This window comes from Cervus canadensis, chromosome 27 (assembly GCF_019320065.1).
Source record: "Cervus canadensis isolate Bull #8, Minnesota chromosome 27, ASM1932006v1, whole genome shotgun sequence".
NCBI lineage: Eukaryota > Metazoa > Chordata > Mammalia > Artiodactyla > Cervidae > Cervus > Cervus canadensis.
Genome location: NC_057412.1, coordinates 44,745,873 through 44,817,961, shown reverse-complemented (window position 1 = coordinate 44,817,961; position 72,089 = coordinate 44,745,873).

The window sequence follows — 72,089 nt, the reverse complement described above, 5'->3', positions numbered from 1 at the left end:
AATTTGTTGGCCCCACATTTTTCACTATTTCTGATTGCATAGTTGGTAGATAGGATAAAAGTTGGCAAGCTGGGAAAATGAAGCTTTTACTGTGTGTAGGAAAGAGGATTTAATGCCACTCTAAGTAAAGGACAGTGCTCTTACGCAGTTTAGATACCACAAAGAAAGCAATCATTCTGACACTGAGGGGAAGATAGCTTAAACTGGGAAGTTACTCAGAACATCCATTATTCCATATTTTTAGGGATGCATCCTTTTGTCCAAACCAATCAATGTGCTTGTAATTATTCCAAATGCTGTGCAAACTTCTCCTAGAATCAACTCACTGTGAAACATCACCTTGAATCAGTAAGAAAAGCAGAATTCCCTGGAGTTTGGAGGGTTCTCCAAGGACACCCACTGGCTCCCCACCAAGAGCTTTAAGCTAAGAAGGTCTGAAATAGGACTTTCCCCTTTGTTAAGATTTCTCCTGTAGTACTTTGAGCTCTTTCTTAAGCCCCTCACCCCACTTATCTCCTGTAGCCTGGGCTGAATGACAATATTCCCTTTTTTTAATCTGGCTCTGATTAGGAAAGCATTAGGTTCCAGTATACAGATCTGAAATGGTATGGAGAATAGAGCACTTAAAAAAAAAAAAATCAAGCAAACCTTACTTCTTTGAAGTCAGCTGCCAAGATTATAAACATGATAAACATGTTTATAAACATGATAAACATGATCTATGAATAAAGGTACTACAGAAAATGTCTAAATGTTTTTTTCTAATTTTAAGAAGCGTTACTGAATACCTAACAAATTGTATAGTTATTTGAGCTAATATGTGCTAGTCTCTCAGTTGTGTCTGACTCTTTGCAACCTCATGGACTGTAGCCTGCCAGGTTCCTCTGTCCATGGAATTCTCCAGGCAAGCACACTGCCGTGGGTAATCATTCATTCTCCAGGGGATCTTCCCAAACCCAGGGATTGAACCCAGGTCTCCTGCAATGCAAACATATTCTTTACTATCTGAGTCACCAAATGTCTGAGCTAATAGGCCACAACAATTTGTTGAACTACATACTGCCTCCTTTGGCTATACACTTCACAGTCAAGGGTAATGGTTCATTGAATATTTTTATTGGAAAGAAGAGACCTAATTACTGCTATTGACTGAAAATCTCCTGACACACTGTCTTATGAAAGAATCTACAACAGTTAAAAATTAATCACACAGCCTGCATATCAGCATGTTTACTAGTTTATAATCAATTTGATTTTGCAGCAGTGCCAGGTAATGATGTGAAATGTTTTTCTACAGAGGATTCAGATGTACATAGGGCACCAAAAGTATATTGTCAGTTTGAACCAAATATACCAAGAAAGTCATTTGCAGAGTGAGGGGTAGACTGATACTTGGGGCCTTGACTCCAACTCACTTTTCTCCCTAGTAATGTTTATTTGGAATACTTTATTTCCCCAAGTCACCCCACCTTTCTTTTCGTAAGCCAAAAGAAATATAATAGAGCATCAAGTTATGTTACACAGTACAGTTTGAGTAACAGACCCAACCCCAAAACAAAAGAGAGAGAGGGAGAAAGAAATAAAAGGTGGGGGGGGGGGGGAAGAAAACTAAGCAAATGGAAATAAAGCTTTTGTCAACTGCTAGGATAAATTAAATCATCTTACACTTTGCACCAAAGATAATTATCCTTGAACTACAGCACATCACTAGAGGAAGATAGAGGATATGGAGCTTTAGTAATCAATGAAGAAATTTAAATACATTATCCTCTCTATCATCTGAGATGATGGCATATGGGAAAGAGAAGTGCTTGTACTGAATCTCACAAATGATCCAAATCACCTTTGGCACAACATAATGTGACACAGACTATGGATTTAACTACCTTTTTGCTTCTGTTTATTATTTGTTCGGTTTTATTTTACTATAAGATTTCATCTTGCTTTTGTTTTTGGTTTATATGATGGGTTGAAGATCTTAAAAATCCTATGGATCATTCCCCACATGAAGCAAAAATCTGGAGGTGGTGGTGTTGCTAAGTCGTGTCCAACTCTTTTTGACCCCATGGACTGTAACCCACCAGGCTCCTCCGTCCATGGGATTTTCCAGGCAAGAATACTGGAGTGGGTTGCCATTCCCTTCTCCAAGGAATCTTTCTGGCTCAAGGATCCAACCCGAATCTTCTGCATTGTGGGCAGGCTCTTTACTGTCTGAGCCACTAAGGAAGACTAGAATACTGGAGTGGGTTGCCATACCCTCCTTTAGGGGGTCTTCCCAACCCGGGATCAAAGCCAGGTCTCCGGCATTGCAGGTGGATTCTTTCCCATCTGAACCACCAGGGAAGCCCAAGAATACTGGAGTGGGTAGCCTATCCCTTCTCCAGGGGATCTTCCCAACCCAGGAATTGAACCAGGGTCTCCTGCATTGCAGGTGGATTCTTTACCAGCTGAGCTACCAGGGAATACTGGGGTGGGTTGCAGTTTCCTGCTCCAGGGAATCTTCCCATCCGAGGGATCAAACTCAGGTCTTCTGTGTCTCCTGCATTGGCAGGTGGATTCTCTACCACTGTGTCACCTGGGAAGTCTGAAGGAACCCACGGGAAGACCTTTAATTACTGAGGAAAAATCAATACGGAAAAACCTATGTCGATTAACAAATGAACTGAGTTCTTGGATTCTGGAAGTCCAACAGAAGTTCTTCCGTTCCTATAGCTTTGAACTAATCTAAAAAAAGTGTGAGACATTGGGTTCTGATCTTCAAAACAGCAGCATAATAAGCTTTCTAGAATGAGTGTGGTGTGTGTATGTCGTGACTTCAGTCTTGTCTGCCTCTTTGTGGCCCCATGGACCATAGCCTACCAGGCTCCTCTGTCCGTAGGATTTCCCAGGCAAGAATACTGGAGTGGGTTGCCATACTGGTCTCCAGGGGATCTTCCCAACCCTGGGACTGTCTGTCTCCTGCACCGGCAAACACGTTCTTTACCGCTAGCGCCACCTGGGAAGGCTAGCACGCAGAATTGAGTGTGGTGAGCTCTTTCTAATCATGTACAAAGAGAAGTCTGAATTCTCTATTAATGCATGAAAAACTACCACTAAAAATATTGTATCTATATTTCCCCACATGTAAAAGTTTAGGAAGGAAAATTCATCTGAAACTGACTTACATTTATCTATAAATATTGCATCTCTGAGTAGTCAAGTTCCTACATTCCCACATTTTTCTTTGAGACCTATTAAATTAGATGACTTCTGGGAAATATTCAATATTTACAAATGTAGGAGTCTTTTTTTAATGCTAGTATATCATGTTTTGTGTTCATAGAAAGCCAATATTCTATATAGTAGGGAAAGTCAGTAAATATATTCTTTTTTTCTTTTTAAGTAAATATATTCTAAATGCTCAGAACATGATCCTAAATTTGAGACTGTTCAGGGCAGGCTACTGTAGATTGAGTCTGTTGAATGCCTGAAGCATATCATGTTTATATTGTATCTTAAAATCACCACAGTACCTAGCATGTAACTGGGAATCTACATGAGACTGTTTACTTGCAGTAGTATGGTCAACAATAAAACACTCCCTGTACTGCTGGAATATCAGACCAAGGAGCAGAAAACAGTGCTGAATGATCTGGAGCAGAAAATGGTTAAAAATATAGATGAAAATTGAAATTTGCATCTGTGAAGTCTCAAGGCTTCCAGTGGATCTTAGTTTCTGGGTTAAGATTCAGGTCCTGGAATCCAGCCTAGAGTAGAGATGGGTTTGCTAATAAGAGCAAAGTAATGTATGTCCTAAATGTTTGAGAAAAGAAAGTGAACGTGAAGTCGCTCAGTCGTGTCCAACTCTTTGCAACCCCATGGACTGTAGCCTACCAGGCTCCTCCGTCCATGGGATTTTCCAAGCAAGAGTATTGGAGTGGGTTGCCATTTCTGATCTTCCCGACCCAGGGATCGAGCCCAGGTCTCCCACATTGTAGGCAGACGCTTTACCATCTGAGCCACAAGGGAAGTCCTAAATGTTTGAGACTGGTTAATAAACTGGAGTGGGTGCATGCTAAGTCACTTCAGTCATGTTTGACTCTGCAACACTATGGACTATAGCCCACCAGGCTGCTCTGTCCATGGGATTCTCCAGGCAAGAATGCTGGAGTGGGTTGTCATGCCCTCCTCCAGGGGATATTCCAGACTCACGGATCAAACCTGCGCCTCTTATGTCTCCTGCATTGGCAGCTGGGCTCTTTACCACTAGCGCCACTGGAGAGATGAAGCAAATGCCTTGTTATCACCATCAGAGACCAAATCTCAACCTGAATTCCTGGCAAGACAGTTGAAGGTGAATCTCACAGTGATGCTGGTAGCTCTTTATTGCTCCTGAACATGGCTTATCCTCCACAACAGGCATGTAGGACAGAAATGCAGAACAAACACAAACCAGCTTTCTGAGATAGCATGGAAATTGGGTATCAGTTTTCAAAGACATTTTGATGCATGTCTATATTTGTTCTCACTGGATTAATTAATTTATAGGTTTCTAAAATCTGTAAAATGGAAACATTACTGCACTTCATGGTGTTGCTGTGAGAATTTAATGATGTAAATAAAGCATACCTCCCAACATCTGTTACAAAATAAGCACTCAATAAATACTGTGAATGATTGCAAGGTAGTATATGTTTGGACTTCCCAGGCAGAACAGTGGTAAAGAATCTGCCTGCCAATGCAGGAGACCCAAGAAATGTGGGTTTAATCCCTGAGTCAGGAAGATCCCCTGGTGTAGGAAATGGCAACTCACTCCAGTATTCTTGTCTGAAAAATTCCATGGACAGAACTAGAGGCTACAGAGTCTGGCAGGCTATAGTCCGTGTGGTAACAAAGAATCGGACACGACTGAGACACTGAACATCACCACCACCAGCATGCATTACATATTACCCTGTATTATTATATCTAGTAATTCATAACATACTGGTAATGTTTTAGCAATTAGTCATGATTTATTTGCTGATTATTCTTGTTTTTTTTTATTCTTGTTTTAATAAATGATCTTCCTGTGCAGACCTGAAAGAGAGAAGGCCAGATTACTTGAAAATCAATTCATTACACCACTAGCTTGTTAAACTATAGAGAACTTTTTCTGAAGATATGGACTATGTAATGAGTTGCTTTCTTTCTTTGTAGCTATTTAAGGCAGCTCCTTTGTAAAACAGCTGGACTTAATATCTCAACGATCTTGTACTCCAGAATTCCCATTATAGTTTTCACCAATGGTGGGCTTTCCCTACAATCCAGCTCCTGTCTTTATTTTTGCCAAGCTCTTTCTGCCCATCCCTGTTTCCCTTCCCTTGTCCCTGCCAGGACCCCCTCTGCCCCTTGAATTGCACATCTTTCTTTCTAAACTCCTGTTCCTGCCTTCCTAGACCACCTTTCCCAAGTCCCTCTGCCTCAGTTTCTGGTGAGTAGTCAGCTGCAACAGATTCTCCTAAATAATGTGGAAAGTGTTTGCTAAACAGTTTTCATAAATTGACTGTTCTGCACATCAAGCTTTTGGTGAATTGACTTCTGTAAATTAGCAAATTGAGAGACACCTTGAGAATTTTCATACTAAAGAAGCACAGAATTCCCTTTTTATTGAGAATGTGTAGTTGCCTGATTCAGTTTCTCCACAAGTTTTCTAGTTACCACAGGTCTCCCATTACTATCAATCTTCAATTACTATCAGTCTTTTCTTACCTTACAGAATTTTTCTCAAAGTTATATATACTTTTTTGTCTTTTTAGTTCCTTGGGGAATAACCTTTTTTTTTTTTTTTTTCCTGGGCCAAGTAACAAACATGATTAGAGAGTCTATGTGATTTCTTACAGCTTTATTAATATTTTTTTAAACCAGTTGGGGATGTTGATGCCCTCTTAGCAGTTTGTTTCTCCTCCTAATGATCTAAAGATCACTTTTCCTGAAAGTAAAAATACTGTAAGGGGATCTTACTCTTCATCTTTCTTTTTTCCTTTTCTTCTCCTTCTCTAGCTCTTCTCCTTTCTCTTCCTGCTCTAAACAGAAAAGCATGATCCCCTTTCATTGCTCTTATTTCCTATTACTCTAAACTCATCATGACCTTGATTCTCTGATGCTGCCCTTAATATCACCTAGTGATACTTTTGAGAGACTTTTTTGGTCCCTCAGCTGGTAAAGAATCCTCTTGCAATGCAGGAAAACCCTGGTTAGATTCTTGGGTTGGAAGATCCGCTAGAGAAGGGATAGGCTACCCTCTCTAGTATTCTTGGGCTTGCCTGGAGGCTTAGGAGGTCAAGAGTCTGCCTGCTGCCTGAGACCTGGGTTCGAATCCTGAGCTGGGAAGATCCCCTGGATAAGGTAAAGGCTACCCACTCCATTTCACTTTGAGTAGTTTTTTAAAATCTAAGTTATTGTTAGAGCTCATTTTTCAGCCATCTAAACTTCTCTTTTCTCATATCTTTCAAACAATATGCCCTGTTGTTTAGTCGCTAGTTTGTGTCCGACTCTTCGGGACCCCGGGACTGCAATATGGCCAGACTTGCCTGTCCTTCACTATCTCCCAGGAGTTTGCTCAAACTCAAGTCCATTCAGTCAGTGATGCTATCCAATTATCTCATCCTCTGTAGCCCCCTTCTTTTTGATAAAAATTTACAAAATTCAAAAACATGAAATAATGGCAAAAACTCCTCAATCTCATTGAAGATAGCTACACAAACACATTATTAAATTTCCTTCCATTTGTTTATACGTATATATATATATATATATTCATAATATGCTTTATATACATATAGAACACACATTTTGTTTATTCTAAAAAAATGATTTATAACCTTCTTTCGTTCTTTTATATCACATCATTTTTCACATTAATAAACATAATTGTACTACATATATTTAAATGATCACATGATATTTAGTTTCCTGGAAATAACATGAATTACTTACCCAAGTCTTTACTTTTTTACTTAGGCTATTTATAATTTGTCATAATTTTAAGCAAAGATATCATGAATATCTTTGTGTTTACCTCTTAAAGATATCCTTAATTCATTATTCTTAAAATGGAATTTCCATGCTCATGTATAAACTGAAAGAAAAGTGTACATTCTTAAGGCTTTACACAAGTGTTTCCGAAGTTTTCTTACAGAAAGATTTTATAGGGATAACAATTTTACTGAAAGCTCTTTACTAGTGGCTATGATAAATGCATTAACTACTGCTTTTTTTTTTTACTACTGGTAAGGGGTTGATTTATTCCTATGTCAAATGAAACGTTATATTGATTTTCAAATTAAATTTCTATTTATTTCTATAGACTATTTTTAGGGGGATGCTTATCTTTCAGATTGATTAGTAAGGGCCTTTAAATATATTTAAGTTGCTTTTTGTCACACACTTTGTTTTTCTTTTGTTTTTAAATTTTGTGTGTGATGATTTAAATTTTAGTGGAGTAAATATATTAATTTTTCTTTTTGATTATCTGTTTACTTTTTTCTACTGGTTTCAGCAGTGATTTTTTTTTCCAAATATTTTTGAATATTTTTATACCTACAGAAAAGTGAACTAACAGTACAATGGACACGTAAATACCTTTTGCCAAGACTCATCAATTTTAAACATTTGCTGCATTTATTTTCTCTCTTTCTCTTTCTGTCTTCACCTACCTCTACACACACACACACACACACACACACGAAGCTTTAGTATTTTCAACTCTAAATATTTCAGCATATGTCTAAGAACAAGGGCATTCTTTTACATAACAGAATATCATTATCATATCCAAGATTTAACACTGATATAGAAGTAGATTTAAGGGACTAGATCTGATAAACAGAGTACCTGATGAACTATGGACAGAGATTTGTAACATTGTACAGGAGACAGGAATCAAGACCATCCCCAAGAAAAAGAAATGCAAGAAAGTAAAATGGTTGTCTCAGGAGGCCTTACAAATAGCTGAGAAAAGAGAAGCGAAAAGCAGAGAAAAGGAAAGATATATCCATTTGAATGCAGAGTTCCAAAGAATGGCCAGAGGCTTCTCCGGTATCTCAGGCGGTAAAGCATTCTACCAAAGAATAGCCAGGAGAGATAAGAAAGCCTTCTTCAGTGATCAATGCAAAGAAATAGAGGAAAACAATAGAATGGGAAAGACTAGAAATCTCTTCAAGAAAATTAGAATACCAAGGGAAAATTTCATGCAAAGATGGGCTCAATAAAGGACAGAAATGATATAGACCTAACAGAAGCAGAAGATAGTAAGAAGAGGTGACAAGAATACAGAGAACTGTACAAAAAAGATCTTCATGACCCAGATAATCAAGATGGTGTGATCACTCACCTAGAGCCAGACATCCTGGAATGTTAAGTCAAGTGGGCCTTAGGAAACATCACTACAAACAAAGCTGGCGGAAGTGATGGAATTCCAATTGAACTATTTCAAGTCCTGAAAAATGATGCTTTGAAAGTGCTGCACTCAATATTCCAGCAAATTTGGAAAACTCAGCAGTGGTCACAGGACTGGAAAATGTCAGTTTTCATTCTAATCCCTAAGAAAGGCAATGCCAAAGAATGCTCAAACTACCACGAAATTGCACTCATCTCACACGCTAGTAAAGCAATGCTCAAAATTATGCAAGCCAGGCTTCAGCAATACATGAACCCTGAAATTCCAGATATTCAAGCTGGTTTTAGAAAAGGCAGAGGAACCAGAGATCAAATTGCCAACATCTGCTGGATCATCGAAAAAGCAAGAGAGTTCCAGAAAAACATCTATTTCTGCTTTATTGACTATGCCGAAGCCTTTGACTGTGTGGATCACGACAAACTGTGGAAACTTCTGAAAGCGATGGGAATACCAGACCACCTGACCTGCCTCTAGAGAAACCTGTATGCAGATCAGGAAACAACAGTTAGAATTGGACATGGAACAACAGACTGGTTCCAAATAGGAAAAGGAGTACATCAAGGCTGTATATTGTCACTCTGCTTATTAATTTATATGCAGACTACATCATGAGAAACACTAGGCTGGAAGAAGTACAAGCTGGAATCAAAATTGCTGGGAGAAATATCAACAACTTCAGATATGCAGATGACACCACCCTTATGGCCGAAAGTGAAGAAGAACAAATGAGCCTCTTGATGAAAGTGGGAGAGGAGAGTAAAAAAGTTGGCTTAAAGCTCAACATTCAGAAAACTAAGATCATGGCATCTGGTCCCATCACTTCATGGGAAATAGATGGGGAAACAGTGGAAACAGTGACTGACTTTATTTTTGCGGGCTCCAAAATCACTGCAGATGGTGATGGCAGCCATGAAATTAAAAGATGCTTGCTCCTTGGAAGGAAACTGTGACCTACCTAGGCAGCATATTAAAAAAGCAGAGACATTACTTTGTCAACAAAGGTCTGTCTAGTCAAGGTTTTTCCAGTGGTCATGTATGGATGTTAGAGTTGGACTGTGAAGAAAGCTGAGCGCCGAAGAATTGGTGCTTTTGAACGGTGGTGTTGGAGAAGACTCTTGAGAGTCCCTTGGACTGCAAGGAGATCCAACCAGTCCATCCTAAAGGAGATCAGTCCTGGGTGTTCATTGGGAGGAGTGATGTTGAAGCTGAAACTCCAGTACTTTGGCCACCCGATGTGAAGAGTTGACTCATTTTAAAAGACCCTGATGCTGGGAAAGATTGAGGGCAGGAGGAGAAGGGAACGACAGAGGATGAGATGTTTGGATGGCATCACCGACTCAGTGGACATGGGTTTGGGTAAACTCTGGGAGTTGGTGATGGACAGGGAGGCCTGGCGTGCTGCGATTCATGGGGTCGCAAAGAGTCAGACACGACTGAGTGATTTAACTGAACTGAACTGAACTGAATAGAATATAAAGGACATTTATTTTACATTCTAACTACATTCTACTTACTGCACAAATTTCCTTTATACTTTTTAGGGCTTTTTCCTCTCCAGGAGGTAATCTACAGTCATATACAACATTAGGTGTGATATTTTTGCACTATTTTTTGTTCTTAGACTATAGCTACTAAATGTGCAGTTTGCATTCTGTTCTCACTAGTTTCTGTTTAATTTTACTCTTCAAGTTTGCCTTTTCTTTTACTTTTAATTTAATTTTTAAAGTATACAAAACATTTACATGTTTCACAAGTCAAAACCTGAAGTGTTTTCTCAAGGCCCTTATTCCTAGCCTTATTCCTTCTCCCCCTTTTTCCCTTTTGGATACCATTTTTAGCAGCTTCTGGTTTATCCTTCCTGAACTTCTTTTTGCCAACCAAAGGGTGCTTGTGACTCCATGTGTGTGCGCACACACGCACACACACACACACACACACATGTTCACCTTAGCCTCACTCTAGATTGATTAAATCAGAATCTCTGGAAAAGAGGCCCTTGAATACATTTTTTAAAAAACAACCTTCTCATATTATTCTTATTTGCTACCAAAGCTGAAGAAAAAATATTTTAAAGATTTTCAGTCTGCCTTCTGTAAAGCCTGATACACTCCTCCCCTTCTTCACAAGAGCTTCATAGCTTCCACTTCAGCAAATATTCTTCCTCCTTGGCAGAATTCCAGTCAGGACAACAGTTTCCTCATTGCTTCAGAGCCTCACAATGATGAAACTGTCAAAAAAAAAAGTCAAGAATATATTCAAGTCAGTACTTTTAGTTGAATAAGACAACCATCTGCACTGGTTGTGGTTTTCATCAATGTGCATTTATTAAAGAAAAGAATGTTTGAATAAATGTATGAATGAGTGCAAACATGAATTAATCAGAGAATAGGCTTGTGGCAGCTTTTTTTTTTTATGCTTTGTGAATCAATCGTGTATTTTCTCCAACTCTCCAAGTAACTTTCTGTAAACCGCTGCAATGATGTCACTTATGAGCATAAGTTCATTCTAATACCCTCTCTCATAAGAGTTCAAAGAACATTTTGCTATTAACTGTGTGCCATTGGACAATATCAGTGAACTTCTTCAATCTTCATCTTCTATAAAGTGGGGCAAAATAATAATACTTCACAGGACTCTTGCATATGTATATAAAATCTATATAATGTCCTTTACAAAGCTTAAGGTGATATATCCATAAGTTAACTACTGTGATATATGATATAAAGAGCAAGAATATCTGAAAGGCTGCATTTATGTCTTTGTATTAAAACATAGCTGCTCTGCTGTGTTACTAATGTTCTGTGAATTGGTATGCAGAGATCTTAGGCCATTAGTTTTTTTTTTGGTTATCATTACAATTTTTCCTGGTTTTCCTACTTTAATTCATGATGTTCTGCTGTGCAGTATTACAATTGATTTTTCCTGGAAATGATTACAATGTTCAAGCTGAGCATTATAAATTGAAATGATAAATAGTTAATGATGTCATCTTTTAAAAATCTGTTTTTGTGTAAAAGCTCCTCCCCGAATAGAAAGAAAGGAGGAGAAAAAAATAAAAAATTAAGGATATGCCACAAAAACATATTTTGATCTTTCTGTCACAAGAATCAAAAGAAATAAGGCAATACATTAGTAAATGTTGTTAGGTAATAAAAGCATAGATTAATTGACAAAAATATTAATGTGATATAAACAGGTGTTCAATAAGTGAATTTGTAGCTCCTCAGACATCATTTCTTATTTCTTTCCTTTTTTTTTGCTGCTAAATTCTCCTTCCCTCAACCAGGCAACCAGGAGTTCCCTTTCAGAATTGAAATCAAAGTCTCTTAAGTATGAAGCCTGTGCTCTTTTTTGTATTTTCTTTTTCTAAAATATTCAGGGAAGCTCCTGAAAAGTCAGAGAAATTCACAGCTTATTAAAAAATTAGATATTTACTTTGCAATTTCAAGCTTGTGAAAATATCTATAAATAAAAGCCTATGTCCACATACCAGAAAAATATAACTTTTATTGTTAAGACCCTAATGCAAGTACTACAGATAACGTTTATTAGTTTGAAAGTGAACGTGTCAGTCATTCAGTCGTGCCTGACTCTGCAGCTCTGTGGACTGTGGTCCGCCAGGCTCTCTTTCCATGGAATTTTCCAGGCAAGAATACTGGAGTGGGTTGCCATTTCCTTCTCCAGGGGATCTTCCCCACCCAGGAATCGAACCTGGGTCTCCCACATTCCAGGCAGATTATTTACCATCTGAGCCACCAAGGAAGCATACGGTTAGTTTGATTCTGAATAAAAATGCCAAATACCTCAAATCAAGGTTGGCCTCCCAGTCCTGTGGTCTGGCCTGCATTGAGAAGTAACTCTACTTGGTTTAATATCCTGCTGCCACTGTATTAAAATTCTTAATAATTTTAAAGAAAGAACCCACATTCTTATTTTTCAGTTGGCCCCACAAATTATGTAGCTGATCTTGTCCAAAATCAATTATTCAGACATCTCTTAAGCAAGAGCAAATGGAAGATTAAGGAAGTAATGCTAGGCAGGTGCCCGCATAATCAGCGAGAGATAAAGTCTACTCAGCACCAATGGTTGTAAAACAGAGACTAAAACTGCAGTAGAATCAGGTGGGACCATTCCCAGCCACAAATGACAACTCATTCCATGGATTCACAAAGTAGTGGAAAGGAATAAGCCAAAGGGGCTCAAAATTTTAGAATTTCACATTAATGTAGTTGAGATTTAAATGAGAAAGAGAGAGAGAGAAAGAGAGAGAGAGCGAGCCAGAATGCACTTACTTCCCCATAAATATTCAACAATGACCACAGAAAAATTACACATTTATGTCACACAAAAAAAGATTCACTCTAAGGAAAAGCAACTCTTAGAATAACAATTTGCTTTGTTGCATGAGAATAACAATATTAGCTAATATAGCAATGTCTTCTTCCTTGTGCCAAGCATTGTTTTAAGGCTGTACATGTATTCACTCATTTAATCCTCACAAAATCTTATCATGTAGGTACCAGTTATTATATCCTCATTTAGAGGAAAAAGAAGTAAGGCACAGAAAGGTGAAAAAACTTGGCAAAACCATGGTCAACCTTGGAAGCGCTGTTCGACCCTGAGAACTGATGGCAATATCCTCTTCTTTGCCTCTCTAGCAAAAGCTAGCTTTGGCCAGAAAATTATGAAACTTTTGAGACCCAGGAGTCTAAATCAACATGTTTCCATAACAGATATCAAATCTTTGATTTCTGACTATTGTGTCTTTAAAAAGACCTTTCTAAGAGAAAATGTCTTGGAATAAACACAGATTTTGATTCATTTTATTTTATCATGCCTAGACCAAAAAACACATTTAAAGATGGGAATAGTCATTGTCTAATGGTTTTCACAGACTTCTTTTTCTCAGCTCACTAGTCTCCAGATTGAGGAAAAACATGCATGGCAAAGGTGATAATATTAGCTTAGACTTTTGGGCTGCCTTGGCCGCCCGCTCTCCTCTGCCAATAAACAGACTTTAGTCTCTGGGGCTGTCAGATGAGCAGCTTCACAGATGCTAAACTTCTTGCAAATTAAGTACATGTAGGGGAAAAAGAAAATGACAATAGCAGCAAGTGCAACCCTACCAAGGGTTTCAGTAGGGACATTGATAAATTAAATGGGTGCTGGAAACACCTCTAAATTTCTCTTTTATCAAAATTGTGTAATTTGTATAGTTTTTTTTTTAATGTACCACAATGGACTTTTTATTTTTCATCAGTTGACAATATTGTCCTTTGTTTTCTTCTCTAGAAAACTAGACTGTGTGGCTGGCTGGTTGGCCATTCAGAGGTGACCTTTGCTCCAGCCAATTCCTGCAATTAGTTGATGGGTAATTCAGCATATTTTTATACCTGTCAAACTAGCTTTATACCAACATCTGCCTTGACAAATCAGAGAGAGAGAGATCAGTGCCTGTTTACTCGAGTTCAAGTGAAGATGGAAAATTAAAGCAGAATAAGTTAATTGTCCAAATAACAGCCAGGTGTAACCGGCTTCTCCGTGTACCCATCACCTGCCACTTTCTCCGGCTGGTGGTTTGTTTTATCCTTTTTTTGTTCCTTGCCGGTTGATGTACAGCACCATCACTAATTGTAGAAATTGGTTTATCTGTAGCGTGTGAATGAGAACACCATGCAACAATGGGCAAAATAATTGAAATGAGGTATCTGAGGTGAAAATGTGGCTTCGTTGGCTGTGTTTGCTAAAGAGCATCAGGGCATCAGAAATGTTCATCAGAAATTTCTTGTTGTTTCTATGAAGACTTACACCTCCTAGAAAATTGTATTAATCTCATGTGTTTCCAATACTGGAAATAATTCTAGAGACTCCCTTGTAAGAAAAATACAGGGATATTGAAAATCAATAAATTTCTCTTTGTCCAAAATTCTTCTAGGAATTTGCTTGAAGCTAGTAGTTTCACCCATATGTATGGTATATGAAATTTCAGCTTTTTAGTGGAAAGGGAATGAGATACTAACACAGTATGATGTGAAGTATCTGGAAGGCCAATGTGACCAAATATTCGTTCTCCTCTATCTCACTAATGCAGTACATGTGTGCTTACCATTTTCACCCTGCTTTTTGGCAGAGGTTCAATTATTGTTTTTCAGTAGCTCAGTCGTGTCTGTCTCTTCACCTCCCTATGGACTGTAGCATGCCAGATTTTCCTGTTCTTCACCATCTCCTGGAGCTTGCTCAAACTCATGTCCATTGAGTCAGTGATGCCATCCAATCATATCTTCCTCTGTCATCCCCTTCTCCTTCTGCCCTCAATCTTTCCCAGCATCAGGGTCTTTTCCAATGAGTCAGCTCTTCACAACAGGTGGCCTAAATATTCAGTTTCAGCATCAGCCCTTTCAATGAATATTCAGGACTGATTTCCTTTAGGAATGACTGCTTTGATCTCCTTGCTGTCCAAGGGACTCTTAAGAATCTTCTCCAACACCACAGTTCAAAAGTATCAATTGTTTAACACTCAGCCTTCTTTATGGTCCAACTCTCACATCCATACATGACTACTGGTAAAACCATAGCTGTCAATATACAGACCTTTGTTGCAAAGTAACGTCTCTGCTTCTTAATATGATGTCTTGGTTGGTCATAGCTTTTCTCCCAAGGAGCAAGTGTCTTTTAATTTCATGGCTGCAGTCACCATCTGCAGTGATTTTGGAGTCCAGGAAAATAAAGTCTGTCACTGTTTCTATTGTTTCCCCATCTATTTACCATGAAGTGATGGGGCCAGATGCCATGATCTTCACTTTTTGAATGTTGAGTTTTAAGCCAGTTTTTCACTCTCCTCTTTTACCTTTAAGAGGCTCTTTAGTTCCTATTTATTTTCTGCCATAAAGGTGGTGTTATCTGCATATCTGAGGTTATTGATGTTTCTCCTAGCAATCTTGATTCCAGCTTGTGCTTCATCCAGCCTGGCATTTTGCAAGATGTACTCTGCATATAAGTTAAATAAGCAGGTTGACAATATACAGCCTTGACATATTTCTTTCTCAATTTTGAACCCATCTGTTTTTCCATATCTGGTTCTAACTGCTGCTTCTTGACCTGCTTCTTGACAAGTTTCACAGGAAGCAGGTAAGGTGATCTGGTATCCCCATCTCTCTAAGAATTTTCCACAGTTTGTTGTGATCCACACAAAGGCTTTAGCATAGTCAGTGAAGCAGAATGAGATGTTTTTTCTGGAATTATCTTGCTTTTTCTATGATCCAATGGATATTGGCAATTTGATCTCTGGCTCCTCTGCCTTATCTAAATCCAACTTGAATATCTCGAAGTTCTCGGTTCATGCTTTGTTGAAGACTAGCTTGGAGAATTTTGAGCATTACTTTGCTAGCATGTGAAATGAGTGCAATATGTAGTAGATTGAACATTCTTTGGCGCTGATTTTCTTTGGGATTGGAGTGAAAACTGACCTTTCCAGTCCTGTTGCCACTGCTGTTTTCCAAATTTGCTGGCTTATTGAGTTCAGAACTTTAACTACATCATCTTTTAGGATTTAAAGTACCTCAACTGGAGTTCCATCACCTCTACTAGTTTTGTTTAGAGGTTCAATTACAGAACACTTATGGTTTTTTCTTGTTGTGGAATTCTATGGCTAAGTAGTCAATCAATGAAGCAATGGGTAGATATGAATCAAATAAAGATGCTTGTTAAAATGTAGATCCTGTGCTACTCCTTCAGATATTGTTTTAAAAGGTCAAAGGAAAGATGTCTGCGTTTTCATATATTTCCAGGAGTTATTAATTGAGGTCTTCTGAAGATTTCACTGCCACAAAGTCACTTGAGATGCCTATGGTTTTCCTTAGTCTTCTTTTGCTCCTTATCATGTTCATAAGCAACTAGTCTTATGAAACTTCAAGAAATTTGAGAGCACTGAAGTTGACATTGGGTATAGAAACATGCCTCTACATGCATGCATGCTCGTTCAGTCATGTCCTACTCTGGGACCTTATGGCCTGTAGCCCTTCAGGTTCCTCTGTCCATGGGCTCTCCAGGACAGAATACTGGAGTGATTTGCCATGCCCTCCTCCAGGGGACCTTCCCAACCCAGGGATCAAACCCATGTCTCCTGTGTCTTCTGCTTTGCAGGTGGATTCTTTACTGCTGAGCCCCTGGGGAAGTCCCAGAAACACGCTTAATACCTGGGAAATCCATTGAGAGGTTTCAATTAGGTATGAATGGATGGATGTTCACAGACAAAATTGTGTAAGATAAAGCAGTAAACATAAAGTGGAAAATGGATAGTATATACAAAAGTGTCACAAGAGTTTAGGGAGAGATTGGTCTCTTAGGATTTCATATGCTGGGGAAGGCTTCTCAGAAGTAGTGATATTTCATTTCATCTTTGAAATAACAATGGGATAGAAAGAAATGAAACCCTGGACCAAGAAAAGGCACTAAAGAAGGAGTAGATATGGAGATGCATATTAATATTTGGGTGAGGGGAAGACAGACCAATGTTGTTAGTGGCCTATGGTTACAAGGAGCAAAGATCAATTAAAAATAGAAAAGGAAAACAAAATTTTCAGATCTTCAGTACCCAAGGTGCTTGCTTTCTGTATCTCAGGGGCTGTGTAGACAGAAGTGATTGCCTCATTTGTCAGTGGGTTTTCATAAAACTGCTATTTCTTTTCTGCTCCTCTCTGTCACTACCATGAGGGCCAACTTAGTCCCTACCTCAGAGCACATCATGCATATTTGTGGGGTGAAATGGAGCACCCATCCACACCACAGATTCCTGATGAACAAGGAAATCACAGATTCTTCATGGACAAGAAAACTCAGAATTTCTATGTGTGTGTATGTGTCTGTGTATGTGTGTGGTGTGTAATTTAACTAAGAACTAGGGCACATATTTTGTTAGTATGACGAGGACTTTCAGGTTTCGGTCCTGCATGTAAGGAGCATGGAAGTCACCACTGGATCCCAACAACAAGTAAAATGTTGAACAGACTGAACAAATTGGACATTTCTACTTAGGTCCATGAGAGGGAGAGAGAGAGAGGAGTACATAGGGCAAACCTCTGCATCTGAGATTGGAGAGACAGACACACAAATACTAAGAGAAGATGCTTATTGGACCAGAAGAAGCTGGCAGAGAGGAAGCCATGGTGGGAACCAGTGCCTGGGTAAAAACCTGAACTATAGTTGATAAACAGAGGCTTGGTGAAGACAATTCTGAGAGTTAATAACCTCAGGGAGACCCAGTCATAGGAGAACACCCACAATACTGTAACTTTACCCCCAGGAACTTGACTAGATTCCCACAGTAAATGTTTGAAAAAAAATGTCCACATGATTCTAGCAGGGGTATGGGAAAAAGTATCTTTTTGAAGTTAGCCAGAGCATTCTGTTCTTAATAAGGTTTGACAATAAGAGAATTAATAAGAAAAAAAGAAAATTGGTCAAAGCCTTAAAGATATCTCACCAAAGAAGATTTTACAAAAAAATTAGTAAACAGACACCTCAATTAAAAAGAGTCAGATGACCATAGGGGAAGGTCTCATGCCCTGCAATGATAGCAGAGCCCAAGTGCAAGAAGGAAGACTTCTCTTCTTTTCTGACAGGGATTCAGCCGATGAAAAGCTGTGTATTCTGTTTGCTGAAGCCCTCTCAACTTTCTCCTACTCCCCATACAAGTTTTTTCTTTCCCTTATGGTTAAAGGACTTGCGTGTGGCTTGCCATAGTTGCAGACCCTCAAATTGCAATTCTCTGCTGATTTTAAATAAACCCATCTGTACTGGAAGAATATCTAGCAGTCTGTGTGTTTCCAGTTGACAATAAACAGGTAGCAAATAAGCATATAAAAATCATCCACATCATATGTCATCAAAGAAATGCAAATTGAAAGGACAATGAGATGCCTATACTACATACCTAATAAAATGGCCAAAATCTGGAACCCTGGCAACACTAAATACTGGCAGGTATGTGGCATAACAGTCTCATACATTGCTGAAGGGAATGCAAAATGGTACAGCCAGTTCAGAAGACAATTTGACAGTTTCTTATAAAACCAAATGTACTCTTACCATATGATTCAGAACCTGTGTTCCTTGGTATTTACCCAAAGGAACTGAAAACTTATGGTTCACACAAAAACCTGCATGTGGGTGTTTAAAGACGCTTTATTCATAATTGCCAAATTTTGGAAGCAACCAAGATGTCCTTAAGTAGGTGGATAGATAAATAAATTTTGATACATCCAGACAGTGGAATATTACTCAATGCTAAAAATAAATGAGTTAGCAAGCTATGAAAATGCATGGAGGAAACATCTAAGTGAAAATGTCAATCTGAGAAGAAAGCATACTGTATGAGTCCAACTATATGCTTTTCTGGGAAAGACATAACTGTGGATACAATAGAAAGATCCTTTGGGTGGGGCCGGGGGGTAGGGACAGAAGACAAAGGGATTTAAGGGCAATGAAAATACTCATATGACATTATTATGATGGATATACATTATACATTTGCCCAAACTCATAGAAGGTACAACACCAAGAGAGAATTTTAATGTAAACCAGGTATTTTATAGATCAATACTTTTCAAAAATGTATCATTCTTGTGATTGATGTTGACATTGGGGGAAACTATGCATGTGTGGGGATATGGTAAAACTGTACTTTCAATTTTGTCATAAACCTAAAACTACTCTAAAAACAGTAGTTAAAACACAGAAAACTGTAACTGACCCTGCCATGTTCCTTTGTCCAAAAAATTCTCCAAGCAAAAACACAGGAGTCGATAGCCAGTCCCATCTCCAGGGGATCTTCCCTACCCAGGGATCAAACTTGGGTCTCCCACATTTCAGGCAGAGTCTTTGCCATCTGAACCATCAGGGAAGCCCCAGTAAAAGGATATACAATTTCTAGGTCTTTATTGCTGCATGCAGGCTTTCTCCAGTTGCTGTGAGCACATGGGCTTAGCTATTCCACAGCATGTAGAATCTTCCTGGACCAGGGATCGAACCCGGGTCCCCTTTAATGGCAGGCATATTCTTATCTACTGTACCACCCGGGAAGTCCAGAAGGATATATAGTTTCTTATATTCAGAGTAACACAAATGGTTTTTCAGAAAAAAAAAAAAATAACCTATCTCAATAATAGATGTATTTGATATGATTTTCAAGATCCTAGGAAAAGTCAGTCACAGCTTGAAGTATCTCCTGTTTCCTCCTCTTTCTTCCTGAAGTCAACTAAGTCACTGATCTCCCCTATTCCCATCCCTTTCGGTCCTGTTTTATAGAGGATCAGTGGTTAGGCTTCTGAGAAAAAAGTATCCAGAGGCCCCTTGGGATAGTTTCCACAGATGGTTCCACAGCTGGAGTGGGGGCGGGGGAAACAGTAAAGAATATGCCTGTTTCACTGTGAAGGCTTTGAGCAAGAGAGCACCCTGAAATGTGTGCAGCTAAAGAATATTTATGCAGCAAGAAATAAGAAAGCTCAGTTAAATTTAATTAGTAAACATTTTATCAAATGCATACTACTCGCAAGGCACTGAGGCAATTACTTTGAAACTTGCCAGTGGTTTTATTTTTTCTTATACTCACTCTTCTGAAGTTAGTTTAAATTTTCTTCTTTTCAGCATATAAAAGGAAGGTAATAGCTCAGTGGAGAAAGGCTTTAGATGTCATTAAATACTTTGTGATTATCCTGAAGGCAAAGGTCAGCTATTGAGGGATTCTGAGCGCAGAAGATACTGAGGCACAACATTGCCGTGTATGTGATCGTATTGATGTATGGTGACGGTCTAGAGGCTGCCCCACCAACTGAATTGGAATTGTCAGGAATGAGGGCTGACTGAGATTTTAAAATGGAAAACAAGTGTAGACCTGATTGGAACTAGGTGCTAAAGTGATTTCTTCTTGGCGTCTGGCTGCATGTCAGGGGAAAAGATATCAGATAGAATCATGACTTGAGTGTCTAAGCAATAGGCCTTTCTTTTAGAAGTATTTCCACATTATTTTGAGTTCTCTGTTTTTTCTTCATCAGCTGTTATCACAACATCTATACCCTTTCCTTTATATCTCAAGTCCACAGTCAATATTTTCCTTTGTTTGAACATCTTTCTTAAAGTCTTTTCTACTAAACTGAAAATACATTTCTCTTTGAGGGATTTCTTGTCCTCACAGAAGCACTCTGGAAAAGAGCATGTAAAATTAATATTTTAAAATTTAAATCTTCCTTTTCCAAGAGTCTCTCTGTCACTCATTATTGGTCAAATTTTTTCCATCTTGCAGTTCAGGTGTTTTTAATAAAACAAGATATTTGAACCAGTTAAATCATTCTCCAACAATGTTAATGTGAAACTATCTTCAACTCACTTTATCATTCATCCGACGATTTTAAGATTTTTTCCACCCAAACTTTGCCCTTTTTTGAAACTGTGAGGATAAATGAGAAATAAACATCTCCTTTAAACCAAAAATAGGACGAGAAAATGGTCACTGTGTTGGTTCAGGGTTGCCTACCTTCTAGTCTTCTGAGCCTTGAAATAACAACCGTTCATCCACGGGCCATAAAGCATTGACTGATTTCTTTCCATTAGACTGTTTGACCCTGGAAGTGTTTATTTAAATAAGGAAGGAACTTAAAAAAAAAAAAAAAAGTTTAATGACTTGTTTGAAGAAGCAAAAAAAAAGCACTGTTTATGGGTCAAAGAGAAAGAGTGCAAGATTTTTGTATACTGTAGGGTCAGTGAAGGAGGAGGAGGCAACTAATACTTAAGTGTCTGCCACATGCCGGGACTCACTTGGTGATTTCCTTAGGTTGCCCATCTAATTCTCAGAAATACCTTCAAAAAACTTGTTTCTACAACTGCATAAAAGATGAAATTATTTTTCACTGGGTTAGTGTTAGGATAAAGAAAAGTAGTATTACCCATAAATATTCTATTCCAGTACTTAGTTATTTACTTTATTTCTCTATGCCCATAAATCATACATATAAAAATATATTATTCTATATAGCTTTCTTATAGTCTCCCTAAAAATTTAACTACTGAAGATTCTACTTTTAAAAAAATATTTTGGTTAAAAGAGAAAGCAAGGCAAATGACAATTGACTGGTGCATCTCAAAGAGTGTCTTCCAGATGCCATGTAAAAAATGAAGCTCTGCAATAAATATTTTTTAAAGTCTGTATTAAACAATGCTAAAAAGGTGAGACTTGGTGCTATAAATGTGCTAATGTGCACTGTGAATCTTCAAGAAGGGAGACAGGGTGAAGAATTTTTCAGTTAGGTAAGAGAATTCCCACACCATCCAGGAAGCATTTATTAGTATGCAATGCAAAGAATACTCACATCATCAGCTTTGGTCAATGAATGACTTCTCATGTATAAATGTACAATAATTTAGCTAATCTCTTATTGCAGAACATCTATTTCATTTCCAAGGTTTGATATTTGACATATCTATATGCATACAGACATTTTCATGTTGATGTACATGAGATTGTTCTTGTGTTTGAATGTATCTTTCTTTACTTTTCTGTAATTTCCTTAGCATACATTCCTAAAAGGGGGATTTCTGGGACAAAAGGCAAGAATTATTTTAATATATATTGCAAAACTGCCTTCAAGAAAGATTATTGCCATTTACACTTCTACTAGGGGAACGTGAGCAGGCATTCACACATCCATTACCACTTCCTATTCTATTTCTGTGGAGTTTTTACTTTATGTAATTTGTTAATTTAATCAACAAAGATTTTTATTAATAATAACAAAAGTGTATATTGTTTTATATATTTGATTTGATTATATATATATTATATTATTTAATATATACCTTCTAAGAACATGGATTGGTTATTATCCCTAAAATAAATCTGAATAGCAAATAAATATGGAAAATATTTCCATTTCACCAATCTTCACAGATAAGAAAATTAATATGTATTTAATAATGCTATATCAGTTATATGCAGTGATGTGTAACATTTATTATTGATCTATACTATAATATTATGTGCATAAATTATCTATAAAATAAAATATATACTTTGTACTGTAATCAACATAAAATATAAATACATATAATTACATTTTATAAGAAAATAAATGTGCTACAATTACTTCATATAAATTATTTTAATTATCTTATCTATAAAATGATTGAGAGGGAAATCTTTTCTATACTTATTTGCCACTCAGATTATTCTTGGGATAATAAAGTATATATGTTCTTATTATATTTTTCTGTTAGAAACCCCACCTTTGAAAAATGATTTGTAAGTATTCTTTATAAATTAAAGCTATATTAATTATAGATCCATCATAATTGTTGATATATTTTTCAGAGTTTACTGTTTTCCTTCTCAGTTCCATTAAACAAAATGTACCAACTCAGGTCAAGACATCAGTTGTGTAATCCCTCAGTAGCAAAAGCTGTATTTTTCAGTGTGAATATGAAATTTGGTTTAGGTCTGCCGAAGACATATATCACAATGAATGGTATCTCAGTCTACAGGCTCAGAAGTTCTCTCTTTCTACACTGCAATCTCGGCATTGCTGGAGTGAAGTTAAACTTCTTTGATTAACACTTCAAAAATATCAAACGTATATATAGGAACTAAGTTTTCAAATATTTAGACAAACATTCTTTCATGCCTTGCAGCAATGATGCATGCCTGAAGTAAATGGCCTTTGATAATCTGGCTCTCATCTTCTTCCATCTTTTCCTACATTATGCTCATAATTTTCTATTTCTTGGAAAAAACATAATCCTTCCCATGATAAAATCAATGTTCCCTCTGTTGGGGATGCATGTTATCTCAAAACAGATAAATATGTGTGTGTGTGTGTGTGTGTGTGTGTGTGTGTGCGTGCTCAGTCATATCGGACTCTTTGTGGCCCCATGGACCTTTGTGAGCCCACCGGGCTCCTTTGTCCATGGGATTTCCCAGGCAAGAATACTGGAGTGGGTTGCCTTTTCCTTCTCCATGGGATCTTCCCCAACTTGGGATCGAACCCATATCTCCTGCATTGGCAGGCGGATTCCTTACCCCTGAGCCACCAGGGAAACCATTTACTCCCTTTCTTGTAAATTTCTTGACTGCTGAAAATTTGACCATTTTTGCCTGCCATTGTATCACTGGGGCGAAACACTGAACCTTGCACAGGGTAAACATTCAAAAACTATGAAAGACTGGATATATGTCATTATTATACTAATTTTACAGATAAGCATTGAGACTCAGGAAAGCAAATGTCTTTGTAGTTAGTTATTATACAATTAGTAACCAGGATGACTGAAGCTTGAATACCTACACAATTCTATGTCTGTCCCATTTTATAGGCTTCGTAGGTATTTCCATCACCTACTGTTTTCTTTTTTTCCTCATCGTTTCTTTCTCTTTGTTGGATTTTAACGTGTTCAGTTTTGGAATGAAGTGTACTCAGGGTCCAAAGACAAACGTGAGGAAAAAATGTTGGAATAAGTCAGAGCTCCTTCCAGAAAACAAAGAACTATTTTTTAGACTGTTTTCTAGCAAACCCCCACACTTTATTAAGCTTTCAATTAGGTGTCTCAGGAGCCAATTCTTTATGGTATGACTCTCTCTTTCCTGTCTTTATTTCTTTTCTTCTTCAGAGTTAATGATTATTTTATGCATTACCTAAAGTTACTTTCTGTATCTCAGTTTTTCCATCTGTAAATGTAAGGGCTAGCATGTCACATTTTGTATATTATTCATGCTGGAAATCTCATAATTGCAATGAATTTCACTGAATGTCCTACTAAGAATGGATTTAGAAGGGCTGGTGGAGATGATCAGATATGGATAGAAAAACATAGTTTACCAAAATGAAAAGAAACTGAAGTAAACTTATATAGGTAGAGTGTCTGATCCCAGTATGGAAAGTTTACTTGACCATCCCTGCCTATTAGCTAGACTGATACTAGAGTCATTGGCCTAGGACTCTTTTAATCAACAGCAGCATTGTGTTGAACAGTTCATGATAAAAGAAGCCATTTATGTCATGCCTGTCTTGTTATGTAAAGCAATGGGGTGGGGGCAAGCATTCAGGTAGAGTATATATTTATTTGTATTTTATATATATTTATATACAAATATATATAAATGTTATATATGGAATATATAAATTATATATATTATATATTTATATATATAAAATACATATAAATATGTATATTAAAACTATATATATTATATATAATATATATTTATTTGTATTTATTTGTATATATATACACAAATATATATATAATTTATATATATATAATACATATAAAATATGTATATTAAAACTATATATATTATATATAATATATATTTATTTGTATTTATTTGTATATATATTTATATATAAAATTATATATATTTATATATAAATATATATAAGACTTTATATATATAAAATTTATATATTTCAAATATATATAAAATTTATATATGCAGTAAGACCTTAGATGACTTTCCAGACAGTTAGTACTACAAATCAGTAATAAGTAAATGAACTTAGAACAACAACAAAAAGGTCAGTGCCTCACTTATGCCTAAAAGAACAATATTGGCTTGTTTATGGTTTCAGTAATCTTTGATCACCTTACCAGAGGGATAAAATTGGTACTTAACATCAAGAATTCTGGGACTTCTCTGGCGGTTCAGTGAGTAAAACTCCATGCTTCGATCCTTGGTCAGGGAACTGAGATCCCACATGTCATGGGCTGTGGCCAATAAACAAGTAAAACAAAATAAAATTACTTTATAGAAAAAAATCAAAAAAAGAATATAGCAGACAGGTCTCAACCTCTGAATCCAGAATGAATAATTTCACTTATTTCTTCCAGCTTCAACCTGTGGCTTCAGTCAAGGACCAAAGGCAAAGAAAAGCCCCTAAGGCATTTTAAACATCCCATTGAATGCTTCCTTCTTAAAAGCAGGCATTTCCTCTCATCAGAAAGCCCTGAAGTATAATGTCCTCAGAAGTTAAGAGGAGAAAGAAGAAAGGCAAGGGTTTCAAAAGACTAATAAACGGAATCCAGATAGAACTAATGCAGGGAAATATTTAAATATTTATTTAGCTGTTGGTTTTCATTGTTTACAATTGCAACCAGGATGGAAATAGGAAATTGTATTGCAGATGCTCCAATACCTGAACTTCATTGGCTTCCACACAGAAAGAACTTTGTTCCTGATGGATGAAAATTGTAACTTTGAAGAAGTATGTTTTTCATTTTAGAAATTCATGATTAAACTACATTATCAAGAATAGCAAAAGGTGCCATTCCAGAATATTTCTATCTTCTTTACTCTCTGCTGTAACATTTGCCTCAACTCTAAGTAAATTTTTGTGTTTGTGTGAATGATATATTCAGTTCAGTTGCTTAGTCGTGTCCGACTCTTTGTGACCCCATGGACTGCAGCACGCCAGGCCTTCCTGTCCATCACCAACATCTGGAGTTTACTCACACTCATGTCCACTGAATAGGTGATGCCATCCAACCATCTCATCCTCTATCGTCCCCTTCTCCTGACTTCAAACTTTCCCAGCATCAGGGTCTATTCTAATGAGATCAGATCTTCACATCAGGTGGCCAAAGTATTGAAGTTTCAGCTTTACCATCAGTCCTTCCAATGAACACTCAGGACTCCTTGAGGTCTCCTTTAGGTCCAAGGGACCCTTGAGAGTCTTTTCCAACACCACAGTTCAGAGCATCCATTCTTCGGTGCTCAGCTTTCTTTATAGTCCAACTCTCACATCCGTACATGACTACTGGAAAAACAATAGCCTTGAGTAGATGGACCTTTGTTGGCAAAGTAATGTCTCTGCTTTTTAATATGCTGTGTAGGTTGGTCATAAATTTTCTTCCAAGGAATAAGCATCTACTAATTTCATGGCTGCTGTCACCATCTGCAGTAATTTTGGAGCCCCCCCAAAATAAAGTCTGCCACTGTTTCCACTGTTTCCCCATCTATGTGCCATTAAGTGATGGGACAGGATTCCATGATCTTAGTTTTCTGAATGTTGAGCCTTAAGCCAGCTTTTTCACTCTCCTCTTTCACTTTCATCAACAGGTTCTTTAGTTCTTCTTCTCTTTCTGCCATAAGGATGATGTCATCTGCATATCTGAGGTTATTGATATTTCTCCCAGCAATCTTGATTCCAGCTTGTGCTTCCTCCAGTCTAGTGTTTCTCATGATGTACTCTGCATATATGTTAAATAAGCAGGGTGACAATATACAGCCTTGAGGTACTCCTTTTCCTATTTGGAACCAGTCTGTGTTCCATGTCCAGTTCTAACTGTTGCTTCCTGACCTGCAGACAGATTTCTCAAGAGGCAGGTCATGCGGTCTGGTAGTCCTATCTCTTTCAGAATTTTCCACAGTTTATTGTGCTCCACACAGTCAAAGGCTTTGGCATAGTCAATAAAGCAGAAATAGATGTTTTTCTGGAACTCTCTTGCTTTTTTGATGATCCAACGGAGGTTGGCAATTTGTTCGCTGGTTCCTCTGCCTTTTCTAAAACCAGCTTGGACATCTGGAAGTTCATGGTTCACGTATTGCTGAAGCCTGGCTTGGAGAATTTTGAGCATTAATTTGCTGGCATGAGAAATGAGTGCAATTATGCTGTTGTTTGACCATTCTTTGGCATTGCCTTTTTTAGGGATTGGAATGAAAACTGACCTTTTCCAGTCCTGTGGCCATTGCTGAGTTTTCCAGATTTGTTGGCATATTGAGTGCAGCACTTTCAAAGCATCATCTTTCAGCATTTGAAATAGCTCAACTGGAATTCCATCACCTCCACTAGCTTTGTTCATAGTGATGCTTCCTAAGGCCCACTTGACTTCACATTCCAGGATGTCTGGCTCTAGGTGAGTGATCACACCATTATGATTATTTGGGTCATGAAGATGTTTTCTGTACAGTTCTTCTGTGTATTCTTGCCACCTCTTCTTAATATCTTCTGCTTCTGTTAGGTCCCTACCATTTCTGTCCTTTATTGAGCCCATCTGAATGATATATAACCATCTTTAATTTTTCAATTCAATATTGCTATACATAAGATACATGACACTATCTTGAAACTGCTTCTTTTCTTCTTTTTTTGTTACGAACTCTTCAAAATCCAGTTTATGTTTCATTAAAGCACATCTAATTACTTTGTTCTTTGGTGGGTGCTGACAGGCCATGTGGCTTGTTGGATCTCAATTCCCTGACCAGGGATTGAACCTGGGTCACTGCAGTGGAAGCACAGAATCCTGATCACTATACCACTAGCATGTAGCACAAGTTGGAATCAAGATCGCCAGGAGAAGTATAAATAACCTCAGAAATGCAGATGACACCACCCTTATGGCAGGAAGTAAGGAAGAACTAAAGAGCCTTTTGATGAAAGTGAAAGAAGAAAATGAAAAAGTTGGCTTAAAACTCAACATTCAGAAAGCTAAGATCACAGCATGTGATCCCATCACTTCATGGCAAATAAATGGAGAAACAATGGAAACAGTGACAGGCTCTATTTTCTTGGGCTCCAAAATCACTGCAGATGGTGACTGCAGCCAAGAAATAAAAGACACTTGCTCCTTGGAATAAAAGGTATGACGAACCTAGACAGCATACTAAAAAGTAGAGACATTACTTTGCCAACAGAGGTCCATCTAGTCAAAGCTATGGTTTTTCCAGTAGTCTTGTATGGATGTGAAAATTGGACTATACTGAAAGCTGAGTGCTGACGAATTGTTGCTTTTGAACTGTGGTGTTGGAGAAAACTCTTGAGAGTTCCTTGGACAGCAAGGAGATCCAACCAGTCCATCCTAACAGAAATCAGTCCTAAGTATTCATTGGAAGGACTGATACTGAAGCTGAAACTCCAATTCTTTGACCACCTGATTTGAAGAGCTGACTCATTTGAAAAGACCCTAATGCTGGGAAGGATTGAAGTCGGGAGTAGACGTGGACGATAAAGGATGAGATGGTTGGACGATATTACTGCCTCAATGGACATGAGTCTGAGCAAGCTCTGAGAGTTGGTGATGGACAGGGAAGCCTAGAGTGCTGTAGTCTGTGGATTCGTAAAGAGCTGGACATGACTGAGCAACTGAACTGAACTGATACCATTAGGGAACTCCCCTTGGAACTGCTTCTTAACAAATGTTTCACTGGCATAGAGAAGTCAGCTAAATCATAACATCCAAGATTTTTCTACCCGTTTACTCTATAATCAGTGACAGTCATATAGAAAAAGAAGAATGTTAAAAGTTTATAACTTCCAAAATAGAAACACATTCAAGATTTAGGAAAATGAGATGGGGCCCGTAACTACTGAGAATATGGCATATCTGGCCATCAGAATGATGAGGTTAACCTCTATGTTTCAACTTCCTTCTCAAAGGTAAGAGCCCTTAAGAAAGATTTTGGTGAAATATTACAGCTTACTACCAACAGGGCTTTGGGAAATTCTTGGAGGAATTGTGACCCACTCCTCAGCAAGAGAGATTAAGGGAGCACGGTGCCATGATAGCTGTGGTGGATCTAGGCTTGAATATATTCAAAAAATTAATAAAGTCTCTTAGGAATTTTCCCAGCTGCTCTCCTGTCACTTACCTCTCACTTTCTTTTTCCTTATGTCTCTGCTCTGGGATTCTGATAATGCCAGCTTCCCTGCCACCAAGATGAGAAGAGAAGAGAGAAATATGTAACACGGAAGTGTCAGTGATCTGAAGTGTTTGCCAGTGAGGGATATTTTCATTTGAAGGAGTGTAATAAGGGAAAGCTCTGCTCTAGCCAACAAACTTTTCCTTGAGAGATAGAACTGCAGTCACATCGGCACCAAGTGAAAAAGGAATTTCTCAGCAAAGAGTTTTCTCTACTCAGCTCAAATAGCACTATGCAGTATTGGTTACTCTGGCTGACTATGAGGCAGACAGATATGAATGCAGCTACCTTATTAAAAGTAAGTGCATATGTGTTTTGGTAATCGATGTGGTATTTTGTAGATAGCAAAAAAACTGATCCAACACTTGTGTAAAAAATGATCAATTATTGAAAACACTATCTGACGAAGACTTTAAAAATAATTTTTCTTCCGAGGTTTTAACTTTCTGACTTCAGGAGTTATGTGAATTGTTGAACTTTGAAATCAGAAGCCAAGCTATAACTTTTAGAGTGCCCTTAGGCTAACATGATAGTAAGCAATTTTATTTTGGCCTTGCTGCAATTTTTCAAGTCAGTAACAGTCTTGCAGCAAGTGGGATTTACCCCTGGGTGATTATTTCCACCAAGACTGTAAGTCTTTATTATTGGCCAAAATAATTGCTAAAGGAAGGTAAGCAATCTAGGACCTGTGTGTCATTGAACTCTTGAATGTTCTAAATATTCCAGTCTATCCCTCCCTACTTCTATTTACTGCCCGGGAGAGGCACATTAGCATTACATGTTGCCCAAAACAGAATAGTTAATAGTATGCCTGCTGAGCATAAGAAAAAAAATATTTGAAATAAACAACTCTATTAGGTGAAAGGCTAGTGTGGTGATATATTGAGGACTTATGCCCATGGCAGCAATAGCTAAAAACACTTTTTGGCATTCTTAGGGGAGTACAGTCTAATAAATCAGCTCAGCTGGTCAAAACTTCATGCCTTACCAAACTGGTGATATTTGAGTCAAGTCTTAGACTCTGACTACTTTTCAGTTCTTAGTACTGAACAAATAGCATGGAGTAAGCAATCCATAGCTATACATGTCCCAGATGAAGCCTACAGAGAAGGAACAGCATCAGATAAATGGTTGTGTGTATGATATTTCAGGGCAGACAATGCGTCGTGAATACCTGGCCTAAACAGAGCCATTATCACTGTTTGCAGCTACCTAGTCAATTGATAAAGAGGATACAATTGATCCTTGTCTTACAAACCCATTCATCCCTGTTCCCGTCAATCTAGTAGAGTAGTATTCTATATTTCATGGACCTAAGGATATGTACAGATGTGAGAGTTGGACCATGAAGAAGGTTGAGCACCGAAGAATTGATGCTTCTGAACTGTGGTGTTGGAGAAGACTCTTGAACGTCCCTTGGACAGCGAGGAGATCAAACCAGTCAATTATAAATGAAATCAACCCTGAATATTCATTGGAATGTTGGACTGATGACGAAGCTGAAGCTCCAGTACTTTGGCCACCTGAAGCAAAGGACCAGTTCACTGGAAAAAGCCCCTGACGTTGGGGAAGATTGAGGGCAGGAAGAGAAGGGGAGGACAGGGCATGGGATGATTGGATGGCATCACCGACTCAATGGAGTCTGAGCAAACTCCAGGATGGTGATGGGCAGGGAAACCTGGCATGCTGCAGTCCATGGGGTCGCAGAGTCGGATACAACTGGGTGACTGAGGAACAACAACAAGGATATGAACTATATACCTCAAAAAACTTGGAAATAACAGGGACTTACAGGGAACAACCAGACTGAGGGCATCCAGTTCTTCAGCTTAGGTAATCCTATTCCCATGATGACATAATTGATATTTTCCAGGTACTAAAGACTGAATATCCAATTCAAGGGAAAACCAGTTATCTCAAGTATTCAGCTATCTCTGTATTCTTCTGGATCCAAATGTCATCTATCTCTTTATTGCTTGAAAAATTCACCTCCTTGCTTGGACCTGGGAAGTAGGCTTCCCTTATGATCATTATTACACTGTGGACAGCCCCACCTCTTGTCAACCCTTTTCATATAATATGGAGTTTGTGGAGAGGAGAGAATATGCTCACTCGAAACCTGTGCACCCTCCTTCAAATCACACTCCAGGTTTCTTCTGGAATGTTCTTGTACAAACAGCTCTGTGTAAATTTCTATGCTTTAAGCATGCCTTTCACTAGCTCTGTTTTCCAAAGAATATTGTTAGTGATGGAGAAAACAAAGGTGAAATATTCAAGCTAATGGGGATTATAGTAAAAGAAGGCAAAAAATATTTACAGAAAGGAGAGGCAGTTTTCACAGATGCGGGGAATTTGTTTTACAAATGAAGAGTAAGAAAGGAAAGAATACATATAAAGTATACACAATCATGTTTTAAAGACCAAACATTTCTGCACAAACTCAATAAGAAAAAGAACATCATCACAACAATTTACCTGCAAATAACCAAATATCTGATTAGACTCAGTCATCTCCTCTATAAGAATAGGTTTGATATGAGAGACAATGCTGTGGAATTATGAAGAGAAACTATTTTGAATAAATAATACTATTTTGGGGAAAATTAGCAGCCCGAAGAGGTCTATATTCTAAATTCCAGATTCTATGAATATATTAATTTTATGAAGGGACTTTACAGATGTGATTAAGATAATGGATTTTTAGATAGGGAGATTTTCCTGGCCCAATATAATTAGAGTTCTTAGAACATGTCAACTTTTCTAGGCTGTGGTCAGAGACATGATAGTGGAAGAAAGGTCACGGTCAACATTAACGATAGAGGAGAAGGTTGCAAGTCAAAGAATGTAGCCAGCTCTTAGAAATGAGAAATGCAGGAAAATATTCTCCCTTTTGGTCCTATAGAAATGACCATGCTAGCCTTCTGGATCTTACAGAAATGTAAGATAATAAATTTTTGCTTTCATACAAATTTGACAAAATTTAGAAAATTTTATTTCATAGTTCACATTTTCCTTAATGCCTGTGACCATGTATCACACAAGTTCACTTAAACTTCCTATAAGTAAATAATAAACAAACAAGCAGAACCAAAACCAAGCTGCACAGAACTCAGGCTTTGCATTGTTGCAAGCGAGTTCACAACAAAGACCTGAATGCTATAAATCATTTCTGGCTGAACAGTATGGCACTGAGATACGTGAACATGTATTTGTGACTTTACTAAAATTCTCTTAGCCTTACCAGATCAAAAATTCAAGTATCCAAATAAAGGATAGAGTGGATGCTAGAATAACTGAAATTATTAATTTGTGTTAAAGACCAATGAAGTTATTACAACAATCATCATGTAGTAGGCATAAAGAAAATGCAATTAAATTCTGGGCAAAAGGTAAAAGAAAACATATAGCTAGAGGTTGAAAAATATAAAAAATAGAAAATAAAATTATCTTCATATATATTTCAGAAATGGTGACATGAAAATAAAATACTGACTTTTAATGTCACTTTTTATTCACATAAATTCTTCTACAGGCTAGAATGTTTCTTGACGTTACGTTCGCTTTTTTATTAGAATTTTTAATAGAATTTTAACGGAATTAAATAGGTTTTTAGTGGAACCTGTCATACATTTTTAATTTTTGCTTTCTTTTTTATTTTATTTTATATTTGAGTATAGTTGATTAACAGTGCTGTGTTTCAGATGTACAGCAAAGTGATTTGTTATATATATATTTGTATCTACACTTTTTCAAATTTTTTTCCCATTCAGGGTATTACAGAATATTGAGCGCAGTTCCATGTTCTGCATGGTAATTCTTTGTTGGTTATCTATTTTAAACATAGCAGTGAGTACATGTTTGGGATTTACATTACCTTCTTTAGATATATTTTTTATTCTTGTTACGATAGCATAGTTTAGTTGTTCAGTCGCTGTCATGTCTGATTCTTTGCAACCCCATGGACTGCAGCATGCCATGCTTCCCTGTCCTTCACGATTTCCCGGAGTTTGCTAAAATTCTTGTCCATTGAGTGGGTGACGCTATCTAACCATCTCATCCTCTGCCACCCCCTTTCCTTTTGCCTTCAGTCTTTCCCAGAATGAGGGTCTTTTCCAACGAGTTGTCTCTTCCCATTAAGTGGCCAAAGTATTGGAACTTCGGCTTCAGCATTAGTCCTTCCAATGGATATTCAGAGTTGATGCTGGGAAGGATTGAGGCCAGGAGGAGAAGGGGCTGACAGAGAATAAGATGGTTGGATGTCAAAGCTGACTAAAAGGACATGAGTTTGTGTAAGCTCCAGTAGACAGTGAAGGACAGAGAAGCCTGGCAAGCTGCAGTCGATGGGGTTGCAAACAGCTGTACATGGCTTAGTGACTAAACAATAACAGCAACTCTTTTTCAAACTTTTTTCCCATACAGGTCATAACAGTGTATTGAGAAGAGTTCCCTGTGCTATACAGTAGGTCTTTATTAGTTATCTATTTTGTATTTAGTAGTGTGTATATCGGAAAAGCAAGAGAGTTCCAGAAAAAGATCTATTTCTGCTCTATTAACTATGCCAAAGCCTTTGACTGTGTGGATCACAAGAAACTGTGGAAAATTCTGAAAGAGATGGGAATACCAGACCATCTAACCTGCCTCTTGAGAAACCTGTATGCAGGTCAGGAAGCAACAGTTAGAACTGGACATGGAACAACAGACTGGCTCCAAATAGGAAAAGGAGTACATCAAGGCTGTATATTGTCACCCTGCTTATTTAACTAATATGCGGAGTACATCATGAGAAACGCTGGGCTGGAAGAAGCACAAGCTGGAATCAAGATTGCTGGGAGAAATATCAATAACCTCAGATATGCAGATGACACCACCCTTATGGCAGAAAGTGAAGAAGAACTAAAGAGCCTGTTGATGAAAGTGAAAGAGGAGAGTGAAAAAGCTGGCTTAAGGCTCAACATTCAGAAAACTAGGATCATGGAATCCTCTCTCATCACTTCATGGGAAATAGATGGGGAAACAGTGGAAACAGTGTCAGACTTTATTTTTTGGGGCTCCAAAATCACTGCAGATGGTGATTGCAGCCATGAAATGAAAAGACGCTTACTCCTTGGAAGGAAAGTTATGACCATCCTAGATAGCATATTAAAAAGCAGAGACATTACTTTGCCAACAAAGGTCCATCTAGTCAAGGCTATGGTTTTCTCAGTGGTCATGTATGGATGTGAGAGTTGGACTGTGAAGAAAGCTGAGTGCGGAAAAATTGATGCTTTTGAACTGTGGTGTTGGAGAAGTCTCTTGAGAATTCGTTGGACTGCAAGGAGATCCAACCAGTCCATCCTAAAGGAAACCAGTCCTGGGTGTTCATTGGAAGGACTGATGTTGAAGCTGAAACTCCAATACTTTGGCCACCTCATGCGAAGAGTTGACTCATTGGAAAAGACCCTGATGCTGGGAGGGATTGGGGAGAAAGGGACGACAGAGGATGAGATGGCTGGATGGCATCACTGACTCGATGGATATAAGTTTGAGTAAACTCTGAGAGTTGGTAATGGACAGGGAGGCCTGGCATGCTGCGATTCATGGGGTCGCAAAGAGTCGGACACAACTGAGCGATGGGAACTGAACTGAACTGAGTATATATTTGTCAATCCAAATCCTTCAATTTATCTCTCTCCCCATTTTCCCCTGGTAACAATAAGCTTATTATGAATTTAAATGTGTATTACAATGTTTTGAAGGTACTTAAATTTAAATTGTTGTTTTATAGATAATTTCCCCATTATTTGTTTATACCTTTATATTTCATGAAACTTTTTATAGTAAATATGGGTTCCATTTTCTGCACAAAGAAAATACTTTTTACAAAATTTAATTGAATCCATGTAGTAAGTGCTTTACTTGACATCAATTAGTACAAATGTTTCTTTGTTGCAAATTTGTAACCATGTACAAATTACTTTGACATATATAATTTATTCAAAAAAATTGCTCACAAAATCATTCCTAAAAATATAATTTAAGCCATTTGACCAACATTACAAAAGTTACTTTTAAGCTTTGTTTTTAATTTTTGCATTTCAATAAAATTAATAACTTTTACCTGAGTCACATTATTTTCTTAATACTTACTATGCACAAAACACTGGCCTTGCTGCTTGAGAGAGTTTAAAATGGTGTAACTCATAGTCTTCATTCTTCAGGATCATACAATGATGTATGAAATTCAAATCAACAAAAATACAAATTAAATCTCTTTTTAAATAATTGGCTACAAATGACAAAGATAGAATATAACTGTTGCTTGTTATCTATTTAATTTCAAACTTTAGGAGTGAGGTGCAAAACATAATAAAGAAGTTATAATGCTTAGGGGAAAATCCATATCATATTTAGAAAAAAGTATTGGTTAAAGAGGGCTTCCCTGGTAGCTCAGATGGCAAAAAATTTGCCTGCAATGCTGGAGACCCAAATGCCATTCCTGGGTGGGGAACAGCCCCTGGAGAAGGGGATGGCACCCCACTCCAGTATTCTTGCCTGGAGAATTCCATGGACAGAGGAGCCTGGCGGGCTACAGTCCATGGGGTCACAAACAGTCAGAAACAGCCGAACCACTAGCACTTTTACTTTCTTCATTGGCTGTGCTGTGCTGAGTTGCTCAGTCATGTCCAACTCTTTGTGACCAGGCTCCTCTGTCCACGGGAATTCTCCAGGCAAGAATACAAGAGTGGGTTGCTGTTCCTTCCTCCAAGGGATTTTCCCAGCCCAGGGATCTAGCCCGGGTCTTGCACGTTGCAGGTGGATTCTTTACCATCTGAGCCAGCAGGGAAGAGAAAGATAATCACCAACTCAGCCCAGCGGGTGACACCTTAATGGTCAAGAGCATTGGTTGGAATCTGACTGCAGAAATCAGATCCTGACCATGCTGCTTACTAGCTCTGGCACCCTGAGTAACTGATTTAACCTGTCCACGCTCCACTATTATCATCTGTATAATTGGAATTGGAGGTTAAAACTATTTATCATAAGATTGTTTTTACTGAGTTAATATTTTTTAAATGATTATAATAGTGATTGGCAAAACTTATATTTGCATTACTATTATTTTTGTTATAATTGTGATGATAGAAGTATTAAGAACTTTGAGTTCTTGAGCAAGATTTTAGAAACATCCTGAACTCACACTCTGTACAACGTCAGCTCGAGCCATTAGGTTGAATGGGAACCTGGATAAGGTCAATTGTTTATTGGCTATCACCCCATTAAGACAAACTACACGTGTCTTGTATTTTTTGGAAGTAGGTTTTTAGAAACAAACAAAAAACTGGATTGTACATGCTTTTGTAAAAGATAGAACAGTTTAATCTCAAACCAAATGAATGTCAGATGTGATTCCAGATTCAGCTAGAGCAGATGTTGAAACACTGAGAAAAGTCCCCTTGAGAGTCAGTTTGCACTTAAAAACTAAGAAAATTAGCCAGCAAATTCAGCCTTGGAGGGAAAATATAGGCTGGTTTTATTGTAATGATTTGATAAATACTAGTTCTAATTATAAATGGATATTTTAGAGAAGATCATTTTAGAAAATGTACACTGCAGTGAACAATAATGATCTGTGATGATTAGACAGTCTTTGAAAATTAACAATTCCTAAAGACACTGTATCAGTAAATTAGAATGGATAGAAAAATATTTTTAAATAAAGATCCCAGAGATTTGTAACTAACCCTCACCATCAGCATAGAGATTTTGATGGACTAAACCTGGGGTGGAGCCAGGGTTTTTTCCATGTACACAAGCCCCTGAGTATGCTGAGCCAGGAGGAGACAGACTGACCCCACAATGAGAAACACTTCCAGGTACCTGTGTGTGATTCTGTGTTCTGGAAGTGAGAAGCTTTTGCTGGAATCAGCTGGGCTGATAATGAAGTAGAAAGAAGCAGAAAAAGAACCAAAAAGATAAATAAAAATATGAAATAGAGGAAATATTAATTTCAAGCAGATACTTTGCAACGCCACCTAAAGGAAATTCTTTAAATCTTCTATGACATAATAATTGTGATGAACCAGAAAAACATACAAAAAATGCACCTAAACTGGAAATTGCTTAAATTTCTAATGAAAAAGACACGGTTTAGTGAATTAATGAAAACCAGGTCATTTTCGGAAATTACAAAGAAACATGAGTAGTGTTTATTGTTAGGTTATTTGAATAACATTTGAAAAGAATTGAATTTATATGTATGTATGAGAGGTAATTTTTTTAGGAAATTATATTTAATTATATATAATTATTTCAACACCATATCATCATTTTGAGTAATGATCTATTTTAAGTGGGCACGTGTCCTTTATCATATCTAATGACATGTGTTTACAAACACAATTTTTTTTACAATACACATAGTCTGAAAAAGTTATCTTTTGGAAACTACAATAGGCAGCCTAAATATTTCTGAGTCAGATAATTATGCAAGTGTAAAATTATGAATCAATTAATGTGATGCTATCTACAATGTATATACATATAATACACATACACACACACACATGCAATTTTGCAATTACATGTGTTAGATATGTTGTTTGTTAAACGACCTAAAATGCGGAATACTAGAAGTTTTGTGGTGCTCCTTTGCACATATGTTAGATTAATGACTTATAAAATAGAAGAGAATATAAATTTTGTGTTTTATGATGCTGTCTTCTCCAAGGCATTTTTCTAAGTAGTAGATAAAACACTTGAAGAATGTTTGAAAACATGTTTTTGAAGACTCCATCCAGCAGCCTTTTTCTTTTAAAAACATGAGTTTACATTGTTGTATCACTGTCTCTTTTAAAAGCTATTCATAGCTGTGTGAAGACCACATTTGGGAATGCACAGGCAACGGGACTGGGCTGAGCGTTAATGAGCTCAGTTTCAAAAGGTTATAAGTTTCAGTGAAGAACTGTAATTTCAGGGTTAAAAATAAAGCTCTTCATGATCACAAAACATCCGTATATTGATCTCTTAAGCCCATTAAATATGAAAGTTTAAAGTCATGTATCCAAGCAATATATTAGAAATCTTGATAATTTAGAAGGATTATGAATCTGAGTGTGGAAGACATGAAGGACGAAGTCATTGATCTTAGCAATGTTCCCAGGGAGGAGGCCAAATGATGCATCAGTACCTGATGATCATGATTGCATCTTTATTCTTCATTTCTGGAGAAAGCAACAGTTAGATGGATAGCTTCTGTATGCTACTACTGTGATTGAAGTTCTTTTTTGAGGGACTAGGGAAGAATAAGTCAGTATTGCTTGGCCATTGCATTTTGTACTTCTTGGAACGCAATTCTATAGCTGCAGTAAGCAGGTGTTTTTAAATGTCCAGCTCTAATCCCTAGAACCTGAGATATGATATCATGCTTATGACTGTCGTGTTATATGGCATGATTTGCCTTAAAGTAAGGAGATTGTCTGGGATTATCCATGCAGGCCCTATGTAATCACATAAGCTTTTTAAACAGAGCTTTCTTTGGCTGGTAGCAGAAGCAAATGTCAGAGAGATATGTAGTCTGAGAAGGACTCAACACACTCTCGCTTGTTAGAGGTGGAAGGAGTCATGTGAGAAGACATGTAAGTAGCCTTCAGGAGCAGAGAGAGGCCCCTGACGTCCAACCAGGAACAGAGATCTCAGTTCAGCCACTGTAAAGAACTGGATTCTGTCAAAAACTTGACTTGGAGGCAGATTCCTTTCAGAACTTCTAGATAAGAGCCGTTTCTGGTCCAGCTGAACTTACTTAAAATGACCTACAGAGTTGTGAGGTAATAGATAGCTGTTGTTTTAAGCTAAGTCTGTGGTAATTTGCCACACAGCAATAGAAAATCAAAGCATACTTTGAAAGATTTATGTTATAGTGATTAATTTTAATGTCATATATATGTTATATATTAGAGACATGAAAAGTTGTAAAATCATGTAATTAGTGCTGTTCAAGTGAATTGAGTTTCCATATTTATGACTGACCAAACCCTACCTCCTCCTTCTAATTCCTTTCTTGTGTCCAAAATTTGTATACATTCTTTCCTATTTGCCCTGTAGATGTGAATACAGTGTATTCTGTTACCATTAATATGATATTTGCTTCTCCACAGGGTATTAAAAAATGCTTTAAGTAGATCTCAGTTATTGTATGTTTGTGTGTTAGACACTTAGTCATGTCTGACTCTACGACCCCATGGGCAGTAGCCCATCCGGCTCCTCTGTCCATGGAATTCTCCAGGCAAGAATACTGGAGTGGGTTGCCATTTAATTATCCTTATGTTTGGGCTTCCCATGTGGCACTAGTGGTAAGAACCTGCCTGTCAGTGCAGAAGATATAAGAGATGCAGGTTCAATCCCTGGGTCAGGAAGATCCCCTGGAGGAGGGCATGGCAACCCACTCCAGTGTTCTTGCCTGGAGAATCCCATGGACAGAGGAGCCTGGCAGGCTACAGTCCAGGGGGGCTGTACAGAGTTGGACACGACTGAAACGACTTAACACGCATGCACACATCTTTATGTTTACAGGTTAATTGTGCTTTTCTTTACAAAAGGAACTAGTGATGTACTCTTGAAATGTTTATGTGTGATATTTTAGTCACAGAAATAGCTCTGTGTGGCATCCCTGAGCAGTACTTTTCTCTTTCTCTATGTCTTCACTTAATCACATAGTCTATCACTAACACCACCAGCAGACAAACAAAAATCAAAAAGACAGAAAGAGGACTTGGCACAAAATAGATGTTATCTTTGAATTTCTCATAGCATCTAGAATTATGTCTTGTATATAACTGCTGCAATACATATTTTAAGAACATAGTTATGAATCACTTACTTGGTCTACATATTCAAATTGTCCTCATTTAGGTTTTCATTGATTTGGTTTCAACATAATTTCAAAAAATGGGATAGCTTGCTTGCAGATAAAGGAAAAATAACAATTCAGACTTAGGACCAATTCAGAGCATGTAAAATCTGAGTGTTCTTCAACCTCATGATCTTGTATGTTCTAGGAAAGGCTATGTTCACGTCTCTAGCCAAGAGCCCTACGAACAAAGTACCCTAGGCCTTACTGTGTCTCTTTTCTCAGCAACTGTCTGCAGCCCCTCTTCTCTGCTGTTTCTTTGAGACCCTCGGAGTCTGTAGCCCCAGCTTGTAATTGCTGCTCTTCATTACTACAACTATTGTTGATGTTTTAGGCGCCATTAAGGCACCACAGATGGTGGCGATGACTTATCTGTGACCTCAAATGCCTTCAGACACTTGATCCTGATTGCAATGCTTTATTATCCTCTCCTGTTGAACACTGAATCTCCCATGTTTCTCGAAGCGTGTAGGGTCTCTGTGTAGGGGGTTGGGGAAGGGGTTAGTGGAAACACTGAATCTGAGCGGAATCTAATGCATCTGTGCCCTGAACGCAGGACATCCACCTCCTTTGACCCAAGACATTCCGTTTGCAATTTGAGCTTACTCTGTTGGATATACTTTTCACTTCATAAAGCATTTCTTTTATGTATGCTTACTTTATACTTAAAAAAACAATCTGCATTCCACTGAAATATGTAGATATGTTGGTGAATTGGTGAAATCCAATTATGGCCATGAGAGTTCATGGTTAAAGGCATATGCATTTAGGTATTTCATACATTTTAAAGTAGTTGAGGACATTTTGATGGGGGTATACTCCCCTTTAAATACAATTTATGAATTTGCTAGTATTTTAACAAGTAAGAATTTGCTTTTACAACAAATTGTCTGATATATTAAAATGTAGACCCTCCTCAGTACAAGTTTTGAGTTTCTCAAATGACATCTTTATCATTATGTGAAAAGTTTTGTTATTTTTGCTATCTATTCTGTTTTTCAACAGAGATGGGGAAATATATTTCATTTCTATTTTGCCATCCCCCTGTGCACTCACATGCAACTTTTTACTGAAGAATGTTTAATTTGCCAAACACTATTTTAATGCAGCATGCAATAAATTACTAGAACATTGTACCTTAGAACATGTGCCACATTCCAATTAAAGCAATCATTTTTGTTCATCTGGCCACCCAAGAAGGTGTCATGCATTTTTATTTTTTTAATTCATTCTATGTGTCATGAAGAACTTTCATCCAGAAAGCCTTTATTATGAAGAAACTTTTTTTTTCTTGACCAAATGTGAGGAAAGGCCCTTAAATTCTAGATGTCATAATTCATCTGAATGAAAAGATCTGGACACTTAAATAGCTAAAAAAAAAAAAAAAAAAAAAATGTAGACTATCTCTTTATTCAGCATATTAAAACAAACCCCAGCTTTTCAATGAAAATGAGCAAGAATTTCTTCTTTCTTTTTTATCCTGGCCAGCTTCCAAAGTTGGCTGTCAGTTTTTAATCATATATCTTGATATCTATAGCCTGTTAAATATGAGTAACAATTACAAGTCTATGATGTGACTGTTGTCCTTTTACGTGGCATGTATGCTAAATGCTAATGTACATAAATTAGTGCCTAATATACATACACTATTAAATGGGGTTGAATTCATCCACAGGGATTCAATAAAAAATTATTGTCCAATTTTGGTCAACCAATTCCTGTGTCGTGAGGACAATTCCTCCCTCCAAAACCTTGTATAAAATGACCTTTAATCATATAACTTTTAACATTTGCTCTCAATTTCCTCTTCCTTTAACTGAGGCAGACACAAAAGCTGCTCTGATATGTGGCTAGTGTGAGAGAGAGTAGTTGTCATTGTCCCTGCATGAGCTGGATATCTGAAAAGGGTAAAGCCGGTGCTTGAAACTTTAATGTTTCTTTTTGAATTTTGGGCCCTGGATACTACTCATTTCACCTTAAAATGATCTGTCAATGCATTTTAAGTATATTGTATGTATTTCTAGCTTATTTTAGAATTGGTAAAATGGAAAGATATTATTTTGGTGAATTTCTTGTTTATTTCTTTTAATGTTAGCTGTCCCCCCATCATCCTATTTTAAAAGTGAGAAAATAATGTTTAGAACAGATATTTGGTGTATTTATAGCACAGCTCATCACCCCTGCCTTTTTAATTTGTTGTTTTGTCCTGGACTCTAAAAGCTACTGTGGTACATGCTAAGTGACTGAATCAGATTGGAAGTCAGAGTCCCTAAGGATAATGAAGGATGGAAGAGCAGAACTTCTATCATATATTGGTCTCTACTGGAAGGGCTAATTGGTGAATAGAAAGTAAAAATTTGATTTGGCTACTGAAACTTGTGAAGTCCTGGAATTATTTGTGTTTGGTTCCTGGATGTTGTCAAAAATAATACACAGATAAATAAAATACTTGAATGGCTGAATTTGGGAACTCCTGGTCTCCCATTACCAGTACCCTGACTCTCAGAGAAAAGCTCGTCTTTAGATATAGCATCATTTGTGCATGTGTATGTGTGCACTCAGTCATGTCCTGCTCTTTGAGACCCCACTGACTACAGTTTGGCAGGCCCTTCTGTCTTTGGAATTTTCCAACCAAGAATACTGGAGTGGGTTGCCATTTCCTACCCTAGTGGATCTTCCCAACCCAGGGATCAAACCCGTATCTCCAGTATCTCCTGTTTTGGCAGGCAGATTCTTTACCATTGCGTCTCCTGGCAAGCCCAATGTCATTTGTACAGACCATTTATTTTACCTCTTAATATATGCTGGCTAAATTATATCATCTCTTAGGCTCCCTGCCCCCTCTTTCAGTTTTCCCCACTGTTTGAATGTCTTTCCTAAACAGAACACTCTTACGCACAGAAACACACACACACACGAAACACACATCTCCTTATTCACTTAGATTTCATTTTTTTACTCCCTCACATTATAGCATAGTGATTGATTATGCCTGTTTCCCTTATATATTCTTCCCTGGTCTCCAATCCTACAATATTAGTAGTTTTATTAGTCATCATTTTAAGAGTTCAGTTGTAGACTTGTGTGCCAATTCTATTAGTTTCTTGAGGTTGACGTAACACATCGCCACAAACTGGATAACTTGAAACAGAAATGTACACTCTGCCAGTTTTAGAGGCCAGAAACCTGAACTCGAGATGCCAGCAGGACCCTGCTCCCTCCAGAAGCTCCAGGCTAGATTCCATTCTTCCAGCTTCTGTTGTCTGTTGACTGCATGATTGCAATCTCTGTTTCCATAGCCACCCTGCCTCCTCCTCTTCTGTCTGTCAAATCTCCCTTGTGTGTTTCTTATAAGGACACTTGTCCTTGGATTTAAAGCCCATCCTGGTAATCCAGGGTGATCTCATCTCAAAATCTTTAACTTAATTACATCTGAAAAGACCCTTTTCCCTAATAAGGTAACTCTCACTCATTCCAGGGACTTTGTAAACCCTTTGGAGGACCATTTTTCTGCCTCCTACATCACTATCACCCTACAAGATTCTTGAGCTCATGTGTTTCTTTTTTCCCATTCCTACTGAGAAAAAAGTAACTGGAAACTGTTTTGTCTTAAAAAGGAACACATTAAACTTTCAATCATTACACAGGGAGGGATTGCCTGTCTAATGAAAATAGGAAATATTCTTCCTAAGTTTCAGAATTAGAGATTGAAAATCTAGGTCAATGCCTATGGAATTAGTCTTTAGTGAAGTCCTCCACATTTTGTTGTTCATTGTTCATCTGCCCAGTCATGTCTGACTCTGCGACCCCAAGGACCGCAGCACCCCAGGCCTGCCTGTCCCTTACCATCTCTTGAAGTTTGCCCAAGTTCATGTTCATTTGTATCGGTGATGCCATCCAGTTATCTATCCTCTGATACCCTCTTCTCCTTCTTCCCTCAATCTTTCCAAGCATCAGGGACTTTTCCAATGAGTTGACTGTTTGCATCAGGTGACCAAACTACTGGAGCTTCAGCTTCAACATCAGTCCTTCCAATGAGTATTCAGGGTTGATTTCCCTGAAGATTGATTGGTCTGATCTCCTCGCTGTCCAAAAGACTTTAAAGAATCTTCTCCAGCACCACAGTTTGAAGGCATCAATTCTTTGGAGCTCTGCCTTATTTATGGTTCAGCTCTCACAGCTATATGTGACCCCTGGGAAGACCATAGCCTTGACTATATGGATCTTACCAGAGTAATGCCTCTATTTTTCAAAGTGCTGTCTAGGTTTGTCATAGCTTTCCTGCCAAGAAGCCATTGTCTTCTGTTTTCATGACTGCAGTCAACATCCGCAGTGATTTTAGAATCCAAGAAGAGGAAATCTGTCACTACCTCCACATTTTCCACTTCTATTTGCTATGCAGTAATGGGGCCAGATGCCATGATCTTAGTTTTTTTTATTGTTTAGTTTTAAGCTGGCTTTTTCACTCTCCTGCTTCACCTTCCTCAAGAGGCTCTTTAGTCCTCTTCACTTTCTGCCATTAGAGAGGTATCATGCACATACCAGAGGCTGTTGATGCTTCTCCCTCTACATGTATAGATTACATCATTTGAGACAAATCAGGAATTATACAACAAGATTTAACCATTGCTCTGAATGCAATAACTTACAATTTGACTTATTTGAATCCTTAGTGATATGTAATGCCAGATTAGAGAGTGAGAAAGATAACATGTAAATGGAACCCAGAACAGTCTGCAACAAGAAGAGGATGCCAGTTTCACTTGAGAGTCTCAAGTACTGCCCCAAATAAAGGTATACTTGCGTGATGTAGATATTCTCTGTTCATATGTTGCTAACAACACACTTCCTGATACTGCCTCAAATTTTACATCTGAATTAAAAATATAGATGACTATTTTACACTTCAGTTTACAGCTCTCAGGACTACGGTGTTCATTAATAGCTGTGACTTTGAGATGCAGTTACTGTTTAGGTTCATGTAATATTTCATCCCACCTTAAGCTTCCAAGCTCTCAATTAATTAAGCAACTGTAGTGAAGATGAAATGAGCCTTAATCCTGGAAACAACGTGCATTGGTAATTTTTTGGAAAGTAAGAACATAAGTGATCACTTGTAAGTTAATGTGTATTTTCTCCAAAGGGAAAAATTATTAAAAATATTTTTGCCTTATCATTTTTTTCTCCAGAGACTGTCATTCTAGTCTGCTAACGTGACTTTTTGTTTTCCCACTTGGACTATTCTTGTGTGTGTGTGTGAGAGAGAGAGAGAGAGAGAGAGTGCTCTGCATATATATCAGGTTTGGTTGTTGTTCTTTAATTGCTGTCAAGTCTGACTTTTTTGAGATACCACACACTTTTTTTGAGCCCACCAGTCTCCTCTATCCATAGACTTCTCCAGGCAAGAATACTGGAGTGGGTTGCCATGCCCTTCTCCATGCGATCTTTCTCACCCAGGGATCAAACCCACATCTCCTGAATTGCAAGAAGATTCTATTTATCTCTGAGCCACTCAGGAAGCCCGTATGTATTAGGTAGACTTCCTTACATATATTTATTGACTGCATTCATCTATTGTATAACATAATACACAGCTGTTTTTTTTTTTTTTTTAAGATAACAGTTTTAACAACCTTCCCATACACACAAATTAATAATGGTAACTGATTATTCTTATTGAAGTGCTAAAACCCTATGTTTCTAGAATGCTATCAAACTGTTCCTTGCTGTAAGACATGTGTCTCAGTTTACTGGTGGAATAAGAGCAATCTGAATTAAAAGAGTAGTAATAATTTGGTTGAATGGGGGTAAACAGGAAAGTGGCTACTATATATTTCTGTGAGCCATCCTCACACATTTCAGAAGCACAAGGAGAGATACAGATGACTATTCTGTGAATAAATAATAATTCTATCATCTCTTGCTTTTACAAAGACCTTCTGAGAAAACTGAGACTACACATGAACTTTTTAGGAAAGTGTTATTTTGGCTTTTTATTCAACATTCTCAATTAAATAATAGATGATAGAACAGCACTTCAGTCTTCAAATTATTCATCAGATCACTCCTTTAATATGTAAAGTTTTAGCTGCAAGAAATTGTTTTGTATCTTTGGAGTGATGGACATGTTAATTTTAATGACTGATTTAGGAAACAATCTTCTTGAGTCACTGTGGAGATAATCTCATCAAGGATCATATTAACTCTTATTTGTTAAAGACTATTCTTGTCCCTCTGAAAATGACCAATTAAATCAATGAAATGGTGTCCAGTCTCATGTTTATTTTAAGGACTAATAGTGAGGTGAAAAGTGGACTTGAGAATTTAGTTTACATTTTAAATATTTATTATTCCATTGATTTCCTCAAATCAGAGGCTGCCCCTGCTTAAGGACAGCTTGCTTCAGATGTTACTGATCTATGCAGATCATTTCTCTCGAGAGGTAGATGATTCTGGTTTTATCACCCTAACTCATGAGCAAATAGTGTTAACAGCGTCTTCATCATGATCGGCTTAGCACTTGCTCTCTGTACAGTTCAATGGGTTAGTAATATGGTTATATCATATGCATGCTACATTTATAATCTTCCTCTTGAGAAAAACTATAAAGTATGTTTAAGAAGAAAATGTAATATTGAAAATAACTAGGTAAATCATCACAGCTGCATGAAGTAATATTTGCATATGTGTAAGTATGTCTCTGTGAACTGTCAATTTTTGTAGACAAGTTATTAGAAGTTCTATAGCTCTGCTGGGTCTCTGATTGAGTTTGGCTTCTTCTGCAGTTCTTATTGATTTCTTGGAGGCATTTTGCATATATCTACGTTTTCTCAGTATTTGATGAGAATCATACAAGTTTTGCTACCATTACTACAAAAAATCATTCTCTACTATTACTTTTAGGACTGCCTCTATTTCTGCTATTACAATGTTCATATTTTTGAAGTTATATGAAATTATATGAGCTTCTTCTTCTTTCTTGTACTCTAAAAGTGAGCGGGCATGTGTGGTAAGTCACTTCAGTTGTGTCTTTGTGACCCTATAGACTGTAGCTCACCAGGCTCCTCTGTCCATGAGATTCTCCAGGCAAGAATAATAGAGTGGGTTGCCATGCCCTCCTCCATGGGATCTTCCCAACCTAGAAATCAAACCTGCATCTGTCACATCTCCTGCATTGGCAGACTGGTTCTTTACCACTAATACCCCTAGGGATGCTTCCTATAACTGATAAGTTTAGTGAAAAGAAAATTGGATTCAGAACCTACTGATTGAAGGAAAGTTATGTGGCTCAAAATAGTCTGCAGTTAAAACTTCCCTGCGGGTCCTCCCCACCATTCTATGCAAAACAAAGAACTCTCTCACCTGAAGGAAAAAAAAAAAAAAAAGGACATTATGGTTGATTACACACAGTTCCCAGCCAGTCCAGCCTCTGGCCGATCTCCAGAACTCCTTGCCCCAGACGTTTAATAGATAACTACTCTGAACAACCCTGGAGAAGAACAGGCCCCCTTAAAACAGTAGCTTTCCACATACACGCCTGTATATACTTACTCTTTTCTTGGGTTAATGCAGCAGCTCGCTAAGCTGACTGCTGCCCCTTCTTGCCTCATTAAAGGTGATCTGTTCCTGTAAAGTGCCGGTCTCTGATCTAGTTCTTTTTCCGAACCTCGCCTTCTCTAACTCCCTTACCCTACACTGATTATCTCAAGCTTGTTGCATTTCTTACTGAGACTTGGATCTGTTAACTCCACCGAGCCTTGGTTTCCTAATCTCTAGGCTACACCTAATAATATTCACTGTGGAGCTTTATCATTTTTCAGAATTAGACAAAATGTATCCAAGAACCTACCAGTTATTGAAACATATTATTAGTGTGACAGGTTATAAATGGACAACCTGTTTTGACAGGAAAAGATCTATTCAGTTCCATTTTGTATTCTGTTCTGATGTGCTTAAAAAACAAAACATAAATACTTCGTTTTATCTCCTGGGAATATTTGAAGACAAATCTCATCCCTGCTCCTGTTTGAATAGACGGTAATGTCTAAAGTGAAAAAGAGAAATACTATTTGAAGAAAATAAGATTTGAAGTATTTGTTGGACATTGAGGAAGGGTAGGCTGTGGAAGAATAATACAGTTTTGTGAGAGCAACTGCAGGGAGAAAAGCGCAAACAAAGGCACTTTGGAGATCTGGGAACTAATTTTTTAATTCCCAGAAAGAGTTGGGTGTTTTGGCCTAGAACTGGATGACTGTAAAAGAATTTATTTGAATGTCCTGGGGGCACACGGGAGTGTAGTATCCCAGGCCACCCAGCTCCACTCAGGCATGGAACTCCCGGCCCTGGGCCACGTGTTAGCTCCATGATTCCTCAAGTGAATATATGAGAGTGCTCTGCTACCTATGCTCCACGTTAGCTGGATTTGAACGGCAAGAATGACAGACACCATCGCAACAAGGGTGTTTCTGCGTGTCTGTCCTGTGTGGACTACTGAGGAAGAGTGGGATGTGTTAACAGTTTTCTCTTAGATGTCTCTAAGGGACATCTGACAGAGTAGCAATAGGTGAAGGCCTCTGTACCTGAACTTGGAGAAACAGCCTAAACAGGGTTAAAATCCCTAAATGAGAGTGAAATGATTGCTTGGTGACGTTCTAGGGACATTTGTAATATTAGCAACCCACCTTTCCCACTGATGACAACATCTCTTAATTTCCCAATGACAGAAGTGCTTCTTTACCAGTTCTCTCTCTTGGTACATGGGCACAGGCTTCATGACCGACTGCTGGCATTCCTGTTTTATCTTTAGATTACTCTCCTGTGGTTACAGAGCAAAGAGCTGCTGGCCTCATTGTTTCAACATTTTGACTTTGTTGACATTTGAGATTTGTTGGAAATTAATCACCAGGCAGTCATAACTTATGTAGAGCGTTAAGCATAGATCAGGACACATAATGGGTAATCAATAAAAATGTGCCTGCACCCTAGTGACCAATTCTGATCTCATCTTGATTTTGTAATTTTGGGTTCTTAATGATGCAATAATTTCCAATTAGCATACCAGGCTGAGTTCAACCTCAGGGTAAGGACATAAAACTCATACTTAATTTTTTTTTTAAGCCTGCAATCATTAAATAAAATCATTTAAATTTATTTTCAGCTCACTTCTAGTGAGTGACAGGAATGTCCTATTAAATCATGCTTTGGTCTTCCCGCAGTGAGTTTACTGCAACAATAAGATACTTGCAGACTCCCCTTACGTGGGTTGATAGAATCAAGGATGCTGTAACCGAAAAGAACCTGGGAAAATGACTTACGCTTCTTGTGCAAGATGTGGCAGCGTCTATTAAATTTTATAATTGTTCCTTTATGTAGCACTCACGCTGTCAGATTTAGCCCACATGCCGTTATGTGTTTCTACATTTGGATTTTTTTCTTATAAACAAGCTGCTAACACAGTTGTCCTTCTTAGGAAAAATAAAGCCTTAGCTAAGAGAAAGTATTTGTGTCTTTGGAGCTTCAACATCTGTATTCAAACACAGACCATGCTTCCTATTTTAAAACTGAAATTGATGTTGACAGCTCATTTTTTTTTTCCATTGGAAGTGGGTAAAGTGCCTGTCTTGCGGCACTAATTTTAGAGAAATAACTTTGTTTGAAATTAGTTAAACTAAAGACTATGAACTTCAATGAGAGAAAACATATTGTTTGGTTCTTGGAGTTAGATACATTTGGCATTAGTGACAGAGGTCTCACTCAAGGTGAGTTAATACCTTAAGAAACAGAACATTCGAAAGTAAATTATAAGTGGTAACACTTCTTGTGTTTGTAGTTGTTTGTTATTAGGGGAATTTTGCCGAAGACCAAAATAGTTTCTTCTTGAAATGCTACTTCATTTTCTTTCATCCCACACTGACTTTTCTCCTTTGCAAAATACTTAAAATTTTAACCTCTTTGAAAAGAGTTGACAAATAAGATAGGGATCAGGAGAAGTGATCATGAGAGTTATCAGTGCCATCATACAAAACCTGTATCCAAACCTGACAGGAAGAGGGAGATTTTCAGCTTTCTGACAGTCGTTCTTCTTTCCCCTGTACACTCTGCTCCTAGTTTATGTGAGTTCAAATTTAATTTCTAATATTTTTAAAGTTTGTGCCAAAGAAATGCTCTGGGTGCTGGATGGAACACAAATACACCATTTAATTTAATATAATTTCAACCTGCATTCATTGAGTGTCTGCTGCTTCTGCTGCTAAGTCACTTCAGTTGTATCTGACTCTGTGCGACCCCATAGACGGCAGCCCACCAAGCTCCCCCGTCCCTGGGATTCTCCAGGCAAGAACACTGGAGTGGGTTTTCATTTCCTTCTCCAATGCATGCATGCATGCTAAGTCATTTCAGTTGTGTCCGACTCTGTGCGACCCCATAGACAGCAGCCCACCAGGCTCTTCTGTCCCTGGGATTCTCCAGGCAAGAACACTGGGGTGGGTTGCCATTGCCTTCTCCCACTGAGTGTCTACTGGGAGGCAATAATGGTCTCTTCTCTTATGGAGTTTAAACTCTTACTGAGTAAATACTTCATGATAAAATTATTTTCAAATATTATATAGTTAAATGCCAAAATACATGAATAAAACCTATAGGAAATTATACTAAGCATACCAGCTTTTAGACTTGGGGAAATCTTTTTGTAGGAGTTGGGAATGTAGTTGTGTTTTGAAAACAAATATAAGTTAACAGAGTAGAGGAAAAAAGACGGCATTCCAAGAAAAGTTATTGGTGTGAATAAAGGGGCAATGAAGCAAAATATATTAACAGGACAATAAAAGATATTATCCAGATGTGCACAGTTGACAGAAGATTGAACAATAAATTAGGATTATGAACACAAAAATGACTGTTCTTACTCCACATTATCTTATAAATATTGCTTTGGATTTTATTCTGCCTTTTCAAAATTAATTTTATTTACACAGGATGAGTGTAGTAATTTAATAAAGTTACATATATACTTATCCATGAATTCATGTGCACATATATGCACACATACATATACATATACATTAGATAATATAAATTATTGTGTAGAGAGAAGCAACACCTTCCTGACTCTTCCTCCACACCATACAAACCTGCTCCCTAGAAGTATATGTTTTAAATTATTTTAACTGTTTTTTTGATATTCTTTTGATACTAATCTTTCTGATTAGTATATATGTATGATTTTTATTAATCTAGTTTAAAATCAGTTTTCGAACAACTGATGCTTTTGAACTGTGGTGCTGGAGAAGAATCTCGTGAGTCCCTTGGACAGCAAGGAGATCAAAAACAGTCAATCCTAAAGGAAATCAACTGTGAATATTCATTGGAAGGACTGATGCTAAAGCTGAAGTTCCAATACTTTGGCTACCTGAAGCAAACTTTCTAACAGTTTGGAATCATTTGAACTTACCTGGGCAGAATTTTCGCATTTCAGCATTTCAGTCCTGAATATTTATTGGAAGGACTGAGGCTGAAGCTGAAACTCCAATACTTTGGCCACCTGATGTGAAGAACTGACTCATTGGAAAAGACCCTGATGCTGGGAAAGATTGAAGGCAGGAGGAGAAGGGGGCAACAGAGGATGAGATGGTTGGATGACATCACCAGCTCAATGGACATGAGTTTGAGCAAGTTCTGAGAGATAGTGAGGGACAGGGAAGCTTGGCATGCTGCAGTCCATGGCTTCACAAAGAGTTGGACAAGACTTAGCACCTGAACAACAATGGACTTTCTATTCTCAGTCACAGGTTTATGACTACATTCATGTTAGTCACTGCTGATCTAAGTGGTAGACTGTGTTTGTTTTTCCTGGAGTTAATATTTCCTCACTAAAAGAAAAGAATTCTGAATTTTCTTCCCACTTTCTCCAACAGGCTCTCAAAACAAATTTCCAGACAAACCTATCAGTTTATCATCTTCCCTCCAGTGACCTTCCCTCCTGGATTGTTCAGCCGGATTGTTGCTTTTTTAGTCTATTTAACTACTTTCATTCTTTGACTTCCCTTCACCTCTCCCCTGTGTATGATCTTGTTATCTGAAACCTGTGTGTATCAGTCAGGACATGCTAATTGCTAAAATAAAACACTCAATGTTTTTAGTGGCTTCACTTAATAAACCGCTGTTTCACACTCACCTCATGTCTGATTTGGCCAGTGTAAGGACTCAGCTCCAAAATCCTGCTGAAAACATTCACTTCACTGTGTGACTCTGCCAACAGTTAGATCCTCCACAGCATCTGCTTCTGCCTGATAGTCAAAGAAAGGATAAGTCTGGAGAAATCACAAGAGCAGTGAGGTCCAGACCTGGAAGTGGCACGTCCTACTTCTGCCTACGTCCATTGGCTGAACTTGGTCACCTGGCTACAGCAAACTATACAGAAGGCTGAGAAATATCTTTCTGTGTTTTCAGATGAAAAAATAATCTGTTTTGATGCACACATACTATTTATTCTGCCATATCATCTCTTTATATTTTCATTTCAATGGAACACTTTCCTTGCTGCTGCTGCTGCTGCTAAGTCGCTTCTGTTGTGTCCGACTCTGTGCGACCCCATAGACGGCAACCCACCAGGCTCGCCCGTCCCTGGGATTCTCCAGGCAAGAACACTGGAGTGGGTTGCCATTTCCTTCTCCAATGCATGAAAATGAAAAGTGAAAGTGAAGTTGCTCAGTGGTGTCCAACTCTTAGCGACTCCATGGACTGCAGCCTACCAGGCTCCTCCATCCATGGGATTTTCCAGACAAGAGTACTGGAGTGGGGTGCCATCACCTTCTCCGACACTTTGCTTAGCTGATACTTAAGCATATATTCGGTGACATGCTTATTGAGGCTTGTTTAAACTATCACATTCTCATTTGATTGACAGTTTGGCTGGGTACTAATGTTTCTATGGTATTTAGATGTGTAATGACATTTAGCAGCTAATATTGTTCTCAACAGTCCCATCCTTTGTGGATAGTTAATCCTTTCTCTAAGTGAAGTGAAGTCGCTCAGTCGTGTCCGACTCTTTGCGACCCCATAGACTGTAGCCTACCAGGATCCTCAGTCCATGGGATTTTCCAGGCAAGAATACTGGAGTGTGTTGCCATTTCCTTCTCCAGGGAATCTTCCTGACCCAGGGATCGAACCCGGGTCTCCCGCATTGTAGGCAGATGCTTTACCCTTTGAGCTACCAGGGAAGCCCAATCCTTTCTATAGGGTTGTGTTTTTGTTTTGCTTTTTAAATAAATTTCTCAAAGCACTTGGTGCTTCTTTTTCTCATTGGTATTACAGATTTGTCAATGATGGGCTTTTGGTGTGAGCATTTATCATTCATTATAACAGATAATCAGAAAGCCCTTTCTCTTTAGAGGTTTAATTCTTTAATTCAAGGAAATATTTAAGAATATATCTTAATATATACTTAAGAAATATTTAAGAATATATCTTTAAATCTCCTCCTACTTCATTTTATTTTCTGCAACTCCTTTAAAAATAAACATTGGTCATACAATATTCTTCTTCATTCTATACTTTCATTCATATTTTGAGTTCAACTACTTGATCTTCTTGACTTTATCTTGTAATTACTTTAATAGTATTTTATTTTGGCTGTCTTATTCTACATTTGGCTTTGATTTCTTATTTTGAAATCTAGGTAAGTTTGATCAAGTATTGCATTTACCTTATTCAAAAGTCAGAACTCCTCAGGAACTGAAATGATATACACAGATATGTCTAACTTTCCTCCTGCCTTCTCTAGCCTGTTTTCTTTCCCCATCCCATAGGTAGTCATCTTTATCATTTTATTGTTACTTCTTGGAAATAAAAACATATGTTTCCATCTCTGTGTGTGTAGATTAAAAAAAAAAAAAAAGATTCTTATTATCCCACATTCTAACATTAGATTTTATATGTAATGTTCTATGCGTTAATTTTTCTCCTTTCCCTAATCTGTAGATCTTGTTATATTAACACAAGGAAATTTTCTTTTTTCATTCTTCATTATGGATGTATAGGACTCCATGTACATTAGGGTTTCTACCTTCACCTTGATATTTTGTACCACATCCTTATTTATCATGAGGGGATTCTTCTGCAATGGAATAGTTTAGCAGCCTGGCCTGTACTGACTAAAGGCCATCAGCAACACTTCTCTCTGTCTTGAAAAACAAAAAGTTTCATTAACATAGCCAAATATCCCTTAAGGGGTAAAACCACTCATGCAGATTTATCACGGTTTTGCTGTTACTGTTTTCAACACCTCCCTTATTCAACACCTCCCTTATTATTGGACAATTGATATTATCTTAAGGCTTGCTGTTACAAGCAATACCATCAATTTTGAAAAGTAGGTGATTTTATACTTAGGCAAAATGGCTTCTTGAAAGTGAATTGTAAGCTAGCTATTAAGATGTTTTTAGTTGTAAGATCTGTCCATATCTGTGCTAGGAACAAGTTGGTACAGCCTTAAGTTCCTACTGAGTCCAATTCAAATTTAGAATTGCTGAATTTTTAAGTTGTATTTACTTTAAAAACTTGCTTTCTTCTTTGTAGCTCTTTTCTCGTAAAATGAATATCTTATTTCCTATCCATATTAACACATATAATCATTCAATCATATACATATATATGTAAATTCAACTGTATATTTAAAATATAAATTATAAATAATATATATCATATATAAATTAATTCATATATGTAGATACTCATATATAAGGATTCATATATGGAAATCATATAGAAATTCATATATACAAACATAAATCTCTGTGTTGTTTGTTATGGCATGAATTTGTTATTCAGGGTTTATGTTTCACTTTGCTTTGATTTTAAGATTTTTAAAAACTTGTCTTTTACATTTATATAAAATATTTATGCAGTTCCAAAGGCAAAGCTGCAAATTAGGTATATATCAATAATTTATAGTAGCTTCTTTGTTCATTCTGTTTTCTCTATCCTCTCTGCTAATCATTTTCTGTTAGTTTTGTTTCACTTTTCTATTTTTCAAATAAACATGTATCATGTCTTAAGTATCATATTATTCATGTTTCTTTTTCCTTTGTTTTATGTAACTTGTTATATCCCAGAAATCATTGCATAGCATTTCATAAAACATAGCCTTTTTCCTTGTGACAGATGTTTAGCACTCCGTTATGTGGTCACACCACAATTCATTCCAACAGTTTGAAGGGAGTAAGAGGAAAACAGGTGCTCAGTCTGCCATCTTTATCTGAATCTGTCACATTGGCATCAGCTTAGGTTGCAGTTCTTGGAGAAGGAAATGGCAACCCACTCCAGTACTCTTGCCTGGAAAATTCCATGGACTGAAGTGCCTGGTAGGCTACAGTTCATGGGGTCACAAAGAGTCGGACACGATGGAGTGACTTCACAGGTAGTATATTGGATATCCTTGAAATCAAGTTTGAACATGTAGTTAAAACTAATATTTAAAGTGAAAGTGAAAGTTCTTCAGTCATGTCTGACTCTTTGCAACCCTATGGACTATACAGTTCATGGAATTCTCCAGGCCAGAATACTGGAGTGGGTAGCCCTTCCCTTCTCCAGGGGATCTTCCCCAACCAGGGATTGAACCCAGGTCTCCTGCACTGCAGGCAGACTCTTTACCAGATGAGCCTTGAGGGAAGCCCCAAACTAATATTAATAAAGATCAATTTAAACAATATTAACATAATTAAAAATGGCAACAAACTTAATCTGAATTAAAGAGTGAAATAAAAACTGAATGTCTTAATTCAGAGACTTTTCTGACCTAGGAGTATAAGTTTAGGAACAATTGTATAAATATGACCTAAATCAAATCCCTTATGATTATACAGTAGAAGTGAGAAATAGATTTAAGGGACTAGATCTGATAGACAGAGTGCCTGATGATCTATGGACGGAAATTCATGACACTGTACAGGAGACAGGGATCAAGACCATCCCCAAGAAAAAGAAATGCAAGAAAGCAAACTGGCTGTCTGAGGAGGCCTTACAAATAGCTGAGAAAAGAAGAGAAGTGAAAAGCAAAGTAGAAAAGGAAAGATAAATCCATTTGAATGCAGAGTTCCAAAGAATAGCCAGGAGAGATAAGAAAGCCTTCCTCAGTGATCAGTGCAAGGAAATAGAGGAAAACAATAGAATGGGAAATACTGGAGATCTCTTCAAGAAAATTAGACAGACCAAGGGAACATTGCATGCAAAGATGGGCTCAATAAAGGACAGAAATTGTATGGGCCTAACAGAAGTAGAAGATACTAAGAAGAGGTGACAAGAATACAGAGAAGAACTGTACAAAAAATATCTTTACAATCCAGATGATCACAATGCTGTGATCACTCACCTAGAGCCAGACATCCTGGAATGTGAAGTCAAGTGGACCTTAGGAAGCATCACTATGAACAAAGCTAGTGGAGGTGATGGAATTCCATTGAGCTATTTCAAATCCCAAAAGATGATGCTGTGAAAGTGCTGCACTCAATATTCCAGCAAATTTGGAAAACTCAGCAGTGGCCACAGGACTGGAAAAGGTCAGATTTCATTCCAATCCCAAAGAAAGGCAATGCCAAAGAATGCTCAAACTACTGCACAATTGAACTCATCTCACACTAGTAAAGTAATGCTCAAAATTCTCCAAGCCAGGCTACAGCAATACGTGAACCATGAACTTCCGGGTGTTCAGGCTGGTTTTAGAAAAAGCAGAGGAACAAGAGATCAAATTGCCAACATTTGCTAGATTATCGAGAAAGCAAGAGAGTTCCAGAAAAACATCTACTTCTGCTTTGTTGACTATGCCAAAGCCTTTGACTGTGTTGATCACAATAAACGGTGGGAAATTCTGAAAGAGATGGGAATACCAGACCACCTTACCTGCCTCTTGAGAAACCTGTATGCAGATCAGGAAGCAATAGTTAGAAGTGGACATGGAACAACAGACTGATTCCAAATAGGAAAAGGAGTACATCAAGGCTATATATTGTCACTCTGCTAATTTAATTTATATGCAGAGTACATCATGAGAAATGCTGGGCTGGAAGAAGGACAAGCTGGAATCAAGATTGCTGGGAGAAATATCAACAACTTCACATATGCAGAAGATACCACCCTTATGGCAGAAAGTGAAGAAGAACTAAAGAGCCTCTTGATGCAAGTGAAAGAGGAGAGTGCAAAAGTTGGCTTAAAGCTCAACATTCAGAAAACTAAGATCATGGCATCCAGTGCCATCACTTCATGGGAAATAGATGGGGAAACAGTGGAAACAGTGGCTGACATTATTTTTTGGGGCTCCAAAATCACTGCAGATGGTGATTGCAGCCATGAAGTTAAAAGACGCTTACTCCTTGGAAAGAAAGTGATGGCCAACATAGACAGCATATTAAAAAGCAGAGACATTACTTTGTCAACAAAGGTCCATCTAGTCAAGGCTATGGTTTTCCAGTGGTCATGTGTGGATGTGAGAGTTGGACTGTAAAGAAAGCTGAGCACCAAATAATTGATGGTTTTGAACTGTGGTGTTGGCGAAGTCTCTTGAGAGTCCCTTGAACCGCAAGGAGATCCAGCCAGTCCATCCTAAAGAGATCAGTCCTGGGTGTTCATTGGAAGGACTGACGCTGAAGCTGAAACTCCATAATTTTGGCCAGCTGATGCGAAGAGCTGACTCATTTGAAAAGACCCCGATATTCAGAAAGATTGTAGGCAGGAGGAGAAGGGGACAAAAGGGGATGAGATGGTTAGATGGCATCACCGACTCAATAGACATGAATTTGGGTAATCTCTGGGAGTTGGTGATGGACAGAGAGGCCTGGTGTGCTGCGGCTCACGGGGTTGCAAAAAGTCGGACATGACTGAGCGACTGGACTGAACTGAACTGATAGTACTTAAACTGTGCCTTGACTACCATTTAAAAAGCAGAGCCTCTCTGCAAGTAGTGGGAATAATGAGAAGAGTGGCTCATGTTTACTATGTTCAATTTTTAAAGGAAAGAGTTGATCAGTTTGGTTAATTACTAATATACTCCATTAAGAAATTCAATTTACGAATCAAATTGGTTAATTAGAACTTTAATTATAAGAATAAATGGTATCCTTCAACATTGTCTAGTATAATTGAGCCAGGATTTGTAACAAATATGATAGACTGATTGGTGTTCTCATTTAAAGTCTCCGTTAAACTGAAATGGGCTTCCCTCGTGGCTCAGATGAAGAATCCGCCTGCAATGTGGGAGACCTGGGTTTGATCCCTGAGTTGGGAAGATCCCCAGGAGAAGGGAATGGCTGCCCACTCCAGTATTCTGGCCTGGAGAATTCCATGAACTATATAGTCCATGGGGTTGCAAAGAGTTGGACATGACTGAGTGATTTCACTCACTTTCACTTAAACTGAAAAGCATGAAACCAGTTCTGGGCATATTCTGCATTGAATCATAAAGAAACTCAGGTCTCACACTAGTATCTTTACTAAACAATGTAGAATTGCTATTGTAGATTTTATCTAGAGTGACAATAATAAGGGTATTATTACTGCTCTTTTTTTCTTATATCTTTCCAACATTTCATATCACATGGCACTTGTACAACCACCCTCTCTTTCTATTAATATAAATTCCTCATCTTCAGGCTAGACTGTTTCTAGGTGCAAAGTTTCCTCTCTAGACTCACCCTTCCTACTTAGATGGGCACTTGAAAAGTACTAAATGCTTCCAGTTCTTCTTTCTTTAAAAAAAAAAAAAAAATCTCTATGCTGGGTTAGTTGCAGCACACAGAATTGTAGACCTTTCTTGTGGCAAGAGGGATTTTTTAAATTTTTTTTTTTGCAACATGTGGGATCTAGTTCCCTGACCAGTGATGGTACCCAGAGCCTTAGCCACTGGACCACCAGGGAAGTCCCTGAATGCTTCTAGTTCTGAATGTCTGTTTGCTTGTTTGTTTTGTTGTTATTATAAGAAACAGTGTCATTGGAATGTTAGTGGAGCTCAAAGAGGAAAATATGTATAATGTTAATATGTAAGGAATAATTTTATTTATTTAAAATGCAAGTGAGAAACTTTGTATCAGTGTTAACGCTACAAAAAATAGAAGAATGTATAATATTATTAATATGTCATCAATTCTTTTCAATCAACAAGCACTACCCCAATAGGAAAATACAGAAAGAATATGAACAATTCATAATGAAGAAACCCAAAGGGCTCATAAACATATCAAAAAGCATTCAGTTTCATAAATTATCAAAGAGATGACAAATAAAACATGAAACCTTGGTCTTCATAAAAATACTTAAGTGATTTAAACTAATGTAAAAACTGTGTTAGTAAGAGTTTCGGGATATGGAATTTTTTTTCTCATATATCACTACTGGGATTCTATGTTAGCAAAATAATTCTGGTGTGATATTTGGAAGAATGTTTCAGAAGTGTTAAAATTCCTACTCCTTTTCAGCAAATAATTCTCCTTGTCAGTATCTAACAAAAGGAAACAATAATCAATTCCTTTGTGTTAGTTGCTCAGTCATGTTTGACTCTTTGCAACGTGATAGGCTAGAGCCTGCCAGGCAATGCTTCCATGGACTTCTCCAGGCCGGAATACTGGAGTGGGTTGCCATTCCCTTCTCCAAGGGGTCTTCCCAACCCAGGGATTGAATCCAGGTCTCATGCGTTGCAGGCAGATCCTTTACCATCTGAGCCACATATACATTTATAAATAACATTTTATATAATACAAATATATATTTCTGACTGTATTATATATAAAATATATGAAGTGAAGTGAAGTGAAGTCACTCAGTCGTGTCCGACTCTTTCTGTAGCCCACCAGGCTCCTCCGTCCATGGAATTTTCCAGGCAAGAATACTGGAGTGGGTTGCCATTTCCTTCTCCATAAAATTTTATATATATATATATAAAATTTTATGACTGTGCTTAACCATTAAAATGGCCCCTAACAATCTCCACCTGCTAGTATTCACACCCTTAGTAACCCTTCTGCTTGATTATGGGCTGGATATAGGGACTGACTTCTAATGAAAAGAATAAAGCAAAAATGATGGTATGAAATTAGGTGTTGAAGAACTCTGACTGCCATCTTGCTCACAGTCTTCCTTTGAGTCTTCTCACTGTGTGGCTCGGTGAAAAGCCGCCATGTTTGAGCCACCTCACGAAGAGACCCGCATGCTGAGGAGCTGAACGCGGCTTTCAGTCAACCAGAAGCGATAAACGAAAGCCTTACGTGCAACAACTCATGAGGAATGCAGTCCTGCCAGCAAGCCCCGAGAGAGCTTAGAATTGAATCTTGCCCAGGCTGATATCTTGATTTCAGTCTTGCATGGTCTTTTGACCTGGAGGATTCAGTTAGCTATACCTGGATTCCTCATTCACAGACACCATGAGATAAAAAAGTGGGTTGTCTAAAGCTGCTAAATTCTGGAGTAATTTTATATGCAGCAATAGATAACTAATACACATGCAAAACTGATCTTGCTATATGAATGACTGAGAAAACAGAATCTAATAAAAACATAAAGTATCATCAAGGTTTAGGTATAAATACAACCATCCCACATATAAACAGATATGATAAAAAAAAACCTGGGAGAATATAGATAAAATGGTGAATGTTACTTTTGTGAGCTATGAGATAATATGAATTTTTAAATTATTTTCCTAGGATGTTACTATATATTTCAAATGTTTTAGTAATGAATTAATTTTAATTTTGATATCAAAAGGAAAAAAAGAAACAAAACAAAGTGACCAGTAGAACAAAACACCTTTAAAGTCCAGTTTAGTGCTTTGCATGGAGTTGAAAATCAGTTAAGTCCTGGGTAGAGTTTCTTTAATGGATGAATTTAATGCAAATTCCCCGAAGTTTCTTAAGGCCAACGAAGCTTTAGATATTTTCTTACAGTACAGACAGTCAAAACACTGGTTTTTGTTTCATAGTTTTTACTTTAAATTTTGTCAACATGCAATAACGCACTAAAGAAACAATTGTTTAAATCTGGATGACAGTAACAGAACCGCTAGATAACCCAGAGAGAGCCTTACCATAATTTACATTAACTGTACAGCACATTATTCCAAGAGGGAAATGATCCCTGCAAAAGCTGAAGATGAAACTAGGCGATGGAAGCTCGTCAGAGAGTGGACACCAGGGCACCTGCCGAATGGCTGATGTCTGCAGCGGAAAGGGCATTTACCAAAGCTTATTAGTTTAATATGCCAACCCGATTGCATGTTAAGTTACATTCAGCTTCTCTGAAGGTCTGTACTATGAATCATTCGGTGTACTATAGCTTGTGACTGAATAGGAGACAACATACCCTGGAGCACACACTTAACTTGGACTATCCATCTTTTTAATATGCCTAATAATAGGATAGGCAGACATAATGAATTACATAGTTTTATGTATTTGAGGAACTGGTTTGGCTGTGCAGTTTTCTCTCCTTTTTTTTTTTCAGGTCTTATCCCTGGTGAATTTGAACGTGGTATTCCTGGAAGATAAGCTTGTCAAAATAAAGGACAATTGTCTGCATATGTGATTAAATAAAAAATAGCAAGAATTCTTTCCTTTGATACTTTTAACTCAGAATCATTGTTTTCAAATTGATCACCTAAATCCTGAGAATAAAGGAAGTTTGTACTGCTTAGTGACTAAGTTGTTGGTCATCAGGAGACCTGGAGCTGCTTTCCAGTTTTAATATAGCCTATCTGGGGAAATTTTGGCAAGTCATTTACTTTCTGGAGACTTCATTTCTTCAGCTATAAAGTTAGTTTAACAATCAGGACTTACCTCATGGATTTGCAATGAAACAGTATATTTAAAACATTTTGCATATTACCAGCACAGACTAAACACCTCAAAAGAAGTGATAAATATGCACATCTGTCTAGTTTTTTATCTATCTATCTCTATATATTCTTATTGTTGTAGTAAATTCAAAATAGCTAAAGCTTATTTAAAAAGTTATTGAGCACCCACCAAGTGCTCAGCACCAAGTTCAAAATGCCTCTTTACACCAAATTTTACCTACTTTCTAATTATATAGCATAACTTGTCTCTATAGATTACTATGTTTTAGTTTTCATTTCAAAGCTTCTTTTTATAAGATGCATTTCTGAGTTGATTTGTTGGTGGGGGGTCCTTGGCTTTCATTTCACATTCCAGCTATGTTCTCAGGGCATCAATTAAGTTAAATTGTCAAATTTCTTTCCTCAGGAAGAACATAGAGCATTCAAAATATGTATTTTCTATAATGTTTATGTGTGCTATCAAAGCACTCTGTGTAAATGATTGTCAACTGCAATTTCTATGGCACCTCGGTTTTTCTTTTAGATCTTCTAACTGAAAAGTATTAAATAAATTAGGATAAAATTCACAAAAATACCTGCCATTCCTCTCTTTCTACTAAGAAAGGCACTATTCATTTTGGTACTGGGAAAACCCCTGAAATTCCACGTGGCTGCCAGCTCCACAGCATTTGTGCCAGAACACAAAGAAAGCTCACCTCCCTGAAGCACTTACTCAGAGACGCTTTACCTGATTAGTCAGTGAGCAGAAGAGAGAATTTTCTGGACAAGTACTATCTCTTGCGAAGAGGCTTTGTAAGAACTTTATTCTTTTGATCTAAGCCCTGAATAAAACAGAGATCTGAGTTTGATATATCTCACATATATGAAGATTAGGGCTATTTTGCACATCAATGCAAACCTTTTCTACTTTTACTATTAAAAAAAAAGCCAAAGTATGTCCTGCAGTATCTCTAAAGCTAAATCAGACCAGGATGAGGGAGAATTTCTAGAAGTCTTTGCCTTCTTGAACTAGCTGGAAGAGGATTGTGCTGTAGGAAGACCACTGGATTAGGGCTCAGATAAACAGTCTTCCTAGCTGGCGATAGTGGTAAAGAACTCGCCTGCCAATGCAGGGAGACACACAGATGTGGGGTTCGATCCGTGGGTTGGGAAGATCCCCTGGAATCGGGCATGGCACCCACTTCAGTATTCTTGCTTGAAGAATACCCATGAACAGAGGAGCCTGGTGGGTCCACAGGGTCACGAAGAGTCAGACACGACTGACAGCATGCATGCAAACGGGCTTCCAATCTGAGCGCTGCCATTAACTTGCTTGGTAAGTTTTGCTGACTACGGAGATTCTTGGGCTGTAAAATAAAGAAGTGGGCAGGAAGATGTATATTTCCACTCTGATGCTGTTTTCCGGCTTCTCCCACCTCTCCAACTGTTACCTCATCTGACTCAGTTTTGGTTTTGGAAGAGGATATTGGTTACCTTTACAATTTGATCATTCCTTCCCGCACACTGGGGAGGCTTCTCTGTACTTCCCTGATCCATCAGGGTCCTAGGTGTTGTAGGACTGCCCACAGTTCCACTTAGGTTCCTTGGAAGATTCTTTTGGTGGCCTCACATTTTCTTTATTTCTTTATTTTCCTCCAGGCTCCTCTCTGTAGTTATGTAAACTCTTAGTGATTTCCTACACAGCAGGTGGACTCTGGATGCTCCTCGGGGCTGATGGAAGGTCAAATTCTCAGGCCTATTGCTCAGGTATATCATGCCCCTAGCATGCCCAGGTTTTAGACTGGCCTGCGAGGCTATATCAGCTATGAATGTAGATAAGTCACTTGATCATATTGAATCTCTTGTCTTTTAGATGGAGATGATAATGACCATCTTTTCTTCCTTTTTTTTTTTTTTCCTGTGTGTGCAGCTGATAAAATGATCTATTAAATTTTAAGTAGAAAAAATGCTCCCTAAACTCTGGGGAAATAGCTCCCTGAGTTTCAGACTGCCTGAGAGTAATAACAGACATTACTCTTTGGAAATGGGCATAAGAAAATTTTCACAAGTGACTTCTAGTACTTATTGACGGAGAATGGCAGTATCAGGCTTTGTTAGGAGCACCCCTTGCACTGGATGTAGAGTTTTCAGAGAGCCTAACAGATGTGTTGTTGTTCAGTTGCTCAGCCTTGTCCATTTCTTTGCAATCCCAGGGACTTCACACGCCAGGCTTCCCTGTCCTTCATTCTCTCCCAGAGTTTGCTCAAACTCGTGTCCATTGAGTCAATAATGCCATCCAACCATCTCATCCTCTGTTGGTCCCTTCTCCTCCTTGCCCTCAATCTTTCCCAGAATCAGGGTCTTTTCCAGTGAGTCAGCTCTTAGCCTCAGGAGGCCAAAAGTATTGGAACTTCAGCTTCAGCATCAGTTCTTCCCATGAATATTCAGGATTGATTTCCTTTAGGATTGACTGGTTTGAATTCCTTGCTGTCCAAGTGACTCTTAAGAGTCTTCTCCAGAGCCACAGTTTGAAAGCATCAATTCTTTGGCCCTCAACCTTATTTATGGTCCAGTTGTCACATCTGTACATGACTACTGGGAAAACAAAATAAAACAAAAAAACCATAGCTTTGACTATACCTTTGTTGGCAAAATGATGTCTCTGTTTTTTTAATATTCTGTCTAGGTTGGTCATAGCTTTTCTTCCAAGGAGCGGTAGGTGTGCTGGCTCTTAATCACTAACAAGAGGTGGAAATGCTGGATAATTAGACTTGAAACCAGCAGTTTGTCAATGAACTATTATAATCTACTAATACACTTTACAAGGCCTAGGAAAACTGTTGTCAGATATTTATAGTATATGACATGTGAAGAAGAAAAACTTTAACAGAAATAGATCTGTATTTTACTTTATACATGGAATAGTTAACTTTTAGTTGTTTTAGTTAAGAGGATTTTTTATTGACTCCAAAGTGGTGTAGACGTAGATTCGTAGGGTTTGAAAAGTACAAACTTTTAGAGATTTTGGTGTCTTTTGGAGTTCATTGGAGAGCGTGTGCCTTCAATACAAGAAACAGACTAAAGAACATCTTCTAGTTCAAAACTTCTTCCTTCTCTTCCCAGTGTACTACATTTCACAAATTTAGTAACTTGTTTTGTTAAAGCCTCTTTGTATTATACTCAGTAAGACAAACAAACAAACAAAAAAGAGGAATTCCAAGAAAATACAGTCTGTAGTAGGAATTTCTCTAGTGGACATGTGTGAATAATAACAATTATTATTATTACTGCTATGCTTTCTGTGCTGCTTAGATGGTACTTGCCCAAAGCTGTAAACTTTTGGGGTTGAAATAGTGTTTTCTTTTCTGGCCCAAGCAGTGCATTGCTTAGAATTCTGACAATACTCATTATCAGATTTAAATGCTAATGAATATTAATTTCTCATTGACTATGCATGGAAATATATAGTAAAGGAGTTTTAACTTTGTTTTCAAGAAGCACACAATTAAAATATTGTGTTCCTAAATTTTTCCCTGTATTTAATATGTATTTTATTTTCCTATATTTCAATTAGATGTCTGGCATTCTGCAGGAATACACATATGTGAAATGAATGGATAGATGAATGAAAAAATAATTGAATGAACAAATATATCAATCAGTCATTGAGTAATAAAACAATTTTCATCCCTTTCATCTCATACTTCTTAAATTTAGTCATTTTTCCATGACTCTTGCTTTTGATTCAGGATGGTTTAATGGGGTTAGTGCAAACTTTGGCATCAATAACTACACATGTAAGTCCGAATTCCACCACTCTATGTAATCTTGGCTATAATTCAGTTCTACTTTCTATTTTTCCCTCTGTAAATAAAGGATAATTCTGACTTCTCCATGTTCCTCTGAGAGAAAATGAAATATAAAGCTGTGAGTATCTAACTGTGTGCTGCTAGCAGCTAAAGCTCAATAAATGTATTTTTAAAAAATCACTCCAAGTGTCAAGACATCTAAAAGAAGCAAAATTCTTCAAAGGAAGACAAGAAAAAGAATAGTCAACTTTTATTTGAATTTTCTTTTAAGATGTAACTATTGCCTTGAAATTGTTGGATAGAACTTGGATAGAACTGCCCCAACAGCAATATCCCAATCACACTTGACACCATCAAAGAGCAAGCCCCAGGGACTGCTTTCCAATTCTTTCTTAGTTACTCCTTCAATGCTAGCATTAAGAGTCCTTCTTTATATACCGAACATATCTGTGGGGGGAAATATATGTTTTTTCCATATTTACTTAATCCTGTCTCCCTTAAAAATAAACACATTAATAGACCTAAGACTTTGAATACTAATTGTAGACCTATGACTCTGACTACTAATTTCTTCAAAGAAATTGATGGTTAATAACGAAGTAAATACGCATCGGGATATTATATCCTTATAAGATTGTGACTGTTGCTGACCTCTGTCTTTCTGACCTAAGCTGGTAGTTGATGATGTAGCTTGCAGCCTTTCTCTCTAATCCCCTTACAGGTGACTCTTACCAGGTTCCCCCACTACCCAAGATCTTCTTTCTGACCCTTCTTTTAGTGATGATTTGTATATTCTTCCTTTCAAGTTTGAATGTCTTTCCAGTTTAAAGATTTCAGCAATATAGAAAAACAGTCATTTATGTCAGTTGAATTGGTCCTTTGCTGTCTGAAACTACCAGAATGGCCAACATTCTATTTTATAAGCATTTTTAGTTCAGAGATGGCCCTTTTGTTGATAATAAAATTTACATAATTTGTAGCTATATGAGATATCTTTGCATGTAGTGGAAGAACCCAAGCCATCTCAAATAAAAGGAAATAATGAGAATAATAGCAGTAATAATAATTGAGTTAAAAGCTGCCAAACTGTTTGTATGAAGTCCTTAGACTAACTGATTCTAAAGCTTAATATGGACAAAAAAGAAGCTATTTAATTTGTTACTAGAGTAATTAGCTATTAGGAAGGAAAAAACCCTCTGTATTCTGATTATAGAAATCACAACTAAATGTTACATTTAAATAAGTTAGTTTTAAAAAAATAATTGCTTCCTTGTTGATTTCATCAGCTATCCAATCAAAAGAATAATTTTTATACTTTTGAAATTATTTTTTTATTTCCCATCTTTACTGACAGCTATATTTGCTGATTTATATCATATAAATAAAGAGAAGCTGATGTGCTTGTAAGCCACATTTTCATCACCATGTGCAACTCCCTTTCCAAGCAATTTGTAGCTCTTAGACACCTTTTATGGAAAAATTCTGGAGCCACAACAGTTTCCATGGTATTTATATTTCAAGACTGAAATAGAACTTATGGTGGTTGGCAAACAATAGCCATGGGTGATAGGAGGTATTGTGGGCCCTAGAGCTGTTTTTGCAGACCTTTCTACTCTTAGCATGATGTTAACACAAACAATCTTTCTGCTCTGCAAATGTCTCTTTCCAGTGAGTTAGTTTTGCATAATTGTAAATGATTTGAATCTCAGAAGCAGAGTTCCAGAGCTATAGTCTTAATGATTATTTGAAAGAATATTTGGGCACAGCATACTTCAGGCTCTTCTTCAGGCTCGCATGACCCTTTGACTTTTTTTTCAAATGTCGTTAGCTCGTTAATTTTAACTACTGCACTTTAAACTCTCATCACTCCGATATTGTTTTCTCTGCACTGCTTCTTGCTACTGCTGTAAATCCCAAGGGGATTCTGCCACACGCCACCCGGCCTCCCCGCCCCCGCCCCCTTCCCCCGCCCCCAAAGCAATAGCAAAACCAAAAACAAACAAAAAAACTCATTTGGGCAGAAGCTATCAGAGCACAAACCTGGATAAGTTAATTAAAAATAAAATAAGATAAGGACTTCCGGTGTTACTGCAGAACTATCTATCTACACAGTCACAAGCATTTCTGCATGTGGTCATTGGTGTATAATAATAAAGAACATATCCCTTTGGTGTATGATAATAAAGAACATATCCTGGGTATGTGCAGTGGCCTGGTGCCTAACACTTCCTGGATCATACACTGTTTCTGCCATCAATTTGTTATTTATTTGAGCCTGTCATTTATTCTTTTTCTGTTCTCTTTAAGTAGGTGCACCACCACAATCTCATTAAGGATAGAGAAATAACTTGAGATTCTGAGAAGAAAAATAAGCAGCAAATTATAAGCCCCTTAATTTCTCCACGATAGTGCAATTTATTCTCATGTGCTTTGTTCAGTAAACACCTGAGAAACTGCCTTTTCCTCATTAGGCTCAGAGACTTCATGTGTGGTCAGATAAAAGGAGTGAACTAATTCTTTGAAGTCAGAGGACGCAACCCAGTATCAGACTCAAGAGAGTTCAAATGCAATATATGCTTTCCATTATCTTTTGAGCAGAGAAGCCAGGCAGATTTTCTTGATGTTATAAGCTCCCATCAACGATTAGGCATTCACTTCAAATTCAACTCTCTTACTTGCCTCCCTCTTGCTGTTCAGATATTTTGCAATAAAGCTATGATAGCTGAAAGCAAACTGGGCATTACTAGAGTAGAAAGGGGTCTAAAATAAACACTTTGCCTTTCTGAAGAAATGGAACTGTAGATTCTCTTCTAGAGAACACTTCCCTATAAATTTTCCATCAGTAAGTCACTAACTATTTCATTCTATCCTAAAGAATGCTCTTTTTTTTAAAGGCCTGTGACTTGTCCACAGAGAGGAGTGAAGTGGGATGTGTTTGTGCCTGTGTTTGGCAGGGGGAGGGAGTAGGGACAGGGAATACAAAGATCATTAAATTATCATTCCAGGAAATTAGAATTTTCAGAATATTAGAACCAATCCATGATAATGATGGGTGTCTCAAGGGACTATCATATAAATAAATAATGCATCAAAGTTAGTTTCCAAATATAGTTGACTCAAAATGCAAAACAAATCAAAAAGAAAAATCTCTCCTTGGAACGTGAAAGGAAAAAAAAAAAAAAAAAACTTGCAGATATCCAGGAAATACCACCACTAACAAAGAATAGAATACAAACCTTTTTTCCCTCTAAAGAAGCACAATTCTCTTATCGCCTGTAGCTCCTTACAATACTATTAGTCACTGCAGAAAGTTTTCATAAACCTAGTCTTAAGGGATCCAGCCTGTCACTCTGTTTCTGCTTGCCTCAATATTTTTTTCCCCTTTCTTCACATTCCAATAAACTTGCCTTTTCCATTTTTTACATATTTGAATGGAACATTACCTTCAGTTGAATCTTAAGCAGAGGTTTCTACTTCTTCAGTCCTGGCATTTATCCCAGGAGGAATACTTCCCGAGGGCTTGTGATTTGCTGAGTGGGGCTGGGGAGAGTTTCCCTCTAAGCCATCATTTTCTCTGGGTAGGTCTCCCAGGGCACTTTGCCCGTGCCTTTCGTCTACAGAGCAGTGAGCTTGGTTCACTGCCACCTCGGGTTTCTCCCAAAGAGCCATTTTCCCAGAGGACCCTGGGCCTGGGAAAGAAGCAAGGGCAGGATTCCCTTTAGTTCCTAAGTTGTGAGCTTTTCTCTTTTTTTAGTAGAAGAAACACTGTCAACTTGCCACCTTCTTCATTCTTTCTACTCTCATTCTAAAATACTTCTAAGTATAGCAAAGATTCCATTCCTTGGTAAAGAAAAAGAAGGGACCTTCAATTCCACTAAGAACAAGGCAATGTTGGTGCGAGGATTTCACTATTATTGTGAAATAATAGCTGTTTTCTCTCCAAAATGTTATCTGGCATAGGTTTACAACTCCAGATAACAAGTAGTGTGAGGGAAGCTAGACAGGGGGCAAGCATCACTAACAGCATAGTCAATAATTATCTCTGCCTCTTCATTTTCTGTAACTCTTGAATCTCAATATAACTTGAAATTTCATGTAATTTTAACTAGTATGCATGTTTTTGTCACATATTTATTCAAATAGAAAACACAGAAAATATATATTTAAAGCCATATCCTCACATCTCTGCTTTCACAATTCTATTCTTTCTGGGTATGAATTATGAAAAGTTTGGGGTATATTTTTCTAGACTTTTTAAATACATCTGAACACATATGTGTGAAAATGTGGAAACAATTCAAGCAATGATATTATACCATAAACATTATTGTTATTTGAGTATTATTTTTTTAATTTAATAATACATCTATGGAATTTTCAAAAGTATTCATACATTGATACATTCTTTATTCTTTTTAAATCATATGGATAAGGAATATACTGAAGTTTCCCATTACCTTGATTTATTTACATCAGAGTGATTTCCATTACCTTCCCCCATTGATTAAATTAACCAAATCTTTTTTAGATAATTGAAATATTTCCTAAATTTGTACAAATTTCTCAGAAATTCTTGTTAAATGTTGCTATTTGCTATTAAGCTAAATCTGAAGATAGAGTGCCATCTACACAATTCCCTATTTCATTTTTTAAAAAGAGAAAACCAAAACCATAACTTTTCTGAATAATTTTAGATATGTCTACAAGATATGTTAGTAATATGAGAAACTTTTAGAAAACACCAACAGTGGAAACAGTGGCTGACTTTATTTTTCTGGGCTTCAAAATCACTGCAGAGGGTGATTGCAGCCATGAAATTAAAAGACGCTTGCTCCTTGGAAGGAAAGTTATGACCAACCTAGACAGCATATTAAAAAGCAGCGACATTGTCAACAAAGGTCCGTCTAGTCAAGGCTATGGTTTTTCCAGTGGTCATGTATGGATGTGAGAGTTGGACCATGTAGAAAGCTGAGAGCCAAAGAATTGATGCTTTTGAACTGTGGTGTTGGAGAAGACTCTTGAGAGTCCTTTGGACTGCAAGGAGATCCAACCAGTCCATCCTAAAGGAGATCAGTCCTGGGTGTTCATTGGAAGGACTGATGCTGAAGCTGAAACTCCAATACTTTGGCCACCTGCGCAAAGAGCTGACTCATTTGAAAAGACCCTGGTGCTGGGAAAGATTAAAGGCAGGAGGAGAAGGGGACGACAGAGGATGAGATGGTTGGATGGCATCACCGACTCAATGGACATGGGTTTGGGTGAACTCCGGGAGTTGGTGGTGGACAGGGAGGCCTGGCGTGCTGCGGTCCATGGAGTCGCAAAGAGTCGGACATTACTGAGCGACTGAACTGAACTGAAGTACTTGAAGTGGGAATTGATCTGCGTTCTTCATATAAAGGTGTCCTTGTTATAGAACAATTTTAGAATATGTCAGTCCATAGCTTAGAAGATGTGTTTTCTTACTTTGTTCTTTTTCTCTTTTTTACTCTTAGCAACCTTTTCCATATAAACATGGATAAATTATGTGTTCAGTAAATATTTATTAAATTCCTAAAAAGGTCTAATCATAGTGCTAAATGTAGGATATGTAAAACAATTGAACTCCATCATGAGTTTTAGTCTAATGGAAAGACAGATATTTAAAAATTAATTTTGAAAGTTATAAATATAAAATGATAAAAGATATCCTAGTTGTTCAGCAGAAATGACAATACAAACCTAAAGATGCCATGTAACTCACAGAGAATTTGGTGAATTTTAAAGATGTGCTTTACAACTCAAAAATTTATGAGAAACTCATATGGACACATAAGATGGCAAGATTTTTCACTGTGGGAACTTCATGAACTGAGAGATATACTTAGATGCCTAGAGTAGTAAATATACCAGTCTGACATAGGGGATGGACAAAGAGAAGTCTTTTTAAAAATCATCATCATCATCGTCATTATCATCATTATCCCCCATTGATCTTACAGAGATCATTATCAGCTCTTTTTTCTGATAAGCAAGATAGAAGCAGTACCACTCAGGTGTCCTGAGGATAAAGTAATATCCAGTGGCCCTGGAATCTGTTACAGGTGAAGAACAATAACAATGAGAACTACAGTACCAGTCCTATTTCTTAGGCCCTGAACCGCCCGCACTTCACATGCTGAGCAAATTCCACAGAGAGAATTTCCTCTGATGATACCAGTAACTTGAGAGAGTGCGCAGAGGACACTTGATGATGGGGTACAGGAAACAAGAAGAATAAAACTACTACCATAGAACCTGTACTCATCTGTAAAGATACAAACTATGACCTAGTCTTCCATCAACATCCTTTATCCTAGACATTAATGGACAAGTAAGCTAAGAGCACAAACGTATATGATGAACTAATGAGGTACTCTCGTGAAATGAAAAAGAAGGAAGAAAGTAAGGAGGGAGGGAGGAAAAAGGAAGGAGGCAGGAGAAGAGGAAGAAGGGAAAGAATCTACAAG